General features: G+C 47.1%; 2 protein-coding genes and 2 pseudogenes across 6 annotated transcripts; 3 read left to right on the forward strand and 1 right to left on the reverse strand.

Moving 5' to 3' along the window:
• Positions 1-983: 983 nt before the first annotated feature.
• On the forward strand, positions 984-23321 carry CHST10 (carbohydrate sulfotransferase 10). Of its 4 annotated transcripts, XM_086327942.1 has the most exons (8): positions 1930-1983; positions 4015-4081; positions 9699-9810; positions 10947-11074; positions 16495-16586; positions 17367-17586; positions 20108-20213; positions 21454-23321. In XM_086327942.1, exons 4-8 carry the CDS (start codon positions 10963-10965, stop codon positions 21989-21991), a joined length of 1068 nt encoding a protein of 355 aa, XP_086184068.1. In that variant the 5' UTR covers positions 1930-1983; positions 4015-4081; positions 9699-9810; positions 10947-10962; the 3' UTR covers positions 21992-23321. The 4 variants fall into 4 exon arrangements, with proteins under 4 accessions (XP_086184069.1, XP_086184066.1, XP_086184067.1 ...); XM_086327940.1 differs by lacking the exon at positions 9699-9810 and having other exon boundaries at positions 1698-1983; positions 10943-11074; XM_086327941.1 differs by lacking the exons at positions 9699-9810; positions 20108-20213; positions 21454-23321 and adding an exon at positions 18070-18314 and having other exon boundaries at positions 1698-1983; positions 10943-11074.
• A 5244-nt stretch (positions 23322-28565) lies between these two features.
• LOC147363705 (LON peptidase N-terminal domain and RING finger protein 2 pseudogene) lies at positions 28566-34305 on the forward strand (annotated as a pseudogene).
• On the forward strand, positions 32716-57800 carry LONRF2 (LON peptidase N-terminal domain and ring finger 2). The gene is given in 15 exon segments (XM_086327944.1): positions 32716-32851; positions 38563-38681; positions 41029-41151; positions 41808-41969; positions 42861-43062; positions 44763-44862; positions 46226-46340; positions 47187-47265; positions 47268-47304; positions 48506-48664; positions 49207-49334; positions 49337-49368; positions 51313-51346; positions 51349-51455; positions 55988-57800. Coding segments are annotated over 14 exon segments (1542 nt in total). The 5' UTR covers positions 32716-32851; positions 38563-38612; the 3' UTR covers positions 56183-57800.
• A 4203-nt stretch (positions 57801-62003) lies between these two features.
• Positions 62004-64996, reverse strand: LOC147363707 (endogenous retrovirus group K member 10 Gag polyprotein-like; annotated as a pseudogene). The gene has a single exon (XR_015137377.1). The product of XR_015137377.1 is annotated as an endogenous retrovirus group K member 10 Gag polyprotein-like (transcript).
• Positions 64997-70349: the final 5353 nt, after the last annotated feature.

Below are 70349 nucleotides of genomic sequence, written 5' to 3' on the forward strand. Positions count from 1 at the left end.
CTAATACTTTCCTTAAGTTCATTTATAGACACAAAAAGAAGAACCAGAATAATTTGAAAAAACCCCAACAAAAATATTCAGCTACCTTAGTCACCAATGCATAAGCCTCTTGAAAGAACTGTATCTTTTACTATTTGAACAGCATCTTAGGTATGCAATAAAAAGTAAACAAAATAATGAAAGTTTATGTCTACTGTAATGTTTATTACTAGGGAGAAATTTGCTGTGTACTTTAAATGCATTTATTTCTATTATTCTTTACTATCAAACTCCAGGGTAAATACTAGATAATATTCCCATTTTGTAGATGAGCAAACGAGGAGCACAGAGAGACAGAAGAACTTGACAGGGTCATGAGCTTTCTGTGGTGAAATAAAGACTTGAACCCACAAGCTCTAACTCCCAGAGCTTGGATCCTTAACCCTGCATATTATTCAATGTAATGTCTAAGCTCCAAATTCATTTATTGTGGTTCTGTCATGCATGTGCTTCCATTCAAATCCTCAAGGAGAAAGCAAATGTCTCTTGTCAACGTACTGCCCCAGGAAAGGGCTTAATAAATATCTGAACAAGTGGTCAAAAAAACCTAGCAAGTCACCCTTAAACCCCCTTGCCATCTTTAAGTCATGGGTGGTTAGTGATCACGTTAAAAGTGAAATTCGATAATACTGAGCCCCATCAATATTTAAGTCATTAAGGAAGACATCAACAGGGTAAATCAAAAATTAACAACAAAAAACCTGGTTCCTGAAAAGCTTGACAAAAGTTTATGTGTCCAAGTGCATGCATGTGTGTACACACATATCTATATTATCCTGTTTACTAATAGATATATATATTTAGGTAGTTAACATACAAGTAGGTTTTAGCAAAACAAAACTGGTTTACATTTTCTAGTGCAATAAAACTCTCATCACCTTTGGGGCTTACTTCACCAAAAGTCTTAAAAAGGATTTCCCTAAAACCTCAAGCCTTACCACATTCCTCAGGTTAAGAAGTTACAGCTCTACCGGACTGCAATCTGACCTGATCTTTATGGCTTGTTTATGAACCCCTATACTGGGTCGGGAAGATCCCCTGGAGGAGGGTATGGCTACCCACTCCAGTATTCTTGCCTGGAGAACCCCACGGACAGAGGAGCCTGGTGGGTTACAGTCCATGGGGTAGCAAATAGTGGGCCACGACTGAGCAACTAACACTTTCACTTTTTTGCATGCCTTGACAAGGGGGTGACATCCTCCAGACCGTTAGTCAAGGGTGGGGGGGGGGGGCGGGGAGGGCTGTTGAAAAGGTCCTGTTGATGGCTGTGTTTTTCCTTTTCTTTCTTTTTTAACCAGGCAGGCTGATTAGGAATGCTGGGAGGCACCCCAAACTCAAGCACTTCTACCTTTTTCCACTTTTGGATTTTTTTTCTTTTTCATTTTTCCAAGTTTTGGGGTTTTTTTTTTTTCGTTCTCAAACACCCAACCTGTTTTATGGATGGTGACCTGGTGGGATAAGGTTTGGCCACACGTCCCTCTGTCATTTCCTGGGATACACTCTGGTGGACTTTTGGGGAGGAGGCTGGTGTGGGACTGGAACTCGGCCGCAAGGGCAGGCGCGGAGCCGGGTACTGGGGTCTCTGGCCCCGCCTCCCTGCACCTCCCCTTGGTCGACGCGGCGGCGCGCGCACGGCCGGGACGACGGCGGGGGCGCGCAGAGCCGGCCAGGAGCGCGCACGGCGCTGACCGGCGCGGGGGCGGCGGCGGCCTCGCCTCCAGAGAGAGCTTCGCGAGTAAGCCTTCCTCATTCCGGCGCCGCCGCCGCCGCATTCCCGGCCGGGAGGGCCGGTGGCGGCGCCCAGGCCTCCGGGCCGGGTTCCCGCGCTCCCGGGACGCCTGGGCCCCTCGCGCCTCGCCCCCAGGCCTGCGAGGCCCAAGCCGAACTAAGCCCCCGAGACCGCAGAAGGGCCCGAGGACCGCGACAGCTCCGGCTCCACTGAGGGTGAGCTCGGGGACGCGCGAGAGCGGGGGGGTGGTGGCGGGCGTCACATTCCTCGACCCCTGCCCCACCCTGGGTGGACGGAAAAACGGAGGGAACCGGCTTCTCTTTGCCAGCGACATCCCAGTGTGTTTCGGCGACTTGAGGCCTCCCTCGTTCGTGGAATGAAAGGGGAGAGCCTTCAACACGTTAATTATGCAATAAGGCAGCGTCTTTGCCGGGGATGCTGTAGTCGCGGCATCACCGGTCCTCGGTGATCCATAGTTTACTTCTTTCATCCTTGCCTGAGAATTTGCATTTGTCATTGGGAGCGGAAAGAGGAAGAAAATGTTCCACTTGGGCACAGGGGGCATGCAGAGATGAGAGAGAGGCCAGGAAAGAAGGACCATGTGCAGTTTTCTAAGTGCACAATTAAGCACGTCTCCGGTGGGTGGACCTGGAGGAGGGAATTCTTGCTTGGAGAATTCCATGGCCAGAGGAGCCTGCCAGGCTTCAATCCATGGGGTCTCAAAGAGTCGGATGCGACTGAGCACGCTCGCACTGGTAGGTAGGAGGGAAAAGGATGGTTGGAAATACGTGTGTCCTGCCAGGTAGGCTCCAGGGTGCCCTCAGCTCAAATTTGGACATAAGAGGGGCCTGTCAGAAGTTGGAGGTGGAGGCATACATTTCTGCACGTCTGGACCGGAAGATGAACCAGATCTTCCAAAAGCTGCCTTGTTACTTTCCAAGTCTGCGAAAGGCAGGAGAAAGGGCCAGCCACTGAGTGGAAAACGGTACAGCCAGGTTCTGGTTAGCTGAGCCCGAGGATCGTCACAAAGGGGTTTTTTGTCTGAAACACCCAAAGGGACTTTGGGCCCTGAAGAGTTGGTCACTGGTCAGTTTTCACTGTCAGAGTGAAGAATATCTCAGATATTCTTAAAACCAGGCAGCTCTGCTCCAGGCTTATTCACTCTTTTCATTGGCTGGGTTAAGAAGAGACACGAAGACTGAAATGGTCTTCTCTCTTTTTTTCCCCCTGTATAATTAGGGCATAGTTCATCTTGGTTGAAATAGGAATTTCAGCATGGAAAAAAAAAAATCTTTCCATCTTTGCTCTTGACCCTCAAGAATAAGAATCTCCAAGAAATACCTGAGAGAGAAATTCTCTTCTTCCCTGGAATGGAAACGACTTCTTGCAGAACTGAACAAAGAAAGGGAGGAATTCGTTACTATCCTGGGCAATTCTCAGTTATATTTAGATCATTTTTCAAATGTTTGAGGTTATATGATAGAACAGAAACAAGGGAGAAAGGTGGATGAGAGGAAAGGGCCTGAAGGATTACAGAAGCCAAGAGAGCAGTTTGTCTTGATACAGGTCTAGAGGAATCTGCATGTGAGACAATAAAGCTCAATCCTTCCATCTTTGTAATATGAAATTGCTTTTCATTTTAATATTGAGTTCATAAGCATAAAAGAAAGCATAGCTAGACTTCTCTGACCATCCCAGACTGCTGGGTGCCTTGTGTTTTCAGTGAGTTGGATGTTTATTTTACCAGCTCACTTTATTAAATCTGTAATCTCTCTAACTGCATGAGTTTGGCTTGTTCCCAATTATTCATTCGTGCTATGACATTTGCCTAGAATTTGCCAGGTCGTTAAAGCTTGAAGAAATACAAAACCCAGCGAAAATCTTGCATTGAAAGATTTGATCATTTTATACAGAAATCCTTTACCCAATATCAAACATATAAAAGTGGTATAATAGGGTTTTATTATTTTTGCTCCAAAAATGATTTCCTTTTCATACTAAATTACACGGAAGAATATTTTAAACAGCTAGCTCTTTTGGTACATTTAGAATAATTTATTCATTTACCAAGCCATCCCCAAAGATAACCCCTCTCTGTAAGAGACCTGGTATGCGAAATATCCTCGAATAACCTAAGTGGTTAGCTGTTAATACTGGTTAACTGTTTCCCAAGTATAAGGCAAGTTGATCTTGTAACTTTTAATGGTGCTTATTTGTTTTTTTTTTTTTTTAATTGTCCCATACAGTTACAGGAGGAGCCGAGAACCTCAGGCAAAGCAGATACTGCAAGGAAATGTGGATCAGGCTCAGAAGGTATGGACCCCTCGCCAGTTATCTGAAATCCATGTCATATAATAGCATTTTCCATTCTTGCTCATATGGAGATTTTCAGAAGCTTAAACTCGTAAATAGGAGTTTGTGCATGTATTCTTAGAAATGTATTCTTAACCATAATGGTAATAGGAGCGCCCTCTTAGGCAGGGGCTTCCCAGGTTGTACAGTAGTGAATAATCTGCCTGCCAGTGCAAGAGACGCCGCTTCAATCCCTGTGTTGGGAAGATCCTCTGAGGAGGAAATGGCAACCCACTCCAGTATTCTTGCCCGGAAAATTCCAAGGACAGAGGAGCTTGGTGGGCTACAGTCCATGGGTTTGAAAAGAGTGGGACACAACTTAGCAACTGAGCATGCACGCATGCATATACACAACTTAGGCAGGGCATTAGATGAGGTTAGTATCTGTAGAAAGCAGTGCATGGCCTGCGGCGCCTCTGCAGACGTGTTTGCTGTTCGTCATCATCATTAATGAGAATCTGTCTTCACCTCTTGTTGGTTCTCCATCTGCCAGAGAGAAGAGCGTGTTTCCCTCCGGGTCACTAAGGATGAGCAATCATTCTGAGACAGGAAATTGTGCATGACCAGATTCTTTTTGTGACATTTCCTTTAGTGTCTGGATAGGTTTTGAATGAGTGTTTTAAAAACTGAACCCCGAACAGGGAACGCTTTCCTCAGGGTACACGTATGATGGGAGCAAGGGTCCAGGAGTCAGTTTCCATCTCAGTAAAGGGCCTTGGACAGGACTCTTCATCTGGGCCACTCCCCTGCCCTCTTGTTCACTCCTTGCCGCTCTGGTGATTCTGGACCCAGACTGAGCTCCTTGCCAGGTGCTCTGTGGTGGGTCCCCTCCCTTTGTTGAGCATCTTATCAACGTAATCTCCTCCCAGGTCCCCATTCATCCCTCACCCTCCTGTGTTATTAACCATGTCACTTAGCGCCTATGTGATCTTGGACATTAATGGCTCTGTTTATGTCCCGTCTGCCTCTATTAGAACAAAGTACCAAGAGAGCAGGGTAGGTTGGTTGCTGGATTCCCAGAGCCTGGAATGGCTTCTGGCTCAGAGTAAGCCCTTGGTAAATGTAACTGAATGAATGACATTTGGGGGAAAACTGTTTTGTGGTCTCTTTAAACCTCATCTCCTTCCTCTGACTAGTTGTCCATCCCTGTGTCTCCTTCCCGTTCAAGGAGTTGAATGGGTGCTAACTCCTGGGTTACTGTCTCTGATGTCCCCAAGGCCCCTCTCTCATTTTGCTTACTTGGAGATTCCTTTCTAATTCCCTTTCCTCAAGCTCATTTACTCTACCCCACCCACATAAGAAATCTCTGGAAAGGTCATCCTTTTCTTTCTTTCTCTGTGTTTTCGTAGAACATGTATTTTTGGTTTCAGCGCCTGTGTCTTTAATTTACGTAAATGGCACTGTGTCATATATCTCATTCCATTCTTGCTGTATTCCCTTTGCACCGTGGTTTTGAGATATATCTGTTGCTGTGTGCATACTCAGCCCTGACTAGAGCAATAGCTTTTGAAAAATTTTTAACTGTTTTAGAAAGTTAAATGGGCTTATTTACCACAGGTTGAGTGATTGTGTGTAGTAAAAGTAGAACTAGGAAAAAAACAAGTAGAATTAGATGGTAGGAGGAAGGGAGAGTCAAACTCTTTAGCACAAATTTAGAGAGACTGCTTTTGGATGACAGCTCAGATGGGGTGTGTGGGGAGCCACCGGCAGCTGAAAAAACGGATGCTTTCAGACAGTATCTTTTTGAAAGTGCAAGGCAGGGAGGATTTGCTCCAGAGTTGGTAATAGCGCAGAGGCATTGTTAGTTACTACGGATGTGTCACGTGTTCCTCTTCACTGAGAGAAAGAGAAACAGGTTAATACTTCTTGCATGTTTAGTGACCTTCCTGCATCCTCTTCACTGAGAGAGAGAGAAATAGGTTAATATTTCTTGCATGTTTAGTGACCTTCCTGCATCCTTGGCCCTGCTTTCCCCATCTGTCCATCATTCTTTATCTCCACCTCTGCCCTATGGGTTTTCAAAGAGCTGACCTCCTGGCCTGACACCTTGGTGCTTGCAAATCCCACATGATGGTCTGAAGTAGGGAGGTGCTACAGACAGCTGGGCCGCCCCTTCCTTCACTGGGGTGCACACTCAAACTCACCTCTGTTATCTGCAGGAGGTGCCTTGGGAGCTGTCTTGGCTCCTTGAACAAAGGAGAGTTAAATACAGAAAGTGTCCAGCTTTTGAAAGGCCATTTGTCCCCTGACTTTGGGGGCGAGGAGAGGACTGTGTGTGGGGTCAGGCCCCAGCCTCTCTGCAGACAGAAATGGTGAGCCTTGAGCCCATCGCTCTTGGACAGGAAGCAGAGCCGTGGGGAGTTCGTGCGTTCGAGGAAACACTGCAGGTGGTGGGCAGGCCAAGAGGAGCTGGGACTATGGGAATTTGGAATGACTTTCTTTTTGTTTAAAAAAAATGGGGCAAATTATGCTGATTTGTCCAAGGTCATCCCAGAATTCTACAGGGGCTAGTTATCTATAGCTGGGGAGGCTAAAACAGGAGTAAATGGGAAGAGTGATGGAGGTCTTTTTTTGGTATTTATCACTTTTATTTATTTTTAATTGGAGAATAATTGTGTTACAATGTTGTGTTGGTTTCTGCTGCAAAACAACATGAATCAGCCATACGTATACATATATCCCCTCCCTCTTGGACCTCCCTCCCTTCTAGATTGTCACAGAGCACTGAGCTGAGACCCCTGTGCTATACAGCTGCTATCTGTTTTATGCATGGTAGTGTATATATGTCACGGAGGTCTTTGTTTTCACTAAACCACTCAGACCTAAAGGAAATCAACCCTGGAATATTCATTAGAAGGACTAATACTGATTGGCCACCTGATGTGAAGTGCTGACTCATTGGAAAAGACCGTGATGCTGGGAAAGATTGAGGGAAAGAGGAGAAGGAGGTGACAGAGGATGAGATGGTTGGATGGCATCACCAACTCAATGGACATGGGATTGAGCAAACTCCGGGAGACAGTGAAGGTCAAGGAAGCCTGGGGTACTGCAGTCCATGTGGTCACAAAGAATCGGACACAGCTTACTGACTGAACAACAGCAAACCTCTTTAATCCTTCGTTGAGCTTCATCAGATGCTTGCGAATCCCACATGATGGTTCGCCCAGGTTTGTCCTCGCTGGTTGGCCTGCATCCTTCACCACAGGTCTGCACGGTCTTGGCTCAGATGGTCTTGGGGCCCAGGACGTTGCTGTAGCTTTTTTTTTTTTTACTTATTTATTTTTAATTGAAGGATAACTGGTTTACAGTAATCTGTTAGTTTCTGTCATACGTTAACGTGAATTAGCCATAGGTATACATATGTCCCCTCCCATCTCCCACTGCTCCACACCCCTCTAGCCTGTCACGGAGCCCCAGTTTGAGCCCCCTGAGTCATACGGCAAATCCCCCTGGCTATCTATTTTACATGTGGTAGTGTCTGTGTTTCCACGCTGCTCGCTCCATTCATCCCACCCTCCACTGCCCCTGGCCCTGCCCAAGAGTCTGCTCTCCAAGTCTGCATCTCCTTTATTGTTCAGTCCCTCATCGTGTCCGGCCCTTTGTGACCCCGTGGACGGTAGCCCACCAGGCTCCTCTGCCCCTGGGATTCTCCAGGCAAGACTACTGGAGTGGATTGCCATTTCTTCCTCCAGGGGTCTTCCTGATTCAGGGATTGAACCCGAGTCTCCTGCATTGGCAGGCAGTTCTTTACCACTTAGCCACCTTTCTGGATATGTGGAAATTAAATAGGAAGGTCACAAAGGATGTCGAGGGACTGGCCAGTTTCTGTTCTTAGAGGGTCTGCTCCTGGGCAGCTGGTCCTTTTGGTGCAGTTTCTTAGCTAATCCTTGTGACCATCCTGGAAGGAGGAGGGCCTTGTCTCAGAGATGGGAAGCTACAGCTTAGGGAGGGTGAATGACCTTGCGAGTCCCAGAGCTGGCGAGTGGTGGGACCTTCCAGGGCTGTGTGCTGGGAGGTCCCAGAGGAGGAGTGGCAGGAGGGGACAGGAAGACCCTGTGGAGATAGATCAGCTGCTTGAGGAGGTCAGAGAGGGAGCGCGTTCCTCTTGTTGGGTGGTGCCAGAGAAAACGCAGGACACCCTGGTAAACTGGAAATTCAGAGAAACAGCAAGTACCTTTTTAAAGTATTAAGTGTGTCCCATGCAATATCAGGGGCATATTTATACTAAAGTACTGAAAAATTGGGGCTTCCCTGGTGGCTCAGATAGTAAAGAATCTGCCTGCAATGCAGGAGACCTGGGTTCGATTCCTGGGTTGGGAAGATCCCCCTGGAGAAGGGAAGGGCTACCCACTCCAGTATTCTTGCCTGGAGAATCCTATGGACAGAGGAGTTTAACAGGAAATTTAGTGTTTAATCTGAAATTGAAACTTCCTGGAGCATCTTGTGTGTTTATCTGTTTAACCTGGCAGCTGTGCTAAGTCGCTGTTCAGTCGTGTAGTTGTGTCTGACTCTTTGTGACCCCATGGACTGCAGCAGCCAGGCTTCCCTGTCCTTCACTGTCTCTGGGAATTTGCCCAAACTCATGTCCATTGATTTGGTGATACCTTCCAACCATCTCATTCTCGTTTGCCCCCTGATCCTCCTGCCCTCAATCTTTCCCAGCATCAGGATCTTTTCTAATGAGTCAGCTCTTCACATCAGGTAGCCAAAGTTTTGGAGCTTCAGCTTTAGCATTAGTCCTTCCAATGAATATTCAGGGTTGATTTCCTTTAGGATGGACTAGTTTGATCTCCTTGCTGTCCATGGGACTCTCAAGAGTCTTCTCCAGCACCACAGTTTGAAAGCATCAATTCTTCAGCACGTAGCCTTCTTTATGGTCTAACTCTCACATCCATACATGATTACTAGAAAAACCATAGCTTTGACTATTCGGACTTCTGTAGGCAAAGTGACATTTCTGGTTTTTATATGCTGTCTAGGTTTGTCATAAGTTTTTTTCCCAAGGAGCAAGCGTTTTTAAATTTCAAGGCTGCAGTCACCACCCATGGTGGTTTTGGAGCCCAGGAAAATAAAGTCTGTCGCTGTTTCCATTATCCCCCCTCTGTTTCTACCAGGGGACTCCAGGAAAACAATGCACCTGCTTTGTGGGGACTTGACGGTGAAGGTACAGATGCAGGCCAGGTGGCCGGGGGGAGCCCCTCTCATAAGCTGGAGAGGCCCTTGGGGGTGGGAATTCAGAGTTGCGGTGAGGTCTAGGAGGCAGGGATCTGTCGTGGAGACAGGTGGAGAGCTGACACCCGGGCCGTGGTGAGCTCGGTCTACCAGCGCACACAGGCTTTCTGAAGTCGTCTACGATTGGAAGACGGTCTATGTGGAACAGAACATCTCCCTGCTGCCCCGGAGTGATGAAAGGGCCTGTCAGCTGACGGAAACTAACCCAGCCTAGTGTGGTCTCTCTATGTGGCTGGGTCTGGCTTCAAGAAGTCCTGTGTTAAAGGTGACATGTGAATAGAGAGACTTTTTTGTCTCTCTTGCCAAGAATTGAGTGCAACTTCCAGTTCTTCTGTGTCCCCCGCAGCAGCGTGTGGCTCATGTGACCACTGAGGACCCAAGTGCCCCACATCGCTCCCACGTGGCGATAACATGAGAAACGCCCACCCCCAAGGCTCCTCCTAGGCCCTGGCAGGCAAGTGCACGGAGCTAGACGCTCCAGAGTTCATTTCTAGGGTTCCAGAGATTCTCTACATCTCTACAGGGCTTCCCAGGTGGCACTAGTGATAAAGAATCCACCTGCCAATGCAGGAGATGCAAGTTTAACCCTGGGTCGAGAAGATCCCCTGGAGAAGGGATTGGCAACCCACTCCAGTTTTCTTGTCTGGGAAATCCCATGGACACAGGAGCCTTGTGGGGTCGCAAAAGAGTCGGACATGACCGAGCATGCATGCACCACGCTTCATTTCTGTCGGTGTGGCTGAAGTTTGTCAACAGGATGTTTGGGGCTGGTGCAACTGGGATGACCCAGAGGGATGATATGGGGAGGGAGGTGGGAGGGGGGTTCTGGATGGGGAACACGTGTACATCCGTGGCGGATTCATGTTGATGTATGGCAAAACCAATACAATATTACAAAGTAACTAGCCTCCAATTAAAATTAATAAATTTAAATTAAACAAACAAAAATAAATAAACACAACCTGCTTGGAATTTCCTCAGGATGGTTGTCTGCCTTCTTAGAATTGGCTACAGCAAAAGTCCAGGCCAAAGTGAGTGCCCTCATGCCCTGGCTTCCAGGCATTGGTAGGTGCCTGGGCCAGAAAGAGTCAGCAGGCTCAACTGCACGAGTAAAGGCTTATCACGTGTTCTAAAACCAAATAGAAACGGCTCCTTTCCATTAAAATTTGATTTATTATGAACTTTATATTGCACGTGTGCACAATCATACCCGACTCTGCAAAGTCATGGACTGTAGCCTGCCAGGCTCCTCTGTCCATGGGATTTCCCACGCAGGAATACTGGAGTGTGTTGCCATGTCCTTCTTGGGGGATCTTCCTGACCCAGGGATCAAACGTGTATCTCTTGCGTCTCCTGCTTTGGCAGGCGGATCTTTTACTGCTAGCACCACCTGGGAAACCCATCAACTTTATAAATTGTTAGTAATTAAAAATATAATGTTACCAAATTCAAATACCCATGGTATCAGTAGAAAAAAATTTTAAAACATTTGTATCGAGGCTGTTAACTGAAATTGCCTGTTCTTTTTATTGTCTTTGGCGTAACTGATTTGTGTGTAAGCAGCAGGGCCATTTGGCTTGTGTTTTCCAGGAAGAATCGCTGAATGGCTGATGTTTGACAACATGCACCACCAGTGGCTTCTGTTGGCCGCGTGCTTTTGGGTGATTCTCATGTTCATGGTGGCCAGCAAGTTCATCACGCTGACCTTCAAAGATCCTGACGGTAGGTGCGCCACCTCGTGGAATGGATTTGGTGAATTCAGACCTTGCAGTGATACTGCTCCTGAGTACCTGCCCGAATGAGCAGTAACATTGAATCAAAGGACTCTCACGCCAGAAGGAGGTTGTTGTATCCAAGTGATGTGCCGAGGCTCGAGACGGGAGGTGGACAGGGACGAAGGGGTCCTTGCCCGTCACCTCCCTCCCCTAGGGGCAGGGGGACGCACTTTCCTTAGAGGGTTCTTCGGTGTCCTTCTCTCAGGCTCCGGGTTTGGGGACCAGCCCTGCTTAGTGTCCTGGTGAGATGCTGCCTGCTGGGGGCAGCGTGTTTGAAGGTCACCTTCAGGGCTCCGGAAGGAAGTTGGTGTAAATAGATGTATGCTGGGATTTTTAACTCCCGTTGACTCGATGTCAGATGAGGACATGTTAAGAGGACCCAACCCAGTCTTTGAAGAGCTGTGTCTGGTTCACGCCCTTGTCCATTGCATGGGCCTTACTGTTTTTCTCTGCGAAGTGAGCGTCCTCCTTCTCTGACAGCTCCAAGCCCAACCCTAGCACAGTGAGGCCCTGAAAGTGACCTGTGAGGAGGTGCTGGGTGTGACTGAGGAGCTGCGCGGATGGTCATTTGAACCCCAAGGCGACAGCTCCTTCATGGATGGTGGGAGGCCAGGCCCCCAGGAAGGGCCCATGAGCAGCAGTAGACTGGCCTGGGGACAGCAGCCTGACAGGGATTGCAGGGTATGTTTATTCTACGCAGGATCTGACATGTCTACGTGCAGGTGTGGCCCTTAGGGAAGGGAAGTAGAAAAAGATCCCATGGTTGTTTTCCTTGATTCCCACTGTGCACTGCACAGCCTGTGCCGGCAGTGTGGCCAGCGGGCTCCGGGCCCTGCTCGCCCTGGAGAGCCCCCCTGGGCTGCCCCGACTGTGCAGAGGCTGCCCGACGCCCCACCCCGCCTCCATCCTCCCTGTAGAGGCACAAGGTGGGAAGGCAGACGGGCAGGCGAGAGAAGGAGGCACCGGAATTAGCCCCCAGCGCTGTTCTCAGCTGGCGGTTTCTGTCCTGGGTTGGAGTTTATTTCTCTCGCGTTCAGTGTTTTTGCTCTTGACCCAGGAGCACACTGTGAGCTGGCATCACCAGGGGGTCACTGACGTGCAGGGGTGTCCTGTGCGGTGAAGCCCGCCTGTGCAAAGTGGGTGCTGATCCCTGGCCCAGCGTTCAGGGAGCCAGTGTGCTCAGACTCCACGGGCGGCTCCTTCCAGCTCTGTCCTCGGGGAGGTGAGCTTTGTCCCAGCTTCCCAGTCAGCGGATGAAGGGGCTTGCTTCTGGCTTCCCTGTTCTATTTTTAATCGTTTGTTTTGTGCTGGGTCTCCCTTGCTTTGCAGGTTTTTCTCTAGTTGCCAGCAGAGGCTGCCGTTCGCTGGGGTGGTTTCCCTTATTGCTCTAGGGCATGTGGGCTTCACAGGTTGTCGCACAAGGGCTTAGTTGCTCCACGGCACATGGGCTCTTCCTGGACGGGGGAGGGGAGTGTCAAACCCGTGTCTCCTGCACTGGCAGGCAGATTTTTATCCACTGCGCCACCAGGGAAGTCCTGTACCTCCCTATTCTTAATGACTTCCCTACCACCCGGTGGATAGGAAGAGCACGTTTGTCTTGAGTTGTGGTTTAAAGCCGTGTGTGTGTGTGTGTGTGTGTGTGTGTGTGCGCGCGTGTATATGTGTGTGTGCGCGCGTGCGTCCCTCTTTGGCTCAGCAGTGAAGCCACAGTAACGTTTGTGGCAGTGACTCAGTGTGGTTAACAGACTTCAGTGCTGTTTTGAACTAGCCTTTGTCCTAGGGAAATAAATCCCATTCAGGGTGGAAAATTGACGGCATGGTATGTGGACACTTGAACTCAGAAGCGACATCCGTGTGAATCTGGCAGGTAGGCGTAGATGCTGATTTTCTTGCTTCTGTTTGGCCGCTTCTTCCAATTTTCTGCCTCAGCTCAGCTGCCAGCCGCTTAAGGGCAGAACCCATGACGCGACGTCTGGCATGCCGTCTATCCGGCGTGTGATGCAGGGGGTACCCTGGGCAGCTGGACACACAGAGAGGTCAGGGGATAAGGGGATTGGTCACATCTAGAAAAACAAGGCAGCACTGCACCCGGCAAACGTCGGGACGTTCTGTAAAGCAAATACGATGACGCCTCTAAGGAGAGTGAGCTCTTATGTTCTGACGCCTGGTCATACCTATTGATCACCCTTGGGCCTGGCACTGGTGCCTTGCCCCTGAGGATTGGGGAGGGCTGTGATCTTTGGCCACAGTGGTAACAGCGGGCATCCAGTGAAAATAAACAGTTGTGGGCAGAGCAACTGAAAAGCAGAACCAGACATTAAGTTGTGCTGTAGGTTTTATTAGAATCTAGTTGAATTGGGCTCGAGGAAAGTTGGGGAGCAAATACCAGGAGTTCACAGTAAAAGAAGTTGTTAAGAATTGGTGGATGGCTGGCTGGTGTGTGTGGCTGGCAGGTGAGCTGCCCTGTAGCTACCAAGGTCATTCTCGATGCTGTTGAGTGTGCGAAGTAGACACTTTTCAGAAATTCACTAGTAAGTCAGTTGTTTAGAATTCAGACTACACCTTACATCTAGAATGTCACCGAGGAGGCTTAGGTTCCTAGGAACCCACGTGGCCCGTGGCAGAGCCGAGCGTTGCTGTGCGGCCCACAGACGTGGGCACGTGAGGTGACCGGGCCTGAGTGGGAGGTGACGTCCCCCTGAGCACGTGGGTGCTTGGGGATGAGGCTGAGGAGGATGGGGAGGGCGGACGCTGGCCTCCTGGCCCTCTGGGTGCCTTTCAGAGCCTGGTGGCCCAGGGCACTGCCTCTCTGTCTTCATACCGTCCCTGGCCTCACAGCAGGCGCAGAGTGGCTCCTGTGCACAGCTCTGGTTCGAGCTGCATTTCAACTCGAACGCAGGAGAGAGGAAGAAACAGTTTCCTCGGGATTCACGGAGGTGTGTGGCCAAGATTTCTACTGGAGTCGGAGAGCTCAGAGGCGTGAGGGGTGGGAGATGGGTTATTATCATTGGTGGGGTTCCAGGAGGGTGGGTTTCTCCCCGCTGGGCAGGGAGGATGTCAGGCTGGTGCCTGTCCTCAGTGGGGCTGGCTGGGGCGTGGGAGATGGGGAGTGGGGGGTGAGGCGGAGAGTTGGGGGTGCAGTTAAACAGCCAGACTGAAGTAGGGACCGCAGTGAAGCCTGCAGAGTGTTGGTGGTAATGACCCAAGAGGAGTAGGTTTTGATGTTTATAACAAAAGTGAAATGTGCCTTTGCTTATGCTCTATTAGGCTGATTTCTGTGCTTTTTTTGATAACTACTTTTTTCATTCTAATTCTGTATTTAGGCTTTGCAAAATTTTGAAAACAAATGTTTCTTTGATTGTAGAGATTTGAAAATTTTCTTCAAATTCTACCCAAAGATTTCCCCCAAATCAGTTTGTTGCAAATGATTACTGTGCTCTAGCATTTTGTAAGACTTCCTCTAGTTGAGTATCAGTTCCCATGTTGTATAGTCACTCAGTCGTGTCTGACTCTCTGCAACCTGTGGACTGTAGCCCACCCGGCTTCTCTGTTGGATTTTCCAGGCAAGAATACTGGAGTGGGTTGACATTTCCTTCTCCAGAGGATCTTCCCGATTCAGGGATTGGACCCATGTCTCCTGCATTGGCAGGCAGGTTCTTTACCACTGTGCCACCAGGGAAATCATCAATTCCCATAAGCTTCAAAAATAACGTGTGAGCACTGACCTGACTGCTGACTTGAATTTTGTCTAATTAAACCTTTAATTTTGAGATCACTAGTGTCCCTCACCGTTGTAAGTACGTAAGACACAGGATCCTTTATACCCTTTTTTCTTTTGCTTGGAGGTGACGCGTTGCAAAACCATAGAGCAGAGTCACAGGTGGGGTATTGACAAGGATGCAGAGCATCTTCATCACCACAAAGATTCCTTTAGTTGTCCTTTTATAGCCACTCCTCTGTCCCCAACCCCCAGCCCGTCTCCCCACCACCACCCCGGCCTTGGTAACCACTAATCTCTTCTCCTGTCCATAATCTTGTCCTCTCAAGAATGTTGTATATGCGACCTTTTGCGATTGACTTAATTCACCATGGTTACCTGGAAATTCATCTGGCTTATTGTGTGTATCAGTAGTTCATTCCTTTTTAGCGCTAAGCAGTATTCCATGGTTTGGATGTACCAGTCTTTGATTAACCACTCAGGTGTTAAAGGAGAGCTGAGTTGTTTCTGTTTGGGGCTGTTATAAATAAAACTGCTGTGAACATGTGCATGTAAGTATTTTGTTTTGGTCGTGCTTGATTTCGGTTGCTGCGTGTAGGTTTTCTCTGGTTGCTGCGGTCAGGGGCTGCTCTGTCGCAGTGAGCAGGCTTCTCATCGCAGCGGCTTCTCTCATTGCTGAGCACGGGCTCTAGGCACCCAGGCTTCAGTAGTTACGGCTCACAGGTTCTAGAGCATGCCCTCACTAGTTGTGGGGCGTGGGCTTATTTGCTCCGTCTCACGTGGGATCTCCCCCGACCAGGGATGTAACCTGTGTCCCCTGCATTGGCAGGCGGTTCTTATCCACTGGACCACCAGGGAAGGCCCATGTATAGGTTTTCTGTGACATAACTTTTTATTTCTCTGGGATAAATACCTATGAGTGGGTCATACAGTGGTTGAAGACTTAGTTTTTAAGAGGTGCTGCACCTTTTTGCATTTTTCTGCATCCTCACTAGCATTTGGGTTTTCGCTTTTTTGTTTTAGGCATTTTGGTAGGTGTCACGGTGTCTCACTGTGGTTTGCATTTGCATTTGCCTGATGGCTCGTGACGTTGAACATCCTCTCCTGTGTTCATCTACCATTGCAGAGCCTCTTCCGTGAAATGTCTGTTCCTGTTTTGCCCACTTTCTAATTGGATGGTTTGCATTTTTTGCTGTGATTTGAGACTTCTTTATTCTAGATCCCAGTGCTCGGTCGGATGTGTGATTTGCAGATACTTTCTCTCAGTCTGTAGCTTGTCTTTCCATCCTCTTCACAGGGTCTTTTGCAGAGCAGAAGTTTTAAGTTTTGATGAGCTACAGTTTATCAATTTTTCCAAAGATATACACTTATGCTTTTTAAAGAACTTTTCTAGTTTTATGTTTCACGTTTAAATGCTGATCCATTTTGAGTTTGTTCTTGAATAAAGACCAAGGTTTGGGGAGATGCTCCTTTTGTGCTTGGGGGTCTCCAGGTCCTTGGGTCCATTGTTAAGAAGATGCTCCTGGTCGCCTTGTCAGCCATCGCTTGGAAGTGTTTGTTTGGGGCTGTTTCTGGGGTCTCTGGGCTGTGGCACTGCTCTGTGAGTCTGCCCCTGCACGGGAAGACGTTTTAACCTCTCCGTCTCCTAGCCTATAGCGCCAAGCAGGAGTTTCTCTTCCTGACTGCCGTGCCTGACGCAGGGAGGTTGCCAGGAGAGACACACTTCCCTGAGGAGCTGAAGGTGAGCATGGCCAGGCCCCGGCACTGACCCCCCGCCCGTTCTTCCCAGAGCGTCTCCCTCTCATCTGCTCTCCCCTGCAGCCCCAAGGGGGTCTCCCATCATTGGACTCCTTAGAACAGAACCAGGCCTGGTGAGCTCCATTACCTGCTCACGGCGGCTAAACTTCTGGTACCCTGATGCGACTGCCAGGCATTGCCTTCCACATGTCTCAGGCTGCATTTCAGAGAAGCAAAATTGTGTGCTCAGCACTGAGGAGGTGGAATGATGGCTCCTGCCTTTGAAAAACCCATCCTGAGTGGCCTAAGGCATTTTCTTAAATTAATAAACCAGATACACCAGTGTATCTTAAACAGCCACCATCTGTGTAGACAGCGGGTCCTTAGATGTGGCTCACATGCTCCCACTCAGGTTACGTGGAGGTGGGGAGCAAGGGAGAGAGCTGGCCTCCCTAAAATTCCTGAATGACGAGGACCCTGCCTTTGCCAGGGCATCAGGGGCCCTCGTGCGGTCAGCACAGTGCCAGGCGGACAGACAGCCCACCCGCCCCTTGGGTTGTCCAGGCTGAGGTTGAGGAGAGACGGGGTCAGCGGCCTCTGGCTGCTCGGCGGTCTGGTGCATCCACAGCCTGAACCCCGGGCCCCTGAAACTTGCACCTGCTGTCCAGCTGTTTCTGCCGGGCGGCCCCGGCCTCCGCAAGTTAACGCCTGGCGAGGGCAGGGCAGGGCTCCTCCCATAGGCACTCATGACGCCCCGGTGCCCATTCCACCTTGTTCCCTGCAGCCGACAGGGAAGATGCTGGTTGAGCCCCTGGTGTACGCGCAGCGCCTGGAGCTCATGAGGAACGTGTGCAGGGAGGATGCTCTGAGGAACCTGTCGCACACCGCCGTCTCCAAGTTTGTCCTCGACCGGATTTTCGTCTGCGACAAGCACAAGATTCTCTTCTGCCAGACCCCCAAAGTGGGCAACACCCAGTGGAAGAAAGTGCTCATTGTGCTGAATGGTGTGTGCAGCGCTGGGTGAGGCCCGTCCCACCCGGACCTCAGGGTCAGAGGGGAGGGGGTTGGCGGGGCTGGGGAGGGCAGCCAGGGAGACCTGGGAGTGCCGGCAACTCACAGACAGCTCGCTGGCGATTTGCCTTTTCATGGCCACACTGTGCGGCATGTGGGATCTCAGTTCTCTAACCAGGCCTTGAACCCGTGCCCCTGCAGTGGAAGTGAGGAGTTAAGACTCCTCTTAAGTTAAGTTAAGTTAAATTAAGAGTTAAGACACTCTTAACCACTAGACCACCCGGAAGTTCCCTGGTGTTTTTCCTCTTCCTGTCTCACATTATGTATCGGCAGGGTTCACCCAGGCAGTCCACACCCACCATCAGGGCCTTCTGGCTCCCTCCAGTTCTGCCTGCCGCCCCGCCTCCCAGGTTCATCCCTTTTCTTCCCTTCAGAGTCACCGCATTGATTCTTATGAGTCTCTCGCTCTGTCTTAGGAGGTCAAGGCTCTACACTCAGCCAGTCTCCTGGCAGCTGCCCTCACAGCTGCTCTCCCGTGCAGAGAAGGACCCACAGCCAGTGCCCTGGGTGGGGTGACCCCTGCCAGTGGGTCTGGGGGTCTCCCCACCCGCAGTCAACCCCATCTTATAACAAGCAGCCATGTTCAGCGAATTTAATTGACTTGCTTCAGGAAATGTAGTGTTTACTCGGGAGCAAATTAAATCACTGGCAAGTGCCCTCATGCTCTGCATGTTTCGATTCCTTAACACTGTTTTCAGATGCTGTGTTTGTTTGTTTAAACTCTAGTTACTCTGAACTGACCCACGATAATTACAGGGTCTATTAAATTCAGCTTCAAAAGAAAAATAATCATAATGGACAGCAGTGTGACTCCCGAGTCAAGAATCAGACCGTGGAGCCCCATGGGATGTGGGCCTGGGGTCTGCATCCCCCTGCCCCCTGGGCCTACTGCTGCTCTCAGAGGCAGTGGTCAGAGCTGGTGTGTTATTTGATCTTTTCACTGGCTGATTGGGGAAGGAGAGGAGACACTTGCTTTATCTTCTGGTGGTCATCCACGTGCTTCTGGAGTAATCTGACAGTACGTTGGCTTTTAACATTGGAGAATGAGATTACAGATCAAATTTAAAACAACAAATGTACCAAAGTCTCACACATTTGCTGCCACAGTATGAAGCGTTTGTCTTTGAAGAAGAAGCATCCGTTGATGAGAGCAGGACACAAACAGGAGCAGTTTGCCAGGGCGTGTATGGGCTTCCCAAGTGGCACGGTGGTAACGAACCCGCCTGCCAGTGCAGGAGACAGAAGAGACATGGATTCCATCCCTGGGTTGGGAAGATCCCCTGGAGGAGGGCGTGGCAACCCACTGCAGTGTTCTTGCCTGGAGAGTCCCATGGACAGAGGAGCCTGGCGGGCTGCAGTCCGTGGGGTCGCAAAGAGTCAGGACTGAAGCGACTTGGTAGAGTAGGAGGCGACAGTCCTGAGGCTGCCTTCTGTCGTCCCTGGACGCACCTGCAAGGCGACAAGTACCAGAGCAGGTCCAGGTGCAAATCCTCAGAGCTGGCCCTTAGGTCAGCCCCTTGGGAGTGGATGGGACATCCTGCTCGTGTACAACCGTCCATTCTCAGTGCTTAGCACGGGGTTCTGGATCAGGGCTTAAATATTCTACAGAGACTGCAGCCCCTGCTTTGAAGGCCCAGCAGAGACCCTTCCCTGCCAGACCCGGAGTCTAACAGGGATGGATTAACACACAGGTGGATGTGAAGAGTGGTGAGGCCTTGACTAGCACCCCAGCACACTAACACGTTATTTCCATTTGCCTGAGTTGAGAAATGAGTGAACACCTACCCAACCCCCCAACCCTAGAAGGAGCCCCCCGGGTTCCGTTCGGCAGCCTGGATCCAGCACTGTGGCTCTTGGTCCCACCCTGCCTCCTCTGATGCTCCTTGTCCTCCCTGAGCCCTGCTTCATCCGTATCACTTCACCCACCGAGCATCAGGCTGACTGATCCAGCACCAAACATGCTGGCCACTTGCCAGCCTGGGGTGCTGTGAAGTTGCCTAGAAGCCTCTTAGCCCCGGGTGCTCTGGTGCTGGGAGCGATGGAGCAGATCAGCCAGTGCTTCCTGGTCCTGCTTCTCTGATGTTTGCCCCGGTTTCAGAGGACAGGAAGTGTTCAGGTTTCAGGCATCCTGCTTGCAGGCTGTGAGCTTTCGTACACGGCAGATTGAGCCTCATTCAGGTGCTCCTGCCTGTAGGCCTAACTCCCTCTGCCTGACTCCTCCGTTTCCTCCCGTTGGCTCCTGGATCACCAAAAGCTTCTCTTCAGTCTCACCCTGCCACAGGAGCAGTTGAAGTTCGGAGTTGAGACCTAAACGTGGATACGGGGGGATGGTTTGTGGGGAGTGTGGACCTGCATTCTGAGGTGGGCATCTCTCTTTAAGGGCCGCAGTGGCCAACTTAAGAGGCGACCAGACCAACACACCTCCCCCAACCCCACCCCCTGTTTGCTTCCCAGGAGCTTTCCCTTCCATTGAGGAGATCCCTGAAAACGTGGTGCATGACCACGAGAAGAACGGCCTCCCACGCCTCTCCTCCTTCAGCGAGGCCGAGATCCAGAAGCGGTAGGAGTGGGGCAGGGGTGGGGAGGGGTTGGGGGATGGGGAGGGGCTGGGGGATGGGGAGGGGTGGGGAGGGGTAGGGGGAGGGGTTGGGAGATGGGGAGGGGTGGGGAGGAGGAGGGTGGGGAGGGGCTGGGGGATGGGGAGGGGGGTGGGGAGGGGGCTTTGGTAATGTTTTATGGGTTTCTTTCTGAGCATGACCTTCGTTTCGTAAGAAAGGGGTTTGGCTTACAGATAGACCCCAGTTCGTTTCTTGTTTTCTCCTGCGGTGCTGCGTGGGCCTCCGGGGCAGCAGTCCCCTGATGAGTGGCCGGGTGGGCTAGACCCAGCAGAGGTAGAGCGAGACCAGCCTCGCTGACCACAGCCAGGATGGAGACGGGCATGGGGAAGATTCCTTAGCTGACTGGACAGTTCTCTTGAGAGCTGTGAAATGGCCCCAAAAGACGAGGTTTAAAAGGAACAAGCGCACAGTATGCCAGCCAGTGTCAGGGCACCGAATGGTCTTTGAGCTCCCTTGCTTTTCAGCTGCTTCACTTCCATTGCTTCCGGCTCTGGTTGTTCACTCTTTGCAGCTTGTACAGCCTCAGAAATGCCAAATGCCAAATCAGAGACCTTCCTGGGGGCAGGTGGTCCTGTCACCCCCCTCAGCATTGGTCTTGTGGGGCTTTTATGAGAGCGCTGAGAGGGTCCCTGGCCTGGGGGGTGCCTGGGGTCACAGCAGTGTCATCGTCACTCTGTGATTGTCATTACTGGCTCTTCACACAGGTACCCCTGGGCACCACCACCCCCTCTGGCAGCTCCCCCAGACCCTCTTCCTGCCAGCTGGAGCCTGGGGACTCCCCATTTTCTCTTATCTCCCCCCACCCCCCATTTTTCCTTCCCCTGGCAATTTTGAATTGAGTTTTTAAAGGGGCGCCCTTAGAGTCACTCACTTCCTCCGGCTTCAGCTGTTCCTCACTTGATCAAGCAGCTTTCTACTCTTTTGGTTTTCTGCCCCAAAACAAAACTTTTGAAAACATTCCTGAAGTTAATATGGGGTAATAGGTTAACAAGAGGCTCTGCCTCCAAGGGTGGCTGCGTGAATTAAATAAGAACTGTGTGCAGTGCCTTTGGCACAGGGCCCAGCCTGGTGGCTGCCGTTGCTCCAGCCATCACGCTTCACTCTTCCCCACCTCACACCCATAGCTAGCACCACCAGCAGCATTGAGTTAACCTCTTCTTTATCTTCCATTTTTTTTCTTAGCTTGAAAACATACTTCAAGTTTTTTATCGTAAGAGATCCTTTCGAGAGACTGATCTCTGCGTTTAAGGATAAGTTTGTCCACAACCCCCGCTTTGAGCCTTGGTACAGGCACGAGATCGCCCCTGGCATCATCAGAAAGTACAGGAGGAACCGGACGGAGACCCGGGGCATCCAGTTTGAGGATTTTGTGCGCTACCTGGGTGACCCCAACCACAGGTGGCTGGATCTCCAGTTCGGGGACCACATCATCCACTGGGTGACGTACGTGGAGCTGTGCGCACCCTGTGAGATCACGTACAGCGTTGTCGGGCACCACGAGACCCTGGAGGACGACGCCCCATACATCCTCAGAGAGGCGGGCATCGACCACCTGGTGGCCTACCCCACCATCCCCCTGGGCATCACCGCGTATAACAGAACCAAGGTCGAGCAGTACTTCCTGGGCATCAGCAAACGAGACATCCGGCGCCTGTATGCGCGGTTTGAGGGGGACTTTAAGCTCTTTGGGTACCAGAAACCAGAGTTTTTGCTAAACTAATGTGTAGGACCATGAGTTCAGATATCTTCGTTAGACCAGAGGCTAACCAGGTGGAGCTCAGGCACAGAAATGACACTTCTTCATCTCACTCCTCTTGAAGACTGCCACTCCCTGAGGACCAGGGTGCATCTTGCCCAGTTAAGCTGGACCCTGACAGTTACGAAGTAGTCTGCATATAAGATGCATGGAGGGTCCTGGCCCCCACCCTCCAGTGCCACTGAGCCTCTGCTTTCCTCAGGGTAGTGGGGAGAGCATTAAACACTTGCAGTCAAACAGCAGGGGGGGTATCAGACGGCCTTGATCATCTCCCTCAGTTGTCAGACACCTGCAGGGCAGGGCAGTCCTGACTGTCCCCAGGGGACAGCAGGCATGGCACCCAGCACTTTGAAGAGAGGTGGACAAGCCGGTACCCTGCAGACATCCCAGGGCCGGAGACAGGATCAGATCTGAGTGATAAAGTCACTCTTCTGGCTCTCATCTCAGCCGCCGCTGTCATCGCAGAGGCAAACCCTTCTATCCATGGCTCTCTAGTTCCCGAGAAGTTCAGGAATGACCCAAGGGTGTTCCTCAGCTGCTCACCTTTTCAGAATACAGGCTGTGTGCTCCTCGGCCAGATTTCCACACCTTTACCTGCCAAGTGATTCTCTCATTCAGTCCAAGAGATCCAGTTTTGGGAAGTGAGGGGAGTGTCCATTCTTCCCACCGAGGAAGGGAGCCTCTTTGGGGGCCTTAAGGGGAGCGTGGCCTGGGGAGAGGCAGGGCTGGCCAGGTGCCAGAAGTCAGGCCGCCCTAGACTTGGGCACATCCTTCCCAGTGGCTGTCTGCCTCTTGTTGCTGATGGACTCGCATGGGTGGGCACAGAGGTCTTCACCCATCTCCTCCAGGACCAGTCCCCCCTGGGGGCTGAAGGCAGGCACAGGCAGCATGCCAGCATCGCCAGGTCAGTGCACTGTACACATTTTAGTCTCCTTTCATCTCAGCAAAACGTGTCCCACCAGGCCCACTTCTGATGATGCCATCATCCTGACCCAAGTTGGATAATCAAATTCACCAGCAATAAAACCCTGGGCCGAGGCAGCCCACGTAACGCATCTTCCAGGCACCGAGGAGCAGCGGGCCACACTAACCATTTCCTGTGCCGTCCGACAGTGTGGCCCCTCGAGGTCTGGGACGGTCTCCCTGCAGAAAGTCCCAAGTGTCCAACCAGGCCGCACAGGGCTCTGGAGCCCAACTCTTCCTCCAGGCAGCCCCCGCTGTCCCTTTCTCAGTGTGACTTCCTGAGTTTGTAAATGTGAAAGTAACATGAAATAAAAAACACGTGCCAACCTGACGTGCGGTGTGGCTCCCAGGGAGGTGCCGCCCTGACTGTGTCCCGAGGGCTGGCAACAGTGAGGGGCATGTGCCCGCCCGCAGCGCTGACGGGGGTGGGAGGGGGGCAGCCCACGAGGTGGCCTGTCACCTGCAGAGGCTGCAGCACCATTTTTCTGTCAAGTTTTAGCGAAGTCTTGTTGGAATCGTCTCACGCCTGATGCACAGAATGATTGTTGTTGAGTTGCTAAGGCGTGTCTGACCCTTTTGCAACCCCACGTACCAGCCTGCCAGGTTCCTCTGTCCATGGGATTTCTCCGTCAAGAATACTGGAGTGGGTTGCCATTTCCTTCTCCAGGGGATCTTCCCGATCCAGGGCAGATTCTTTACTACTGAGCCACCAGGGAATCAGACATAACCTGGGAACAACCTCTCAAAAAGCTCCCAGAGCTGTTCCCCATGTTAGAAGTCAAAGCACAGTTACATAAGTTTTTGAGACAGAGGGCTGCACATTAAATGATGTATTATTGACAGTTTACACAATCCAGATCTTCAGGTACAAAGTGGTGGATCATCATGACCCCTGGCAAGATTAAGAAGGAATGTTCTCTTTTTAAGGATAATTGATGAAGCTGGGAGAAAGTTGCTCTTTATGGCTGAGCAGGTATTTTTGCAAATGGGGAGGTGTGGTCAACGCCCAGTGCACAAAGGAGGGGAGAGATGGTGGCAGAGAAGATGTTTTATGTTTAAACTTTTCTTGTCTTGCCATAAAATACGTATTTCACAGGACATTTTCCAAGCCTCTTGGACATGCCAAGCCCTGCCCCAGGGTTGTGGGGTTCCAGAGCCAAGCAGAACCCTCTTCTCACAGGAGGAGAGGCTGGGAAGGGGTGGCTGGTACACAGAAGGAATAATATGTTTGTTTCCTTGCCTTCAAGCCAGTCTCCCTGTCTGGTTAATAGCAGTTATCTTGAAACTGTCTAAACCAAGACTTGGACAGCAACATCATATTCACAACGTGTACTGTCCTCAAGGCCAAGTCAGTTTACCTGGTAAGTCTTTGCACAGAGCCTTCTTCAGTCTTACACCCTATTGCTTGGAATCTGTAAACTCTCAATTTTTATGACACAGCAAGAAAATTCTGGACTTTTCGTTTGTGCTTGCCAATTTCAACTAGCCAATCCTCCGTCTCCACCTCTCTCTCTACTTGGGAAATACAGAGAGGAGTAGTTAGTACACGTTCCCATTTTGCCCCTTTCCCTCCACTTTCCCCAACAGTCTTGTTTTTTCTGTCACTCATGTTATCACAGGTGACTTCTCTGAATACCGCACTGCGGCACTGCATGAGTCTCAGTCTTTGCAGCCTACCATATCTATTTTTTTACCCACCCAGCTCCTAAACACTTAATGTGAAGTATGAAAAACACACAGTTTAGGTTTTTGTAACTGCAGCCCTGTATTAGTTCAGCCTAAAAATGAAAGGGTTTCCCAGGTAACTCAGTGGTAAAGAATCCACTTGGCAGTGCAGGAGACTCAGGAGACATGGGTTCGATCCCTGGGTCCAGAAGATCCCCAGGTCGAGAAGATCCCCTGGAGGAGGGCATGGCAACCCACTCCAGTATTCTAGCCTGGAGAATCCCATGGACAGAGGAGCCCAGTGGGCTACAGTCTATAGGGTTGCAAAGAGTCAGACAGAACTGAAGCAACTTAGCACAAAACAACTGCAGCCCCAATAGCAGGATGACTGTTTCTTTATTAACAAGGGTAACATCAGCTGTCCTAACAAAAACCAAAGTTTCAGTGTCTAAAGACGATAATGTGATTATTTCTTGCACACACAATAACCCAATGGTCTGGTCCTCATAAGCAGGGAGTTTTCCTTCTTGTGGTTCCATTATGCCCAACGGTCACATGGTCCTCTGCTTCCAGAAGAGTAGGAGGAAGGAGGACCACTGGGGGCGTCATCATAAACCAGTCATGGAACTGGGACACACGTCTTTCACAACATCCAAGCAATTTCACTGGAACTGGGAAATGCAATTCCTAGTTTGATAGACATTTCCTGGTGACTACTCCACAAATTTGCAGTGAACGTTGATAAATTGATAATAATCCTTATGGAAGTATAGTGCTTTACTATCTAATTTAAATAATGACATGAAATAGGCCTAAAGGGCTTATGGTCACTGTATCATAAAGGGAGAAATGACTTCACATGAATTAACTTGCTCAAGGTTATACAGCTAGACTTCTGGTTTCAGGTCCATTGTGTGAAAAGCCTGGAAGTTGTCATTCCTGTTGTTAACAAAAACACTGAAAAACCTGAAAACCAACACCTTATACTCATCAGAGAATTGAGAAATGGGTGAACACACAATCTCAGCAGAGGTCAGCTTACCTGTAGCAGAGCCACCAGAGCCATGAGCCAGGGAAAGTGAAGTCTCTCAGTTGTGTCTGACTCTGTGACCCTATGGACTGTAGCCCGCCAGGCTCCTCTATCCATGGGATTTTCCAGGCAAGAATACTGGAGTGGGTTGCCATTTTCTTCAGGGGATCTTCCTGATCCAGGGATTGAACTCAGGTCTCCCACATTGTGGGCAGACTCTTTTACCCTCTGAGCCACAAGGGAATTCCTTAAGTTATAGAGAATGTTCTGGGCATATTTCAAAAATGCCATACATGAACCAGTAGGATCACTTATGGAGAAGGCAATGGCACCCCACTCTAGTACTCTTTTGCCTGGAAAATCCCATGGACGGAGGAGCCTGGTGGGCTGCCGTCCATGGGGTCGCTGAGAGTCAGACACGACTGAGCAACTTCACTTTCACTTTTCACTTTCATGCATTGGAGGAGGAAATGGCAACCCACTCCAGTACTCTTGCCTGGAGAATCCCAGGGATGGCGGGACCTGCTGGGCTGCCATCTCAGGGGTCTCACAGGGTCAGACACGACTGAAGCGACTTAGCAGCAGCAGCAGCAGGATCACTTATACAGTAATTTTGACAAGTTGCTGGACGTTGACTGTGAACTACCAGACATCATTACTATGAAGAGTCAAGAAAAATCTGGCTCTCGAGGTAGATGCAAAAGGTAACCATTTTGAAATATGCCCAGAATATCCTCCATAACATGGGCTACTTTCTACAGAGAAAGATTTTACCAGAGCCATGGGAGACAGGCATTTACCCCCTCAAGCCTTTCTGTCTCACCTCAAGGGTGAAAAAACAGGTCACAGCCCAGAGACATAGGCCGACTGAGAGATTGAATCACACGATTATAGAATGCTGCCCCTCCCCCACACACCTAGCCACCACATCACCAGAAATCAAGTGTAATAGCAGTGAGTGAGAGCTGAAAGAGTTGCAAAGCACAGACTCTGCATAAGGAGGAGTCACTAGGGAAGCCCAAAGACAACAGTGGGCAGCAACAAGGACACGGGAGGAAGCTGGAGCGTCTCCAGCTAATTAACTAAAAGCAGTTATCCTCCAGTTAAAAAAGGGGGAAACGTGGTCAAAATACACTAATTAAAAGACAGGCACCTGTGGCTGCTGCTGCTGCTGCTGCTGAGTCGCTTCAGTTGTGTCCGACACTGTGCGACCCCATAGACGGAAGCCCACCAGGCTCCCCCGTCCCTGGGATTCTCCAGGCAAGAACACTGGAGTGGGTTGCCATTGCCTTCTCCAATGCGTGAAAGTGAAAAGTGAAAGTGAAATCGCTCAGTCGTGTCTGACTCTCTGCAACCCCATGGACTGTGGCCCACCAGGCTCCTCCGTCCATGGGATTCTCCAGGCAAGAACACTGGAGTGGGGTGCCATTGCCTTCTCCAACCTGTGGCTGCAACAAACCTTAAACATAGCCCAGCCCCTCGACAGTTAACATCATAACACAAAAGGCCTTTACCTCAGCTCCTATTACCTGGTATGTCTGGTTTTTAACAAAAAAAACTTTAAGACATGCTAAAAGATATGAAAAAACAATTTGAAGTGTATCAGAACCAGACTCAGGTATGACACAAATGTTGGAATTATCAGGCAGAGAATTTAATATAACTGTTTAATATGTAGAGAGCTCTTAAGGAAAAAGTAGACATCATGTAAGAACAGATGAGCAGTAAGAGCAGAGAGATGGAAACTAAGAAAAAAGGAAATGCTGGAAATCCAGTGTAACAGAGATCCAAGAAGGAGGGGGCATACGTGTACCCATAGCTGATTCACATTGCTGTATGGCAGAAAGCAACAATGCTGTAAAGCAGTTATCCTGCAATTAAAATTTTTAAAAAAGAAATGTGAATGGTCAGAATACACTAATTAAAAGACAGAATGGATTAAAAAAAAAAACAGGCCCAGGTACATGTTGTGTGCCGTAAACCCACTCTAAGTACAAACATACAACTGGTGAGGATCTAGCGAACCCTCATCCTTCACCTTGAATCCACGTGTCCTGTTCCCACAGCACAAGCCATCAGTGAATTACTTACAGAGCCAAGTTCAGTTGCTAGGAAAAACAGCCTCCACACATCTCCAACATTTATGTCAAAAGGGATAAACGAGGCCCCCTTCTCCTGCAAGTCCTTGAGGGCTTGCTATGATGGCCAACAGAATATTGGACTAAATAAACCTAACTTCTCCCCATACAAAGAAGTATGGCTCAGGTCAGTGATCTGAGGAAAGAATGTTGTAATGGATCTGTATCCTCATATGTCCTACTCTCCTCCACCTCCTACTACTCACGCCCCTCCTCCCCCAACCCCCCTGCCGACCCCATCCCCAAGATCGTGTGACCCTCATGAGCAGGAAGAGTTTGCATTTATCACCATAGATCCTGAGCCTGAACAAATACTCAGTGAACATTGCCTCGACCTGGCTGGGCCATTCTGAGCGTGGTGTTTTTCTACAGGGACGCCCGCTGACCCCTGTGGCTCCCCATCTGCTGTACACTCCACACCACTGTAGCAGCATGGAACCTTCCTCATCCCTAGCTCCCAGCATTCAGTGTGCTGCCAGTCATGAACTAAGCTGCTGCTTCTCTCCTTTTCACCTTTTCTCCTTGCCGCCCTTCACATCCCATGACTTGAGGATGGTGAGAATATCCTCACCAGTTTACATTGGGACATCAAAGGTGCCTTGGATCATCAGTTTCTCTGCCAGCTTTGTTCACCATCTTCCTCCAGGGGCAGGGGGTGCTGTCTTCTAGCACCCGCTAAACCCAGGTTCCCTTTGTGTAGACAGGAAAGCTCACTAAGGTAGGCTTAGAAGCTACAGTAAGGATGGTTACAAAACACTACTCCTCTGAAATTAGGTCCAGGACGTACGTGGTCAGATTTTTCTCTGCAGAAGAGCAGGTAAAAGATAGGAAATCAAAAAAGTCTACAGAGAGATTGCCAAAAGTCTCTGAGCCATGGACATGGAAATTTTGTCTATTAATTTACTAAGTCATAAGCTCTAAAACAGAAAGCTTCCCTCCCAGAAGATAATTCTTAGTAAAAGACTGGGACCTCTTGTTTTGGTCTTTGTATGAGTGTGTGTATGTGTTAGTCGCTCAGTTGTGTCTGACTCTTTGTGACCCTTAGGACATTAACCCGCCAGGCTCCTCTGTCCATGGGATTTCCCAGGCAAGAATACTGGAGTGGGTTTCCACTTCCTCCTCCAAGGGGATCTTCCCGACCCAGGGATCGAACCTGCGTCTCCTGCATTGGAGGCAGATTCTTTACTCGATGAGCCACGGGGGAAGCTCCGGTCTTTGTACAATGTCACCCAATTTTCCTTTTCTTGAAACTTGCCTCAGTGATGGTGGCAGCAACTCGAGCTCACTCTCTAGCTCCGAGGGGAATGGGGACCTGCTGTGAGCCCAGGGCAGCTGTTCTCTTCGCCAGGGGCTGTCCTCACCAGCCACCATGTGCCACGGAGGACTCAGCCCACCTGGCCCTTAAACTCTCCTCAGGGCTTTGGCGGGAGTTGCAGAAAAAGAAATCCTCCCTATTCCCTTCCTGCATGGACAAAACCCAAGGGTATAACGTTTTCATGATGAGGTTTTCTATTCCACAACTGCTTGAACTTGCAGGTCAATTAATTATTCTACAGAAAGTTTTTCCTGCTTAATATTCAGCAAACAGTAAAATCAAGATATGTGGGAAAAACTTTGGGTGCGACAGACGTGTGTGTGCATGTGTGTCTGTACACACATATTGTTAACAATTTAACAGTAAAATTTAAAGGTCTAATTGGTTTTATTAAATGATTCATGAGCTGGGCAGCATTCCTTCTAGCAAGCAGAGAGGAGCTTTGAGAAGCTGTATAAAATGGAAGGCTATTATAAGCAGATGGAAGGAAAGAGTAGATTGTTTTGGGCTTAGGTAAGCTACCTGTGGGAGACAGAAGTTACCTCACTGGGACTGACCAGAAATTCCCATTGTTGTTGTTGCTAAATTGTGTCCGACTCTCTGCAACCCCATGGCCTGCAGCATGCCAGGCCCCTCTGTCCTCTTCTATCTCCTGGAGTTTGCTCACATTCATGTCCACTGAGTCAGTGATGTTATCTAACTATCTTGTCCTCTGTTGTCCCCTTCTCCTCCTGCCTTCAATCTTTCCCAGCATCAAGGTCTTTTCCACTGAGTCGACTCTTTGCATCACGTGGCCAAAGTATTGGCGCTTCAGCTTCAGCATTAGTCCTTCCAATGAATATTCAGGGTTAATTTTCCTTAGGGTTGACTGGTTGGATCTCCTTACAGTCCAAGGGACTCTCAGGAGTCTTTTCCAGCACCACAACTGATGAAGGTATCGATTCTTTGGCGCTCAGCCTTCTTTATGGTCTGACTCTCACATACGTATATGACTACTGGAAAAACTTCCCCTGTTATCATGTACATACTTCCCTGACAAGCTTCAACCCATATCACCTGAGATAATTGTCCTGTGCAGGGAAGCCAAAGCATCTTGTTTCTACCTTCCCTATATAGATGGAAAATGTCATTAAAAATGTAGGTGGGAACCCATGTGTGAACATAGTCACTGGGGAGACCTTGGTGGGTACAATCTTTCACAGCCAAGCATGAAGAGCAGGAAGGTAGATAGTGAGGGAACCTAAGAAATGAGCTGTGAGTACAAATAATGCAGAATGGGTAGGATGGTTTTATGTCTTAAGTTTCTTTTTAGCCTACTTGCTTGTCTTTTCACCAGATGTTTCTGGACAGTGGAAACCATAGTTAGATGATATATGAAATTGTTATACATTTGAGGACAACTTTGTGAAGATTTATTGGGTCTTAGTGGAAAGGACTTGTTGAGAGAAATTTCCATTATAATACTGCACATGCTCAGGATCAGGGAGTTCCAAGGGGGAAAAAGGCCACAGAGCTTTTATCCGATCAATAGCTCATTACCTGTCGGCCAGTAACTCCATTAACACTAATGATGGCTTGTTTCCGCTTCCAGCAACAAGTTTCAGCAAGAAGTTTCAAGAAATGACGGTGGTCATTTTCTGCAGAAAGGCACACCATCGCCTGTTCACTGTGCATCTGTGTCGCAGACAGCTGGAACGTTTCCCATAGTTTATTTTTATCTCCATGAATCCTGTAGTATCTGTGCCTGATGTTTAAAAATTGTCTGCCCATGGCCATTATACAGGATCAGGGAACACTGATGTCTCCTACATTTTCACTTCACCATCCTAAAGGAATTCCTCATCCATCATTTAGCTCCAGCTCATTTGAGCTGGAATCAAGATTGCAGGGAGAAATACCAATAACCTCAGACAGGTAGATGACACCACCCTTATGATAGAAAGCGAAGAGGAACTAAAGAACCTCTTGATGAAGGTGAAAGAGGAGAGTGAAAAAGCTGGCTTAAAACTTAACGTTGAAAAAACTAAGATCATGGTATCCGGTCCTGTCACTTCATGGAAAATAGATGGGGAAACAGTGACAGCCTTTATTTTCTTGGGCACCAAAATCACTGCAGATGGTGACTGCAGCCATGAAATTAAAAGATGCTTGCTCCTTGGAAGAAAAGCTATATTAAACCTAGACAGCATATTAAAAAGCAGAGACATTACTTTGCCAACGAAGGTCAGTATAGTCAAAGCTATGGCTTTTCTAGTAGTCATGTATGCATATGAGAGTTGGACCATAAAGAAGGCTGAGCACCGAAGAAATGATGCTTTTGAACTGTGGTGTTGGAGAAGACGCCTGAGAATCTCTTGGACTGCAAGGAGATCCAACCAGTCAATCCTAAAGGAAATCAACCCTGAATATTCATTGGAAGGACTGAAGCTGAAGCTCCAATACTTTGGCCACCTGACGTAAAGAGCTGACTCATTAGAAAAGACACTGATGCTGGGAAAGATTGATGGCAGGAGAAGGGAATGACAGAGGGCGAGCTGTTTGGATGGCATCACGGACTCAATGGACATGAATTTGAGCAAGCTCCCAGAGTTGGTGAAGGACAGGTAAGCCTGGAGTGATGCAGTCCATGGGGTTGCAAAGAGTCAGACTGAACAACACTCACTTGAACATCACCATGTTTTCTCAATGTAATGGTAGTGTGAATATAATTGTGAAAATAAGGAACAAGCATCCTCAGTGCCCAGGCTTCCTAGGTAGCTCAGTGGTAAAAAATCCGCCTGCCAGTGCAGGAGCTGTAGGTTCGATCCCTGGGTCAGGAAGATCCCCTGGAGAAGAAAATGGCAATCCACTTCAGTATTCTTGCCTGGGAAATCCCATGGACAGAGGAGCATCGCCGGCTGCAGTCAATGGGGTTGCAAAGAGTCAGATATGACTGAGCAACTAAACAACATACTCAGTGTCCATCAGGGGCTGGGACCAGTCTATCAGTTAGTATCAGGTACCTATATTCCCCTTCACTCCTCCAATTTGGTTGCTGCTCATTTGGTCTCCTTTTCACTCCAGAGGAGGTAAATGTCCGAAGGTGGATCCCTTTCCCCCACTCTCTGAGGGGTACAGCTGGGTCTTGAGCAGTGTGGCTCCTATCGCTTGCAGCTCTTGTTAAAGTGCCTATTCTGAGTGGGGCCCCAGATCTCTCCTTTCTAATCAACTCCAGGTGATGTCAGTGCCGCTGGCTGGCAGAGCATCTTTAGAGCAGCAATGTCTGGGAGCTGTGCCTCCTGCCCCACAGCAGAGTCTACTCCCAATTATCCAGGTGACTGAGTGGAGGCCAATTTACAGATAACCAAACATCATGGTGAAAACCCGAGTCAGCCCTTGATCATCTAGGGACAAAAGAACTGTGACCAGTGCAACAGGAACCTGCAACAGGGCCCCGCCCCCCCCCCCCCCCCCCCCCCCCCCCCGATTTCCCCAGCAGGTGGGCTTAATTAGGTTGATAATTAGGCAGTAGTTCATTAGAATGAGGGTGGGGGTAAGACCTAAAGCCCAGCAGCCCAGGCTGTTCTGGGAGGAGCTGGGACTAGCCCTGAGCACTCACCAGCAGAGATCCTTTGGAGCCTCAATTATGTATTGATCATTATTAATAGATAATCCACAACATGTGGTCCTCAAACAATGCAGAGGTGATGGAACTCAATAGAATGGTCTTGAAGGTGGGCTTCTGAGGAACCCATCATGACCCATCTGGGCCTAGGGTGCTCAACTAGTGCTCCACTCAGACTGTGTGGAGGGTCAAGCCCATTGACCTCGGCTATGTTCATGCTGTGTAACCTGAGTGACCTCTCCTAATTGGGAGCATCCACTGTGATGCCTTAAGCTCCTCTCAAACAGAATGTCATCTTGTGTGCGGGCTAAGTTGCCTCAGTCGTGTCCGACTCTTTGTGACCCCATGGACTGCAGCCCGCTAGGCTACTGCTGTCCTTGGATTTCCTGGGCAATAATACTGGAGCGGGTAACCATTCCCTTCTCCATCTTTTCCTATAGACGCAATAGAAAGAAAGAAAAGAAGGGGAAAACAAATTTTCTCCTTGTGATAAGAACTCTTGGATTTGCTCTCTTAACAACTTTCCTGTGCATGGTACGGCCGCGTTAGCCATAGTCACCATGTTACACCTTACACCCTTGGTACTTATCTGTTCTCTTTTTAAGCACAGCCGCAGGTGGTGGTCTTGACCAGGCCTTGGAGCCAGGCTGGCACTCAGCACGCGGAGCTGAGCGCCGGGCAGGCTGAGGGCACCTGTTCCAAGAGCGCAGGTGGCTGCGGGCCCTAGAAGACGCGGAAGGCATGCAGAGAACGCGCGGGCGGGGGGCGCGTGCAGAGGAGCGCGCACGTAGACGCGCGCGGGGTCGCCCGGGGCGAGGAGAGGAGGGTCTGCGGGAGCCGCCGGCGGTGGGGGTGGGGTGGTGGGCGGTCCTGCACAGGGCGGGGCTGTCTCAGCCGCCCGAAGCCCGCGGTTCCGGCCGCGCCCTGCGCCCGCCGCGGGGGGTGGAAGTGCGGCCTGAGCACCGAGCCGGTCCCGCCACCCTGTTGCGGAGGCGACTGCGGGGAGCCGGCGCCACAACGCGTGGACAAGGGCGACGAGGCCTTCCGCGCGGGCGAGTACGACACGGCGTCCGAGCTCTACCGCTCGGCGCTGGCCGGCCTGGCGCAGCCCGACCGCGGCCTGTGCCTGCGGCTGGGGGTCGCGCTGGCCCGCGCTGGCCGCCTCCTCGAGTGCCTGGGAGCGCTCCGCGGCGCCGCGCTGCTGGGGGCGCTGCGGCTGGACGAGCTAGGGGAACTGACGGTCAGCCTGGCGCGCGCCCTGGGCCCGCGCGAACGGCGGGAAAGCCCGGGCCGCGCCCCCGGGGAGGCGCCCCGGGACCTGCTGGGCTGCCCGCGCTGCCGGCGGCTGCTGCACAAGCCAGTGACGCTGCCGTGCGGGCTCACCGTGTGCGGGCGCTGCCCCGAGCCGGGCCGGCGCGCCAGGTCAACGTGGCGCTGAGCGGCCTGCTGGAGAAGTCCTTCCCGGGCGAGTGCTGGGCGCGCAGGCTGGCGGACCAGGCCCGGAACCTGCAGCGCCAGCGGCAGCCCGAGGCCGCGCTAGCCAGGTGTCACCAAGCCCTGGACCTGGGTAAGTGGGCGCGGGCGCAGGGCCGCCTGCCCGCGCACCTGTTGAGCCGCAGGCCCGGGACGGGAGAACTTTCTGGAAGTGGTGAGGCGAAGAGCAGAAGCCAGGTCCACCCGCGGGCGGTCTTTTCCAGGACCTGCGCGGCATTGCTGAACCGTCTTGTGAGGCCAAGACTGCTTTTTCACCCTATCTTGGGAGTGTAGTGAAGGGTTTTCGGTGGTCATGTAGGAAAATGCAGATGGCTCACGCTCTGGGGCAGGGCGCAGAAGAGAACCTTGCAGTGGGGCCGGGTTTGCTTTGGGGATTCAGCTGGTGAACCCAGGAAGGATGCTCTTACATTCTGCAGTCAGGCTCTGACCTCTCTCCTCTCTCAAAGGCCGTTAGGTGCTGTTACGGTGTAATTAGCTTTTTTAGACGGTTATATATCCTCTGGAGGAGGAAATGGCAGCCCACTCCAGTATTTTTGCCTGGAAATCCCCGTGGAAGGAGGAGTGTGGCGGGCTACAGACCCTGGGGTCGCAGAGTCAGACGCGACTTATCGACTAAACCACCACCACCACGTTACATAGATGCCAAAACTTTAAATTTCTTAGTATTTTGAATCCAGCTATGTAGTAAGAGTTAAGGTCAAGAGGGAAGGCTTACCCCTGAAATGTAAGGGTAATTCAGCATTAGATAAACCATTCAGTAATACCAGCGGGGAGACTTGTTATATGTAACATACCCACATGTTATAATGCCTTTGTAAGAAACTAGGAATAAGAGGCAGTTTAACCTAATTTGATAAATATTCTCTTTCGGAAGATTTTAGCAAACATACTTCATGTTAAAACATTAGACATTTTTTTTCTTAAATTCAAGAATAAGAGAAAAATGTTCACTACCACCGCTGTTGTTGCAACATCAAAGGAAACAGTGCAAATACTAGAATGGAAGAGTCAGCTATTTTTTTCATCAGGTGTGATTATTTAGAGCATTCCAGAGAATCAACTTGCAGCAAAGTGGGAACAAGATGGAAATGTCTGTTCTCACATAGATTTGCAGTAGGTGTATTTCCCAAGCTCAGAATATATTTCCAGCAGCATTTTCTTTCTCTCTCTCTCTCTCTTTTTTGTTTTTTTGGTTTTAGATTTCTAAAAATCTCTAAAAAATTTCTGTGTTTCAAAATGCATTTAACTGTGCCCTTGAGGCACTTTAACCTGATATTGGGTTGGAAAGGATTAATCTGCAATTATGTTCAGTGTAGATTGACTACAGAGGCTAATATCATGAGACGAATATAATAGAATTCTATGAACACCTTCCAGGCAGTGAAATACTCGACTAAAAATTACATGTTTGGGACTTCCCTGATGGTCCAATGATTAAGACTCCACGTTTCCAACTCAGGAGCCTTGAGTTCAATACCTATTGGGGGAACTACCCAGGTAGTTTTTTGGTGGCCAAAAAAACCACATAAAATAGAAGCAGTATGGTAACAAATTCATTGAAGACTTTAAAGATGGTCCACATCAAAAAAAAATCTTAAAATCACATTTGTGACTGACATCAGTATTGCATAGTACCTGTGAGCATTTTCGATGAATATGTAAAATTTCATTATAGATCAGGCGGTGAACATTTTCAGTTGATTTTTATGAGAGGGGACACTAAGTCTGAACCTGAATTGAGAAAATTTTACCTTCTGGAAGAGAATTCCATTTTTCTAATTGTGTGTGTGTGTGTGTGTGGAGTGTATGTGTGTGCTCAGTCGTGTCTGACTCTTTGTGACCCCATGGACCTATATTACAAAAATATTTTGAATTTTGTCAGCAAATAAGTTATAAAAATTTGTTTTCTTGTTATATAAATACCTGCATATCCTCGAGTTGACCTTTTGTCCTGCAAAGCCTAAAGTGTTTAATACCTGGCCTTTTACAGAAGAAAAAGTTGCTGATCTCTGTTGTAGCTAGTCAGTGTCTTTTTAAAAAATTCAGCTTTTTCTTGTTTGGCTTTCCATTCCTGCTGTCCCTTTCCCCTTTGCCCCTGTCATACCCTTCTCTGTATTATACACTTGTAGCAATAACACATTTATGCGCAGTGCCTGCTCACCATGTCTTGATACAGATATCTTTTTGCATGAGTTCCTTTATGCCTGTTTTCCCAGTTAACTGTGTAAACTAAGAAGATACAGAGTAGGGTTTCGAAAGCACCAAGTACTTACTTTGAGAAAAAGTCAAGCTCAAGGATTTTGAGCAAGCTGAAAACCTGTGTGAAGTAGAGAGATGAGAACACATCTTAGGTGCCCGGAGTATTTATCGATCAGCTAAAAGGCACGCTTCAGCCCTGTTTCAGAGATCCTAGCACGAGCACGGGTAAAGTGAATCATGTCCAGCAGCATAAGAAATAGTCGTAACGGTTCTGCTTTCTTGAGCTCTGGCTTTGTCGTGCTTCCGTGGTGCCCTGCCTTCTCAGAAGTTCCGTAGACTGTCATTAGATCTCTTGGCTTCTGTGCAGCTGGACTTAGGTCCTTAGCAGCATATGGGTAATTCTCAAGATCTCTTCTGTTTGAAGAATCTAGGGAAAATATTTTTTTTCCCTTCTTTTCCCACGTAAGAGAACATATTATGAGTACAATTATGGTCATGAATCGGCACCCACTCAGTTGTATAGAAAAACAAATTATGCTTTACTATGTTTTTAAGCGCAAATTTCCTTGTGTACTTTCAAGAAAATTACTCTAAATCTTTTATTTTTCTGTGCCTAGTTATAACATTAAGATGGCTCAGCGTTTACTCAGTGGAAATTGTGTTGTAGCTACTGTGTGTGTGGCAGGCTGTTTTCTTGATGCATTTTGAGATATCACTCGTTCTCGTTTCTGATTGCCTGAGAGAAGCTGTGTAAAATATACTTACCAAACTACGAAACTCTACATGTGATTTGAGAAGTTATTTATTTTACCTTTTTTTTTAATTGGAGGACAATTGCTTTACAATGTTGTGATGGTTTTTGCAATACATCAGTGCAAACCAGTCATAATTATAAAAATATTCCGTCCGTCTTGAGCCTCCTGCCTCCATCCCACCCCTCTAGGTCATCACAGAGTGCCAGGCTGGGCCCCTGTGTTATACAGCAGCTTGCTGTTAGTTGTTTTTCATATGATTTTGTATATATGTCAATGTATTTTCTCAACTTCTCCTAGCCTCTTTTCCCTGCTCTGTCCACAAGTCCATTCTCTACATCTGTATTTCCATTTCTTCTCTGTCAGTAGGTTCATCAGTACTATTTTTCTAGATTCCATATATATGCATTAATATATGATACTTATTTTTCTCTTTCTGACTTTCTTTACTCTGTATAACAGACTCTAGGTTCATCCACCTCACTACAACTGACTCAAATCCATTCCTTTTTATGGCTGAGTAATATTCCATTGTATATATGTACCACAACTTCTTTATCCATTCATCTGTCAGTGGACAGCTAGGTTGCTTCCATGTCCTGGCTATTGTAAATAGTGCTGCAGTGAACATTGGGATACTTGTGTCTTTTTTAAAAAATTTATTTGTGCTGGGTCTCAGTTGTAGCATGTGGGATCTTCGATCTTCCTTGCAGGCTGTGGGATCTTTTTTTTTCTTTAAGTTGTGGCGTGTGATCTGGTTCCCAGGCCAGGGATCGAACCCGGGCCCCCTGCATTGGGAGCTTGGAGTCTTAGGCACTGGACCACCAGGGTTCTACACATGTCTTTATGAACTGTAGTTTTCTTATTGTCTGTGATAGCTTAGTTGGTAAAGAATCCGCCTGCAACACAGGAGACCCCGGTTTGATCCCTGGGTTTGGAAGCTCCTCTGGAGAAGGGATAGGCTACCCACTCCAGTATTCTTGGGCTTTCCTTGTGGCTCAGCTGGTAAGAATCCACCTGCAATGCAGGAGACCTGAGTTCTATTCCTGGGTTGGGAAGATCCCCTGGAGAAGGGAAAGGCTAACCACTCCAGTATTCTGGCCTGGAGAATTCCGTGGGCTCTATAGTCCATGGAGTCACAAAGAGTCGGACACAACTGAGTGACTTTCACTTTCACGGTAGTTTTCTTCCTGGTTTGTTAAGGAATCTCCATACCATTCTCCATAGTGGCTGTTCACATTCTCTAGTTTACATTCCCACCAACAAAGTAGTGTTACCTTTATGTTCGTTTTCTAATTGAATATTTTTAATCACTTAAAGATGATTTTTTAAAATGCAGTCATATTTGTTTATTTCCATCCCTGATGTCTTTCAGCTCCTGGTGATAATTCATTATTGCTGCTCTGAGCAGAGTTGTATTTATCCATGAAGAACTATGAACAGGCTCTGCAGGATGCTGGTGAAGTTTGTCAGAATGAATCTCTCTTGTCTAAGGTATTTGTATGAGTCGGCTTTGGAGATAATAAATGTAAATTTATGGAATGTTCTTAATAAATTATTAAATAAGACTATTGTGATCAGGCAGCTATAGACAGTGTACATTTCTCTCAGTTTATAGGTAGTATAAATGTAGCAACCACTTCATAATAATCCAGCGCAGTTCAAAAGATCAAGTTTCCAACTGGATCTAGATAAGAAACACTAATTTAGATTACTCTTCAGTTCAGTTCAGTCGCTCAGTCGTGTCCAACTCTTTGCGACCCCATGAATCTCAGCACGCCAGGCCTCCCTGGCCATCACCAACTCCCGGAGTTCACTCACACCCATGTCCATCGAGTCGGTGATGCCATCCAGTCATCTCATTCTCTGTCGTCCCCTTCTCCTCCTGCCCCCAATCCCTCCCAGCATCAGAGTCTTTTCCAATGAGTCAACTCTTCGCATGAGGTGGCCAAAGTCCTGGAGCTTCAGCTTTAGCATCATTCCCTCCAAAGAACACCCAGGGCTGATCTCCTTCAGAATGGACTGGTTGGATCTCCTTGCAGTCCAAGGGACTCTCAGGAGTCTTCTCCAACTTAGTAGATTATTAACTGAATAATATGCCTTATGCACTGAACAAATATGTAAACAAAATAAAAGAACGTTATAAATTTGTGAGTTAAAAGATATGTTTAAGATTACAGTTTAAATAGGAAGATCATATAATAATCATGTCTAGCAGTTGAGCCCTAATATACATGGTGAATATAAGCAATCTTAGTAAAAGGGTGAGTTTTGTATGTATTCTGGAATAATTTTAATCTCTGTGTCTTGGCTGGAAAGTTTCAATATCTCTCTGTGACACAAAATAAGGTTGGCTGACCTAACAATGTTAGCTTAAGTTGTCCTTGAAAAGATTTATAAGCCAAAGAATAAAAGGTATAGCTTTTTTCATGAATCTTTGAATTTTAAATCCCTTAAGATATTTTAAAGTTTTAAAGAACTTATGATGAGATGAATACCTATAGCATTCTCTATTTAATAATTAAGATATTTTTCTTCCTGCTGAATTATTTTCTAATTATCTTTGTTTTAGAAACACCGAAGAAACAGTAACCCAGGTTAATAGATAATATATAGCCTGTTCTCCCTTTTTCCTTTATTTTATCCACCCAGTCATCCATCCATTCAGTCATTTATTCATCTATCCAGCCATCCAGTCATCCATTCATCCAGCCAGTCATCCAGCCAGTCATCCATTCATCCACCCATCTATCCAGTCATCCACCCATCCAGTCATCCATCCATCAGTCATCCACCCATCCAGTCATCCATTTATCTGGTCATTCATTCATCCATCCATTCGTCTGTCCATCCATCCATCCATCCATCCAGTCATCCATCCATCCATCCATCCATCTATCCATCTATCCAGTCATCCACCCAGTTACCCATCCATCCATCCATCTATCCAGTCATCCATTCATCCACCTGTCCATCTGTCCAGTCATCCACCCAGTCATTAATCTACCCAGTCATCCATCTGCCCAGTCATCCATTGACCCATCTATATGGTCATCCACCCAGTCATCCACCCATCCATCCATCCAGTCATCCATCCATCCAGTCATCCATCCATCCATCTATCCAGTATCTAGTCATCCATCCATCCAGTCATCCAAGGCTCTAACTGACTCAGTGTCAGAGGAAACCTGCTGGAAGCAGTTCATTTTTCTTAAATATGAGCAAACAACTGAGGACCAACAAGAAAAAAATTCAACAGCGCAGAAGAGAAAGATTAAATGATGGGAACAACTGAGTCCAGTGGAAATGTAACACGTGAACTAGTCAAACAAAGCATAATACATACAGTGGTTTGAGAAAATATTGCCTCCATAAAGCAAAAACCAAATGCTGTTGGGAAATACCGATCTGTGTTGTGTTTTGTTCATTTCTGTTGTGGCACTCTGTATGCTGACACTTCATTATAGTTATTTCTGTCATGTGTGTCTGCTCCCACAAGCCCATATGCGCCTTGAAGACGGGAACATGGTAGTGACCTCTGATCACTGAGCGAGTTAAAGGTGCTGGGCGCCCAGTTCTCTCTCAGCCGGTCCCTTGGATCTGCTTTGGGATCAGACTCCCAAGTGTGGACTCTGGTGTTCTGATCATGGATCATACTTGTGGGACATTCCCGTTTGCCCGATTTATAAAGTGGTCAATCTGAAGCCATCCTCTGTGGGCTTGTGTTTATTCTATTTAATATGAAAGTAAAACTGTTGCAGTGATTTTTTTTCAGGGCTGTTTGTACACAAGTGTATCATCACACTGTTTTTTTCAAATGTTTGTCTTTGGATGCATCCAGGGGCATCGTGTGAAAGCCGAGGCTCTCTCTGGACTGGGAAGAAGTAAGGAGACGTTGAGGGAGTTTCTCTACTGCCTTGCTCTAAATCTTGAATGTAACTCAGTGAAGAAAGAAGCCCAGAAGGTGTGATTCCCTTTCAATGACTTGCTTCTTTGAGTCTTACTTTCTGCCTTTGTGTTCATGCTGAGTAGCTCCTTTGTGTAAAATAAGCCAGAAATGTAACTCTGAATATTCATGACAGTGTGATTTAAAATGCACAATGATAATGATGAGTTCATGCATTTGATAACCTTCATCCATGGATAATGCAGCACATTTCATGAGGCAGGGCACATATATCTCACCTCTGCTGAACTAATGACATGTATCAGTGAGACAAGGTTAATGTATGACGCTGGGGATGCAAGGTGATTTATCCTAGAGTTTGTAATTCAAATGTTATAGTTGGTGGAGGAGCCACATAAAAGACATATGTACAATATATCAATTCAGCTACATAGGTTGACTTGAAATTTTCAGCAAAGCTTCACCAATGAGATGCAGAAATATCTACTCTTTTATGCAGATCTTTAGCCTAATCTTATTAGAGGTCATCAAGTCACACTTGGTGTAAAGATCTACCCTGTTAAAAAAAAGCTCGTGAACGGTAGTTACACAGCCTTAGCATTTCCAGTGACCGTGAGTTCTTGTTTTTACATTTCCTCTGAATCTTTTAGGTTTGTTATGTATTTTTCAAAAGTGTTTTAAAAAATGCTTTTTTCCTCTTGGTAATTTTGTAGGTACTGTGTGAGGTGTTTTTCCCTGCTTCAGAAAACATGCCTTAGAATTTAACCTCTTCCACCCAAAGTATACTGTTGAACATGAGATTAAAGGCTCAATTTCAGAGCCATATGAACAGCCAGGGTCCTGTGGAGGAAGGTGGCAGTGCAGGAAGGTCTAAGGTAGGAAGTGCGTGTATTTGTCAACATTATCTTTTTTTTTTTTTTAATTGAGCTGCGTAAGGTCTCAGTTGCAGCACACAGGATCTCTTGTTGCAGCACAGACTCTCCAATTGTGGCTCTTGGGTTTTGCTGCTCCAGGGGATGTGGGATCTTAGTTCTGACCAGGAATGGAACCACGTGACCTGCATTGAGAGGTGGCTTCTTAACCACTGAACCCCCAGGGAAGTCACTGTTATCTCTATTAAGCTTAATGTAGTTTTGGACATTTATAAGTTATTCAGATGTTGACATTCCATTAGCTAGTACTTCTCAAGACCAGTTCTGGCTTCTCCTCTTGAGAGTTAAAACTTTCCAAGGGTGTTGCTGGAAGTACTGAAAATCACTGAAGATTGATGGGACTTCCCTAGTGGGCCACTGGCTAAGACTCTGCCTGCAATGCAGGGAGCCTGGATTTGACCCCTGGTCAGGGAACTAGGTCCCACATGCTGCAACTAAAGATGCCATATGATGCAACTAAGAGTGGCGCAGCTGAGTAGATAAAATATTTAAAAAGAAAATCACTGAAGATTGAAAGAAACTTCTAGAACATTCCAAAACACCCAAAACCTCAGGAGACTTGAAATTATTTTGTCTTAGAGAAAAGAAAGCATAGGGATAATTTGAATATATGAATACTGGTATTCAGTTGCTTCCTCAGGGAGAAATTATCCTTATATTTTACCATGAAAACTGTACAGTTCATCTCAGCAGTTAATAGATGAAACCCATTATGAAGGAAGAGTGTAAGCCTTCTTTTTTTCCAAAGATGCCCAAGAAAGGCTATTGCATGAACTTTTTTTCTTATGCTATGTTGTCTTTAACATTCAGGATTCTTTTTTCCTACTTTATCAGAATCCATCTGAGAAACCTGATGTGTTTAGAAATAACAGTTCCTCAGTTTTACATTTCATACTGAGCTTACACTGTGAAGAGGATCAGGAGGTGTTAGACGGCATCCTTCCAATGGAGCCCAGCACTGGTTTAAAGAGACAGTTTGCGAATGACTCAGAGGATGCACACGATGTGAATGCCCCTGGAAAAATTCCCAAGAAAGGTCAGTAGGCTGTTTACCTTGGAGTATGTGACTGTAGACTTATAGACTGTTGGCTGATGCTTAATACACTTAAAAAATTTTTATATAGGCAGTTTAAGATGAATAATGAATATATCACCTTTCAGATTATAGGCCAGTTTCAGTGGTTACTTCTATAAAGACTTCATAGCCAAAAAAAGCACAGAAATTTAGGTATAACTTTAACTTTTATTCATGACTTATAGATAAATAATGCCTGTATACAGTCAGGCTTCAGTACATGTGAATTCAACCAACCACAGATCAAAAATATTTGGGGAAAAAAATTTCAGAAAGTGCCAAAAAGCCTAAGTTGCTTTTACCCTGTGTAACAACTATTTACATAACATTTACATGTATTGCTATAAGTATTAGTAATCTGGAGATGATTTAAGGTATAGGTATGCCTCATTTATTGTGCTTTGCAGATTATCATTATTATTATTTTTGGCAGATTGAAGGTTTGTGGCAATCTTGTGTTGTCAGGAAATGGTTAGCCTGTTTAGCAATAAGTTATTTCTAATTAGGGCTTCCCTGGTGGCTCAGATGGTAAAGAATCTGCCTGTAATGTGGGAGACCAAGGTTCGATCCCTGGATTCGCAAGATCCCCTTGAGAAGGGAATGGCACCCCACTCCAGTATTCTTGCCAGGAGCATCCCATGGACAGAGGAGCCTGGCGGGCTACTGTCCATGGGGTCACAAAGAGTCAGACACGACTGAGCGACTAACACTATTTTTAATTAATATATGTGCATTGTTTTTTTAGGCATAATGCTACTGCACACTTAGTGGAATACAATATAGCGTAAACATAAGGTTTTTTTTTGAATTTAGTAATTTCTGGCTGTGCTGGGTCCTTGTTGCTGCTCGAGGGCTCCCTCTAGTGGTAGAGAGTGAGGGCTGCTCCAGTTGCAGTGCTCAGACTCCTGCGGTGGCTTCTGTTCTGGCAGAGCGGGCTCTAGGGTGCTCAGGCTTCAGTGGTTGCAGCTCCCAGGCTCTAGAGCACAGGCTCAGTAGTTCCGGTGCACAGGCTTAGTTTTTCCTTGGCATGTGGGATATCTTCCCAAGTCAGTGATCAAACTCATGTCTCCTGCATTGACAGGTAGATTCTTTAACACTGAGCCACCAGGGAAGCCCAAATATAAGTTTTATATGCACGGAGAAACCAAAAACAGTTTGTATGACTCAATTTATTGCTGTGGTGGACTGGAACAGACCCCGAGATACCTCTGGGCTGTGCCTGTGTGGGAGGGTGTGCTTAGGTTATACGTGAACACCACACTGTTTTCTGTAAGGGACTCCATCCAGCATCAGGGATCTTGGCTTCCCTGGGGGTCCTGGAACTGTCAAGGACATTTAAAACTCGTTTAAATGTGTCCCTGCGTGCGTGCTCAGTCGCTTCAGTCGTGTCCAACTCTTTGTGACCCAGTAGACTGTAGCCCACCAGGCTCCTCTGTCCAGGGAATTTTCCAGGCAAGAATACTATAGTGGGTAGCTCTTCCCTTCTCTAGCAGATCTTCCTGACCCAAGGATTGAACCTGAATCTCCCACATTGGGGCATATTCTTTACCATCTGAGCCACCAGAGAAGCCTGTAACACACTTTAGCCAGAGGAAATACACTTCATTGCTTTCTCTTACCCAGATGTGCAAATGTTAATTATAGCATTTAAATTTTTTCAGAGGCCGACTCCTTACCCCAAAGAAATGTGAACTCTAACACAGGAGAAAGTGAAGAGCTCCCCATAGAGGTGGCTGACTTCAAGTGTGCCCTTTGTAGGAGGTATGGTGACATAGCATCTACGCCACTTTGAAAAATCCAGCCTTGCTGAATTTTGTATCCTAAACATAATGGGCTTTAAAAAAAAATTATTTGTTTTAATTGGAGGATAATTGCAATATTGTGATGGTTTTTGCCATCCATCTGTATGAGTTGGCCATAAGTATACTGGTGTCCCCTCCATCCTGAAACCCCCTCCCAACTCCCTCCCCACCTCATTCCTCCAGGTTGTCCTGCTTCATGCGTCAAACTCCCACTGATCATCTGTTTTACATTGATAATGTATGTGTTTCAATGCTGTTCTCTCAAATCATCCCACGCTTTCCTTCTCCCACTGAGTCCAAAAGTCTGCTCTTTACCTCTGTGTCTCCTGTTGTCAGAAATTAAAAGATGCTTACTCCTTGAAATTACTCCAGAAATTAAAAGACGCTTACTCCTTGGAAGGAAAGTTATGACCAACCTAGACAGCATATTGAAAAGCAGAGACATTACTTTGTCCACAAAGGTCTGTCTAGTCAAGGCTATGGTTTTTCCAGTGATCACGTATGGATGTGAGTGTTGGACTATAAAGAAGGCTGAGCACCGAAGAATTGATGCTTTTGAACTGTGATGTTGGAGAAGACTCTTGAGAGTCCCTTGGACTGCATGGAGATCCAACCAGTCCATCCTAAAGGAGATCAGCCCTGGGTGTTCATTGGAAGGACTGATGCTAAGGCTGAAACTCCAGTACTTTGGCCACCTGATGCTAAGAGCTGACTCACTGGAAAAGACCCTGATGCTGGGACAGATTGAGGGCAGGAGGAGAAGGGGACGACAGAGGATGAGATGGTTAGATGGCATCACTGATTCAATGGACATGGGTTTGGGTGGACTTTGGGAGTTGGTGATGGACAGGGAGGCCTGGCGTGCTGCGATTCATGGAGTTGCAAAGAGTTGGACACGACTGAGTGACTGAACTGAACTGAACTATTGTCAGAGAAATTACATAAACCTTAACAATATGGGCTTCCCTGGTGGCTCAGAGGTTAAAGCATCTGCCTCCAATGAGGGAGACTTGGGTTCGATCCCTGGGTCAGGAAGATCCCCTGGAGAAGGAAATGGCAACCCACTCTAGTATTCCTGCCTGGAGAATCCCATGGATGGAGGAACCTGGTAGGCTACAGTCCACCGGGTTGCAAAGAGTCGGACACGACTGAGCGACTTCACCTTCACTTTCACTAACAATTGCTTTATTTTATAAAAATTGGATAAGGAAGATGAAAACAGAAAATGGGTATAAGTGGTTTCTAGAGTTCTTATAAAATGAATAGATTCTTTGAAAGTCTACTGTGGACATGTCTTGCTGAAAACCCAGATGTTTCTGCAGGTTGCTCTTTGAACCTGTGACTACACCCTGTGGACACACGTTTTGCCTGAAATGCCTCGAGCGCTGCCAGGACCATGCCACGCATTGTCCCTTGTGCAAAGAAAAACTTTCAGAAGTAAGTATTTCTCTGGAAATGACAAATCCGGGCACTTTTAAAATTTGGCCTCCACCTCCTCTCCCTTCACATGCAGCTTTTAATTCCTTGGTCCCTTAGCTCCCATTTTCAGTCCTGACAAAGTCAGCTCTTTTTGCTTTTGTGTGTGTCTGTATAAGTAGAGAGCAAAGCTAGAATCAGCCCACAAAGTAGGGAAGATTAAATTTCAGTTGAAATTCATAATCTTAAATCTGAGACTTGAAATGCCATTAGCATTTTTACCGTGCCTCTCTGGTAGCTTCAGCTTTTCACTCTCCAAGGTGATTCTTTGATACTTTCTTGTCTTCCACCACCTGCTACTCACTCCGTCTCCCCTCCTTGACCTGATTCTCCATGGAGAGTGTAGACACCAGCAAGATGGGATTGCCTCTTCCTTCCTCCAGGCGAACCCTGTCTCCTGAGCTGCTTTCCTGGGGGAGGGACAGCCCGCCCCTCCCTCACAGGGCCGACCTTCCATCTTTCTCACCTCAGTCCCTTTTGTCTTCTAGGACCCCAGCTCCCACAAAAGAGAGCTCTTTTTCCTTAAGAACTGATTACCAAAAAAAAAAAAAAGAACTGATTACCATAGGGACTTCCTTTGGTGGTGCAGTGGTTAAGACTTAACCTTCCCCTCCAGAGTGTGTGGGTTCCATCCTTGGTTGGGGAGCTAAGATCTGACATGCCTTGCAGACAAAAAACCAAAACGTAAAACAGAAACAATATTTTTACAAATTTAATAAAGACTTTAAAAATAGTCCACGTCAAAAAAACAAATTCTTAAAAAGAGTTAAATACCAGGCAGTATTATTTAACTTTGTTTTGTTACAGTTGTTGGCAAGCAGCAATTTTAATACGACTGCTCTTGCCGAAGAATTAATATTTCGGTATTTCTCAGATGAGCTGTCTGACAGAGAATCTATGATGAAGAAATGGTGGAGCTGTCACAGTAAGTCCTCGTGTTCTAGGTACTTTGTGCTGAGTTGAGGTTACAAGAAGAAAATGTGGCTAACCTCACAGCTCTATCTCAGTTTTTTTTTTTCCCCCTCTTTGGCAGAGAAATTGGCCTCAAAAAAGAAAAAAAAATTAATTGCAAAGCGTTTATGGAATTTAATTGAAGAAGGTTGTAAGAAATATTCCAAAAGTGTGTTTTGACAATTATATGGCTGCTTTTTATATCTAAATAAGCAATACTGAGTTTTTCAGAAGTGAAAAGGCACAGTTCATTAAAAACAAAAGATGTTTGAAAAGAGGCTTTTTTCCCCTCAAAATAGGCTTGACAGTTCTTTTTTCTTTTAAAGTGATTAAAGTTTTGTGTTGTAGTGACCTGTAAGGATTGAGATCTTATCATTCTTCTAGTCTTTTTTATTTATTAGTAGACGTCTGTCATTTTTGCTTTCATCAGAATTTTTTCTTATTTTTTTTTCTTGTGATGTAACCGACGTTTAACATTATACTAGTTTCAGGTGTACAACGGAGTGAGTTGGTATTTGTGTATATGGGGAAATGATCACCGTAGTAGATCTAAGTTGACATCTGTCTCCAGACAGTTACAATACTTTTATTGTGATAAGAGCTTTTTAAGATTTATTCTCTTAACAACTTTTAAATATGCAATACAGGATTATTAACTATGGTCACCATGCTGTGCGTTGCATCTCCAGGACTTATTTTATAACTGGAGCTTTGTGCTTTTTGACCCCCTCCACCCATTGCACACACAGATACACACAAAAGCAGATGCACACACATACGCACACGCACGCACACACACACACACACACACTCTCTCTCTCTCTCTACACTGGTAACCCTGTCTGTCCTCTGTCTATGAACTTGGTTTTGTTTGTTTTTAGATGCATATACAAATGAGGTCATATAGTTTCTGTCTTTCTCTGTCTGACTTACGTCACTTAGCACTGTGCCCTCAAGGTCATGAGAATGTGTTCATAGTGATCTTAAGCACATTCTCTCATCAGATTAAATAAGAGGGCTTGCTGAGCACTTTCTCACGCTGTGACTGTTGACTTTCTTTTCCCGCCTAAGGCTTAGGCAAACCCGTGGGTTTTGTCATTAAGAGAACCACGGTTGTCATACCCTTCTGTGTCTGACAGCTTCCACATCTAATTAACATTCCTCTTACCCTGCAGTCTGACCAGAGATGTGCCCATCTTTGTGTGCGCCATGGCCTTCCCCACCGTGCCCTGCCCACTGCATGTCTTTGAGCCCTGCTATTGGCTTATGATACGAAGATGCCTGGAAATGGGCACCAGACGGAGTGGCATGTGTTTATCTGCTGAGCACGCAGGGTAAGAGTTCACGCTTCCAATGCAGGGGATATGGGTTTGATTCCTGGTTGGGGAAACAAGATCCCACATGCTGAGTGGCAGGGCTTCCCTGGTGGCTCAAATCGTAAATAATCTGCCTGCAACATGGAGATCTGGTTTTGATCCCTGGTTGGCAAGATTCCACTTGACAGGGGAACAGCTGCTCACTCCAGTATTCTTGCCTGGAAAATCCCATGGACAGAGGAGCCTGGTGGTCCAGTGCATGGGGTCACAAAGAGCTGGACAGGACTGAGTGACTAACACTGTGTAATTGTGAACATGCTGTGTGGTGCAGCCAAAAGATTAAAAAGAGGAGGGGGCTTATAATTAAATGCATCATTTTTCTTGGAGAACAATTTAAGATGATGTTGGTAATCTCTAGTGGCTCCTGTTACACATCGAAGTATAAGCCTGGGGACATCTGTGTTGTGACTCCACCTTTCATTCTAGTCTTGGCTCCCAGTCCTTCCCCTTGAACATCACAGCTGCCGATTCTCAGCCGTCTCTCTCACTTGTCCCACCAGGATCCCGGAGTATGACTGCACGCTGGCAATCAAGGACATCAGGACATTCTCCTACGGCGGCTCCATCATTGATGCTGTAGGGATCAGCCGCTTCCAGGTTTTGAGCCACCATCACAGAGACGGCTACAACAGGCAGACATTGAATACTTGGAAGATGAAAGGGTGAGTAGTCACCCCTGCAGTGCCAGCTCCGTCCCCTCTCCAGCCGCTCTTTCTGCTCACCTTTGGGCAGCGCGCCTCACGGGCCAGAGGGCAGAATGCAGCCAGGTGAACGGCACGGTCTGGGGCACAGGGAACTGGTTGGAAGATGACGACTGAGTGTGGTGGCTCTCAGGGTTCCTCTTCTATTGTTGTTTAGTCGCTAAGTCGTGTCCGACTCTTTGCAACCCCTTGGACTGCAGCACGCCAGTCTTCTCTGTCCCTCACCATCTCCTGAAATTCGTCCAAGTTCATGTGCATTGAATCAGTGATGCCATCCAACCGTCTCATCCTCTGTCATCCCCTTCTCCTCCTGCCTTCAGTCTTTCCCAGCATCAGGGTCTTTTTCGATGAGTTGGCTGTTCACATCAGGTGGCCAAAGTATTGGAACTTAAGCTTTAGCATCAGTCCTTCCAAACAGTATTCAGGGTTGATTTCCTTTAGGATTGACTTGTTTGATCTTGCTGTCCAGGGGACTTTCAAGAGTCTTCTCCAACTCCACAGTTCGAAAGCATCAATTCTTTGGTGCTCAGCCTTCTTTATGATCCAACTCACATCTGTACATGACTACTGGAAAAACCACAACTTTGACAATACGGATCTTCGTTGGCAAAATGATATCTTTGCTTTTTAATCAAATTAAGAATGGTTGTGTGTTATAATCTAATTCCAGAGTCTACCCCACTTTTCATAAATGCTATAGTCTTGCAGTCAGAAAGGACCTTAGTGGTTTACTCCCGTTTGACAGATGAGGATGTTCTACCCTAAGGCGGCTGAGCAACTGGCTAGCATTCCCACATGAGAGGCAGGGATGAAGCCAGAACAAACCTGGGCCCCCTGGAGCTGTTTCCGCTCAGTGTTCCTACGTAGGATGGAGCCCAGGCAGCAGGGTGTGTCCTCCTGAAGCTGTAGGATCTCCCCGGCATCAGGCTCAGGCCGTGAGTATGCTGTTGCTGTACAGCATGTCTTTTGAAGTACAGTTTGGTGGCGTGGAATACAGGTTTTAAACTGCTAAAACTCTTTGACTTGAACTTCCCTGGTGGCTCAGGGGTAAAGAATCCGCCTACCAGTGCAGAAGACAAGGGTTCCATTCCTGGATTGGGAAGATCCCCTGGAGAAGGAAGTGGCAACCCACTCCAGCATTCTTGCCTGGAAAATCCCATAGACTGAGGAGCCTGGTGGGCTATAACCCATGGGTCACAAAGAGTCGGACACGACTAAGCAACTAAACAACAACTCTTTGACTTGGTAATTCTGCTTCTGGGAATCTATCCTGAGGCAATGACAGCCCCTTCTCATGCACATATGGAAAAAAACACTTTGCATAATTACTTAATATTATTTGTGTTATCTTATTAATAGAATACATCTTATGTGAATTGTTGAATAAATTATGGTATATTTTAAATGTAGGATTGCATGTAGCTGTTAAAAATGATTCCTAATAATATCAGATGCGTTTTTATATTAAGATAGTAAGAGAACCATCTGGGTGTTACCGATGAACATGGGATAGATTGGGCACCACTGTGTAACAGTGCAGATTTCTGCATTGAGCTTGTGTACTCGTGTGTGTGCGCGCTCCATCCTGTCTGATCTTTGCACCCCGTGGACTGCAGCCCGCCGGGCCCCTCTGTCCATGGGATTTCCCAGGCAAGAGTAGTGGAGTGGGTTGCCATTTCCCTCTCCAGGGGATCTTGCTGACCCAGGGATGGAACCCACATCTCCTACGTTGGCAGGCAGATTCTTTACCAGTAGCGCCACCTGTCCGTTTATTGAAATGCTAATGAATTACTGAAGTGCTAAATGCCAGGGATCTGCTCAGCAGACGTGGCCTTGCTCACTGTGTAATGGACACACAAGTGTGATAATGAATCGCTGAAAAGGCTGTCTCTCTTCCTTGACCAGGTGGAAGGCCCAGAGTGCGAGGAACTCTGTGTGCTGTAGTTTATCAGCAGTCTGTGTCCTGGTTTGTGTCACTTCAGGATCCCACAAAAGAGCAGATTTTAAGCCATTTTGGATCGATGCCAGACAGAGAACCTGAGCCTCAGGTATGCTGTGCTGATATTTCATAGTGCTGATATTCCTGCCGTCGTGTGCCGAGACGCATCACACTCCAGCGAAGCTTGGCAGTACCTGCTCTGCTGCCTACTCCGTTACGGCCGTTTATGAACCATCTCATTTATCAACAGCCCAGAGAGACACCTGGTAGAGTAGCATGTGCCTTGTGGAGCAAAAATGATAAATGCTTTCTGATAAATACTACGTGAAGGTAATTTGTTTTCTGTCAGAAATCAGTTTATTCTGATTGGCTGTCTCTTTTGTACTTCTCTCACCAACATCAGAAGATTTGGTAATTGTCGTCCCATCAGCAGGATAGACCCCGTTTTTTGTACCTAATCCTGCCTTACCTCTAATGAACAGGCATTGAATAAATGAGAAAATTCTCTGTCATTAATTTAGAAGCTTTCCTAGTCCTCTGTCCCATCTTCATGGGCTTTCTCTCTGCTCCCAGGAGTGCTTCAGTGATGCTCTTTTTTTTTTTCTCTTATTATTTATTTTTATTGAAGTATAGTTGATTTACAGTGTTGTTAATTTGTTATACAGCAAAGGAATTCAGTTACACCTGTGTATGCATTCTTTTATTAGTGTTCTTTTCCATTTTGGTTTATCATAGGGTTTTGTTTTTATTGGAGTATAGTTGCTTTATAATGTTGTGTTAATTTCTGCTGTACAACAGAGTGAATCAGCCGCATGTGTACATACATCTCCTCCCTCTTCAGCCTCCTTCCTCTCCCCCAGCATCCCACCCCTCTAGGTCATCACAGATCACCGAGCTGAGCGCCTGTGTTATATAGCACATTCCCACTAGCTACCTGTTTTACACATAGTGGGTATATTTCAATGCTCCTGTCTCATTAGTCCCTCCCTCTCCTCCCCTCTCTGTGTCCACAATTCTGTTCCCTACGTCTGCTCCTCTATTCCTGCCCTACAGATAGGTCCATCAGTATCATCTTTCTAGACTCCATGTACATGTGTTAATATACAGTATTTGTTTTTCTCTTTCTGACTTACTTCACTCTGTATGACAGACTCTAGGTTCATCCACATCACTCCAAAGGACCCAGTTTTGTTCCTCTTACGGATGAGTAATATTCCGTTGTATTTCAGTGATGAACAGGCTTCAGGTCTGTGAAGCATTGCTAAGTGCAAATGGCTCGTCTCCCCCATGTTTGGACCACGGAGCCAGGAGGGGCGGAGAAGGCAATGGCAACCTACTCCAGTACTCTTGCCTGGAAAATCCCATGGACGGAAGAGCCTGGTAGGCTGCTGTCCATGGGGTTGCTGAGGGTCGGACACCACTGAGCGACTTCACTTTCACTGTTCACTTTCATGCATTGGAGAAGGAAATGGCAACCCACTCCAGTGTTGCTGCCTGGAGAATCCCAGGGACAGCGGAGCCTGGTGGGCTGCTGTTTATGGGGTTGCACAGAGTTGGACACGACTGAAGTGACTTAGCAGCAGCACCCAGGAGGGGATGGTGCGGGCTTGTGACTGAGAGTGTATACTTCCTCCTGCTGTGCCCACTCAAGTGTCCTAGAGACGGGAGGGGACAGGGCCAGGTCTTGGCAGGTTTAGGGTCAGGTGAAGTGTCTTATATTGTTTTCATCAATTTTCCTTTCTTTTTGTGTCTCTTGGTGGCTTGTGTCTTTTACTCTCATGTGAGTTCTGTCTTTCCAAACCCAGGAAAATGCTTTGGGTCAAAAGTCACCCTCAGGCATTCCTCACCCTCCGCTCTATTATAATCTCTACTCCTCCTCTGTTTTGTAGCTCAGATTCAGAAAGCAAGGTGATTAGGCTAGCTTGATGACAGTATGAATTATCCTTTTTTCTAGGTGTTTTTGCTATTAACCCAAATTTTTCTCTACTTGTAACACATTGCATGATTGTCATGGCTTAAAAACAGCAGAAATTTATTATTGTACAGTTTGGGGATTAGAAATCCCTCACAGGTCTCACCAGGCTGTGATCAAAGTGTTAGCAAGACTTGATTCCTTGCTGGAGGCTCTAAAGGGGAATCCATTTCCTCCCCTTCTCTGGGCTTGAAAGGCTACTGGTGTTCCTTGGCTCTGGCCCCTTCCTCCATCTTCCAGGCTAGCAGTGTTGACCTCTGACCCTTATTCCATAATTCACACCCACCTCTGACCACAGCCCAGAGCAGCTCTTTGCTGGAAGGACCTTTGTGATGAGGTTGAACCCGCCAGGAACAATCCAGCATCATCTCTGCACCTTTCCAGGTCCCTGTCTCACTCGCATCTGCAGGGTCCCTGCCGCCGTGTAAGCTGCATAGTCACGGGCTTCGGGAACCTAAAGGTGAACACCTTTGGGAGACCGCCTGTCTTCCCACTGCGGAGGATTTTAGGTCCTATGTGGGAGGTATTTTTATGCTGAAAGTAAAAGTGTTAGTCACTCAGTTGTGTCCAGCTCCTTGCATCCCCATGGACTGTAGCCCGCCAGGCTCCTCTGTCCATGGGATTCTCTAGGCAGGAATACTGGAGTGGGTAACCATTCCCTTCTCTAGGGGAATCTTCCCAACCCAGGGATCGAACCTGGGTCTCTTCCACTGCAGGCGGATTCTTTACCGTCCGAGCGACCAGGGAAGGCCCTTTATGCTGAGGCTTTCCCATTAAGCCTGCTACTCGGTGTCTCCCTACTCAGTAAAGTGAGGAGGAAAAGAGGGTATGAACCATAGAGAAGGTTGTTTTGTCCGACACTTGTGCCGTCTTCCCTTGGAGGGGAGGTGGGTGCCTTCTGCACGGTGATGTGGGCGGCGCCATGCCCTTTGACCTTGGTGCCATTCTTCATCTCTCACCCTGAGCTAAGGTGAGCCCGGAGCCACCCTCCCTGGTTCCCAGTTTGGATTCTGCTTGCTTCTGGAATGGGGATGGAGGAGAAGGAGGGAGACCTGGGTATCTTGGTTTCAGTTCCAGGAATATTGAAAACAACTCTGTGGTTACCTTTTGCTCAGAGCTCAATCCAGAAGTGCCTGTTTGCTTATGAAACAAAGGCTATCAGGTGGCATAATAATTCATATATATATTTAATAGTAATTCATTAAATGGGGTTCCCAGGTGGCTCAGTTGGTAAAAGAATACACCTACAATGCAGGAGACCTGGGGTTGATCCCTGGATCAGGAAGATCCCCTGAGAAGGAAATGGCTAACCATTCTAGTATTCTTATCTGGAAAAGTCCATGAACAGAGGAGTCTGGTGGGTTACAGTCCATGAGGTCACAAGAGTCAGACACGACTTAGCAACTAAACCACAATGCCACGCACATATATGTATTTAACAGTAACTCATATATATAGCTATTTCATATATATGTATATTTGTCTCATTGACTTTATTATAAGATTTGTAACAGTCAAATTTGTACCTATACTGTTTCTTTATAAACATTTTGCTTTGTAGAGCATGTTTAGAAAACAATAACAGAACATTGGAAAGTAGAGATAAAAATTATGATCGCTTCTTCTAATGGGTCATAGACTTTGAACTAGAGCTTTATTATTATTAATTTGGCTGTGTTTGGTCTTATTAGTTGTGGCATGTGGATCCAGTTCCCTGACCAGGGATTGAACCCAGGCCCCCTGTATTGGGAGCTTGGAGTCTTAGTCACTGAACCACCAGGAGAATCATGAACTAGAGCTTTAAGAGACTAAGAACAACTAATTCATGAAGAGTTTTCCGTGGAAGATGCGTCTCTTGGCAGGTTCTTCCTTATGTGAATTTCCCCCATTTAAGTGTGTAACATACAAGTAAGCTTTGTCTTGGCTTCCCTGGTAGCTCTGTGGTAGAGACTCTGCCTGCCGGTGCAGGAGACACAGGTTTGATCCCCAATCCGGGAAGACCCCACATGCCACAGAGCAGCTAAGCCTGTGCGCCACAAGTACTGAGCCTGTGCTGTAAAGCCTGGAAACTGCGAGTGCTGAAGCCTGTGCACACTAGAGCCCCTGCTCTGCAACAAGAGAAGCCACAGCAATGAGAGACCCTTGCACTGCAACCGGAGAGTAGCCCCCAATCTCTGCAGCTAGAGGAAAGCCCACGCACCAGCAAAGACCCAGCACGGACTGAAATAAATTATAAAAAGCTTTTTAAAAAGTAAGCTTTGTGTTTTAGGGCTGAATGAATGGTGCTGCTGCTGCTGCTGCTAAGTCGCTTCAGTCGTGTCTGACTCTGTGTGACCCCAGAGACGGCAGCCGACCAGGCTCCCCCGTCCCTGGGATTCTCCAGGCAAGAACACTGGAGTGGGTTGCCATTTCCTTCTCCAATGCATGAAAGTGAAAAGCGAAAGTGAAGTCGCTCAGTCGTGTCCGACCCTCAGCGACCCCATGGACTACAGCCTACCAGGCTCCTCTGTCCATGGGATTTTCCAGGCAAGAGTACTGGAGCGGGGTGCCATTGCAGTAGACCTTAGAGAAGGCAGCATTTAATTCTTGGTCGTGTTGATGAGACAGAAGACCACATTGAGAATAGGCTTCTACTTGAGCTGCTGATTCTGTCTTCCTTTCTTTTGCAGAGTAACCCTAGTGGTCCTGCGTGGTCCTGGTGGATGCTGGCGGTGTTGCCATTGGCACAGAAGGCTCAACTGGCCACACTGGGCATGATCTCACTCAAAGAGCGCCTGCTTGCCATTGGGCGAATATTAGTCATCATCACGCGTAAGATGAATAGTCGGCAAGAGCTCATTAATAGCAAGGAGAGAAATAGTTGATTTCTGTCGAGGCTTCTGGAAGGCCTTGAATTTTTATGAGGCGTGCCAGGGACGGACGAGTTAACATCCATCCATCATGCTTTGTAAAATGCTTGTTGATAGGGTTCCAGAATGGAACACTTGGCAGACGTTGCCTCCTACTCAGAAGTTAAGTCTGTTCTAGATGGAATCTGACTCCGTACAAGGTCAGCCTGAAATCTGAGTGGATCCCATGGTTGGAAAACAACCTAAAAAAATCTCTTTGGAACAGATGCTTCCAGTGCTCAGTACACTAAAGATGATTGACGAGTGGTTTAGGTTTTGCCAGAAAGAAGATTGCCTTCCCAGTGAAGTGTCTTGCTCCTCCAGACGGGAACAGCTTGCTTGCGTGGGTGGGTAGTAAGAAGGAAACTGTCTTGTTATCTGGAAGCATATTTCTCAGAGTCCGGACTAGCTGAAAACATGCTTATTAGGCTTTGTGTGAAATGGAGGAATCAAACCGTTGTCCAGTGTGGGGGGTGAAGTTAGTCCTTATCCAGGAAGTGGTATAGAACCAGATAGAGCTGTGTTGTTGTGTCCTGCAGTAGTTCCAACGTGGTGAATTGCACGTTTTAACTAAATGAATATCAGAATATAAGAAGGTGTACCTTGGGTGTAGAAAAGCCTGAAAACAGCGTAGTTGATTTGAGGATATGTATTTGTGCGTGCACACACACCCACCTGCACACCCACACAGCACAGAATGAATAAAGGGAGCTAGAATTCCACCCATATTGGGATGTTAAGAATACAACCAAAATAGTGCAGAGACCCCTTGGAAACACAATGTCTTATTAATCCAGTGGGTGTGAAGCATTTAGAAAATGTTGTGTTTCTACTCAGATTGGCATTAGATGTTAGACCCATCAGTAAATTTGAGCTCACTGTCCATCCACTGAAAGACGTTAAAAAGCTGCTATGAATTCCGTATCTGTTTATCCCAAAAAAGCACACCAGGACAATATACAAAGAGAGGGAGGTGGGTATGGGGTGTAAATATTTAGCAAGTTTTTTTTTTTTCCAAACCCAGCCTAAAATTTTTTTTTTTTTAAGTTTTACTATGATCAGACTAGTTGTTATCTATTCAAATACCGTGTATAACTTCCAACCCCCTGGTGCATATTGATGATGTTAGTTGGAATAACCGTTTAAACACATTGTGCTGACTCATTGTCACTGGCCCGACAGCTGGTATGTTTAGGTGGCTTCTTGGTCTGTGAGGTGGATGTTTTTAATGAAGAGATGATGAAAACCACACTAGAGAGTTATCACAGCTTTGAGTTTTGCTTTATTATTCATTCAAGATATGTGATTTTTGAGTTTTAAAAAATGCAGTTAATGATGACCAGTGGTGATTGGTTCATCAGTCCATCAAGCATTTTTATTAGAAAGACTTCGTAGTCATATTTGTTTTTAGTTGTAGGAGGTTTCAGTGGCTAAAACTCAGTTTCATTATGGAGTGAGCAAATACTTAACTTAATCACAAAGACAAAATTTGAAGGTATTTTCCAATCCCTGTTTCCAGTGCCTTACATACTGTGTATCTCAAATCTCATCTTAAACATGGTTTAAAGGCAATTTGGCCAAGTGATTTCTAAAATCTGTTATTGATTCATGCGTTGACAATGTGTGTGCCCAATCTCTCAGTCATGTCTGACTCTTTGCAATGCCATGGACTGTATGTAGCCCGCCAGGCTCCTCTGTCCAGGGAATTTTCTAGGCAAGAATACTGGAGTGGGTTGCCATTTCCTTCCCCAGGGGATCTTGCTGCCCCAGGCATCTCCTGCACTGGCACGTGAATTCTTGACCACTAGCAGCCCCTGCACTGACGGTAGTGGTCACCATTTTCAGGCATTACAGCCTAAGCTGATCACCTGAAAGAAAGCAGAACTGCGGTATACCAGAAACCTCTGTTAGAAGCAGTTCTTGACTGTGAGTGTACCTTGACTGTGGTCTTTCTCTTCTTGAAAATCCTTTTCTACCTTAAAGCCTTATCATTGCTGTTCTGTGTGGGGGTGTCCAGATAACCACAGTGTGATCCTTTCTCCAGGAAATGTCCTGAAGTTAAGTTTCTGTGCTCAGAGTATAGAGTTTTCTCGTACCAGTTGGATACTATTGCTTTCTCAGCCTCACTCTTGAAATGTTGTAACTCGCACAGTTCTTTAACCAGAATCATTGTTAACGTCTTCCTCATTCGGTCTGCCCCTTTCTGAGCCGTATTGTTCTGAGTGTTCTCGTATAAAAGCCTGGTCAGCAGTGATGATGCAGCCCAGAGCAGCGGAAATTTTTTCTTTATTTTTAACTTTGAACTTTTAATTTTGTATTGGGATAGAGCAGATTAACAATGTTGTGATAGTTTCAGGTGAAAATTGAAGGGGCTCAGCCAGACATATACATGTATCCGTTCTCCCCCAAACCCTGCTCCATCCAGGCTGGTACATAACATTGAGCAGAATTCCCCACAGTAGGTCTTTGTTGGTTATCCATTTTAAATAGAGCAGTGTGTCCATGTCCATCCCTAACTCCGTAATTATCCATTCTCCTGGCAAACGTAAGTTCATTTTCTAAGTCAAAAGCTTTTTTTGTTTGTTTGTTTTTGTTTTTTGACACCAAAGGGAATGGACTGCAGTCACTTCATGCTCTGTGTAGCCTCACACCTCCACATCATTCAAAACAGAAGGAGGTGGGTGCTTCCTGAGCACTTGGAGTACATTATTTATCATGAAGTCGAATGAAAGAAACAATATCCCAAGTTGTATTAGGAAGAAAGCTTCCTCTTACAAACTTCAAGGAATCCCAACTCTGGTTTGCTACAAGTCTAGTTAAAACAGAGTGGTTCATATGCCTCCCTGTTCCTCCTTCCTCTTTTTTTTTTTTTTTTTTTTACTATGATAGAGATGTTATGTCTAAGGATATCTCAGAAAATAATGTAATTCCTTGTTCAAAGTCAGAGCATTCCAGTTTAACTTCACTGAAAACTTTCTGGTCCTAATGCTCTAGTTACATCAGAATAAAAACAGAATCTGCTTAGAGTGATAAAAGTTTGGGGGTTAATTTTTCTTCCTTAAATTTAACACTGGAAGCACAGTACACTCTGTTAGATATTTTTCCAGTCACTCTTCTGAGTGACTTGATTCATAATTCCATCCCTGCCTGTGTCTTTGAAATGCAGCTGATACCCTGACAGTATTCTGAAAGTCCAGGCGATTTTGCTGGGGTGGGGGGTGGGTTATCTTGTTCCCTGTGTATCCCTGTCATCTGAACTGAAAGAATATTTTTTTAAAGTTCCAAATTAAAAAAAAAATTTAAAGTTTCAAGGTTTATCCATGCAACCACCATAGGTTCTAACCAATTCACATGCCAAATTTTGAAGGGTGATCCCATTTTATATATAAGGATCACATCCTTATAATCAAAGAGATGTCTTTGTTTAAACTGCTTCTCTCACCCAAACCAAGAAAATGCCAAGAAAACATTTAGTAAGTTGTAACTCAACTCTTAACATATGTCAAGTCTTAGGACAAGGCTTTTCAGTCATCAAAGAACAAATTTATAGATGGTAAAATTGCTGTGAACCATGATATTACCATTTTGTCATAAAATTATTTGAAAGTTGGCCATTGATACAATGAAAATACTCCATTGCCTGACCTAGCTGTATTACATAAAGGCATTCGGATCTATGACCTGCTTTTTAAAAAATATTCATTTGTTTCTTCTCCTTCTTGTCTGTCTTTATATTTTCTCCCACCACTTAAATTACTGTTTAAAATTTAGATGCTGTCTTTGAAATAATAAAGAAATCTAAAAAATATGGAGAAGAATGAACATGGTTCATTAGGAGGAAAATCAATGAGGGTGGTTTCTTTCTGTGTGAAGCGCAGGTTTCATTTTACGCAGGTGTGCCTGGAGTCAGCTAGGGAGGTTTCCCTTCTCCCATTTTAACGTGGGTAGCAGTGGCAGCTTGCAGGAAGAAGCTCTCAGTGCTTAGCACACCATCCGTCCTGAAAGGCCCTGTTCTGATTCTGTGGTTCATCAGCACCTAATTCCCAAGGAAAGTGTGAGTCGCTCAGTCGTGTCCAACTCTTTGCGACCCCATGGATGGTAGCTTGCCAGGCTTCTCTGTCCATGGAATTCTCCAGGCAAGGATACTGGAGTGGGCTGCCATTCTCTTCTACAGGGGCTCTTCCCGACGTAGGGATTGAACCCATGTCTCCTGCGTTGGCAGGTGGATTCTTTATCATCTGAGCCAGATTTGAATGGTAGGGACATCTGTACCAGCCACACAGGTGAGATTGAACCCTGAATGTTGCCAGATATCACCTCCTCTCCACTAGGCCTAAATGCCTAATTCTAAGCCATTGACTTCTGTGTCCTCGAAGAAGGTCCTTTTACCGTTACAGTTCCTTACCTGGACTTTTACTGCTCAACTTAGTGCTGGAAAAAAAAAAAAAAAAAAACAAGTACCAAAATCTGCTGAATCCTATAAAGTAGCTTTTAGTAGTGAATCTTAAGTATGTATCAAAAAGACAATACTTTGGCCACCAGATGCCAAGAGCCAACTCATTAGAAAAGAGCCTGATGTTGGGAAAGGTTGAGGGCAGGAGGAGAAGGGGGAGACAGAGGACGAGATGGTTGGATGGCACCACTGACTCAATGGACGTGGGTTTGAACAAGCTCCAGGAGATGGTAAAAGACAGGGAAGTCTGGCATGCTGCAGCCCATGGGGTCGCAAGCAGTCAGACACAACTAAGCAACTGAACAACAGAAATTGCCTATTAGAATATTAGGATATTTCAGCAGAATAAAATAATGGAATGAAAGTGCTGCCATTGTACTTGGCCATGTTGGGAGCAGTAGCTCTGATTTGTGCCTGGGTCTTAATTTGTAACAGTGACTGAGTGACAACACAGAGAGGGTCAGTGCCATTGAAAGAAAACTTCATTGTTACTCACAGTTTTGCTGGAAATGAGAGACACTCTGGCCTGGGGACGCAGCAGAGTCAAGGAGGCAGACACAGGAGTGAAGGGAAAGCATGGGGCAGGGCCTTCATTGTACTGGTGTTTCTGCAGGCAAGGCCAGGCAGGGCAGGGGAAGCAACTTGGTGATATCCATGTGTAGAGTCTTCTCTTGTGTTGTTGGAAGAGGGTGTGTGCTATGACCAGTGCCTTCTCTTGGCAAAACTCTGTTAGCCTTTGCCCTGCTTCATTCTGTACTCCAAGGCCAAATTTGCCTGTTACTCCAGGTGTTTCTTGACTTCCTACTCTTGCATTCCAGTCCCCTATAATGAAAAGCATATCTTTTTTGGGTGTCAGTTCTAAAAGGTCTTGTAGGTCTTCATAGAACCGTTCAATTTCAGCTTCTTCAGCGTTACTGGTCGGGGTATAGACTTGGATTACTGTGATATTGAATGGTTTGCCTTAGAAATGAACAGAGATCATTCCATCATTTTGAGATTGTATCCAACTAAGGGATCGAACCCTTAAGTTCCTTATAAGGTAGGAACCCTCACATCCAAGGGCGGCAGCTAGTTTCCAAATTTCTGTTTGGAACACTTTAGAGCTGCCCAAGTTCCAAATATGGGATGCAAACTTTCTATTATCTTGTGCTCCGGGGTTTCTGTTCGAATCTGGAGACCAGTCCCACAATGACTCATTTGTCCCAAATATGTTATAAACCGTAGCAGTTCCATCTCGACACAGTTTCCATGGTGCAGCAGTGACTCTTCCCCTTGTTCCAAAGTCGCAGAAAGGGATATCTAAAGGACCAGTTCCATTACGACGTTGAGGAATTCCAGACTCTTTCGTTACTCCAGGAATATACAGGCTCCAACCATTGTCAAAATCAGCATATCCTGACTCCCCAACAAAAAGGCATCCTGTTGAATTAAAATATCTAGACAGATAGGTAAACGATCAAACATTCCATGATAAGAGAAATTAACTTGATTAGGAATAATATGTTTATCTGAAAAAACCCCCAAAGCCACAGTATCATTAGTGTATATGGGAATGGACTGACCCTCCCAGCCCACCGGTTGGAGAAGGGGAGGATCGGGAAAATAAGCATGGTAAGCATTTGAATATTCTTCAGAATGTGCAGTATTAATCTGATTTAAGATAATTAATAAGGTTATCAGGAAGCTTAAAGGCAATATCGGATCGCCCTGCACAGCAACACGATTCTGTGCCTCTCGCATTAATGCCTGGAGTTGTTGCTGAGATGGTAATTCATCATGCTCTTGAATCGTCAGTCTCCTCATCTGGTTTACTAGAGATTGTCTCCGCCGTGCATACCAACCTTTCCGGCAGCCAGCGCGGTGCTTCGGCATCCTGTGGGAAAACACAAACATGCTCTCGTCCCCAAATTATTACAGGATCTGGTCCATACCATTTTCCCACAAGTGGGTCTTTCCAAAAGACTTTAGGTCTTATTGTTTGCGCATCAAAGTTCCAAAATCGCTGTGCTGCTGAACGGCCACGTATATCCAATTGTAAAAAATTTAGAACAAATAAAGCATGGTTTAGAGAGTTGGAGGGGGTATTGAGATACAATTCCCCCTTCTTTAGTTTTTGCAATTGATGTTTGAGAGTTTGATGTGCCCGTTCAATGATTGCTTGACCTTGAGGATTATAAGGGATACCGTTTTATGTGAGATAGACAATTGCGTACAAAATAGTTGAAAAAATTTTCCAGTGTATCCTGGACCATTGTCTGTTTTTATGGTCTTAGGGGTTCCCATAACAGCAAAACATTTAAAACAATGAGCTATACAATGTTTGCTAGCTTCTCCAGATTGTAGAGAGGCATGTAAAAAGCCGGAGAAGGTGTCAATAGTAACATGAACAAATTTTTGTTTACCAAATTCAGGAATATGGGTAATATCCATTTGCCATATGTCGTTTGTCAACAATCCTCGGGGATTAACTCCATAATGGGGGATGCTAAAAAATTGAGGACATGTTTGACATTGCTTAACAATCTGTCTGGCAGCTTCTCGAGTAATGCCAAATTGAAGTCTTAAGCTATTGCTGTTTTGAAGGTGTAAGCTCTGGGAAGTCTTTGTCATTTGTTCCAGTGAAGGAAACATCATACGTGTAGCTTCGTCAGCCAAAGCATTGCCTCGTGCTAAAGGTCCAGGAAGCCCAGAGCGAGCACGAATATGACCAAAATAGCATTTATTAACTCTGGAGCAAATTAAATATTGTATATCATGAAAAAGAGTTTGGATAGTAGAATTCAGGGTACCGATAAATGGAACAGTCTCAGTAGTGTCTAAGGCTCTTATGATATATTGACTGTCGGAATATAAATTAAATGGAGCAGAGATTTGTAATAGAGCCTGAAAAACGGCAAATAGTTCTACTTCTTGAGCAGACTTATAATTAGTACGCCAGGTGGCAGTATTGTCCTGTATAATCAAACTAGCTATTCCATTAGAAGAGCCATCAGTAAATACAGTTAGGGCCTCGGCAAGGGGCTGAGAAACAACGATTTTGGGGAAGAGAAATTGGTGATAGTGAGCAAATTGCAAAATTTTATCTGAGGGATAATGATTATCAAGCCGTCCACTAAAACCCGCTAAGGCAATAATTGTTGATACGGTACTTCTTTGACTGTCTTTTCTTGTAATGCCACGGCCAAAGTTATGCCTCGAATGTACGAAGGGCCTATATCGGCACAAATCCGTACATAATCAGATAAGCCTCCCTTTTTCCTGTAAGGTCTCAGGGCAGCTTGACAAGCCGAATTGGCATTTTCATAAGCAAGCTGTTTAGCCAACACCATTCCCGCCTGCTCATCCCCTATCATTTTGCTAATTGCCTCAAGCAGGTGGGCAACAAAATCCTGATATGGTTCATCTGGCCCCTGATGAATTTTAGATAAATCTTCAGTCTTTTTATCAGAATTTGGAAGTTTTTTCCATGCTCGTAGAGCCACAGCACTAATCTGAGGGTAGGCTCCAGGCAAATAATTAAGTTGATTATTAGTGTCTCGATAATCCCCCTCTCCCACCATCATTTCATAAGTGGTGTTCTGTCTCTGTCGCCGATTGATACCGGCTGTGATCCCACACTGCTCAGCAAAACGCAGATTTCCATAGTAAATAGTCTCCTCCAGATAGATAAGCCCGAGCAACCTGTTTCCAATCATTAGGTGGCAGATTTTGATTTCCTAAAGCCTCTATAATAGCCTGAGTAAACGGCGCAGTCGGGCCATATTGTGCACAAGCCATTTTTAACTCTTAGTTGCTTAAAGGGTAGCGGTTCATAATACCTCTGCTGTTCAGCATTTTCAAATACTGGATAGATTCCTGAAAACCCGGGAATATGTTCTCCTTCATCATTAGCTCGCTTAATTGCTTGTTGAAGAGGAGATAATAATATCTCACTTCTAGTTTTTATGTTTTCACCGGGCAAAGAAGCAGGGATAGATATAAGCTCTCGCGGTTCTACGAAAGGCGGAGGTGGGTCGAGCCCAGCAAGAACCGAGGGAGGATATGCTGGAGGCGCAGGCTGGCTGGAGTGGGAGTCTCCCTGTGCATCCTTTTTTACTGCTATAACAATTTTCTGAATTAAATTCTCCAGCTGTTCTTCGGAAAGCCCTGAATGCTTTAATTCCCCTTTTCCTGAGGGGGGTTGCACGCTAACCATCATCTCCCAAGGCATATCCTGTCTATGGTACTGAGCCGCTTGTTCATTTAACTCTTCCTGTTCATCAGAGCTTAACACATCATCATTCCTTCCAGCCTTACAAGCTGTTCCCTCAGGCACAGCATAAAGCGGCTAGGGCGGAGGGGCGGAAGGCTCTGCAACTTCAGGTTCTGTGGAATCCCGGAGGGCCGTTTAAATCTTATGTCCCTCATGTTCAGGATCCAGACAGTCTCTTATGAGAGTCCGCAAAGAAAAAGCATCCACAGGGATACGATTGGGACCATGTAAGGAATAATATGTCTGCAATTGTTTTCCTACTTTCTTCCAAGTTTCCAGGCTAACTGTTCCTTCCTCTGGGAACCAAGGACAAACTTCTTCTACAAAAAGTAAAAACTTCTCTAGCTGTAACTTATTTACATGAATTCTCCTGCCTTTTAACATAGTTTTCAACATATGTACAAATAACTGGCGGCTATTGCCTTGTCCCATGATTTATTACTCTCGACAATAACACTCCTTGCCCCTTACTTCAAATAATTAGGAATTCCTCGTTGCTTACCTCAATCCTGACGGGCAGCGGCCGTCGTTGCTCTCTGATTCTCGAGTCCCTGTTCGGGCGCCACCTGCCGGAGCCAGCCGGCAAAGTCGATCAGGTCCCGAGAACATGCACGACGCGGCTGAGAAAGAATACTACAGCAAAGATGGGATCGAGAGGGTCAGACACGTCTCCACAAAGGGAAGCGGTCTGACCACGACTTTATCCAGCATCTTATATTTATACAGGAGAGCAAGAGAAAAACAAGACAGTTAACATTTTTCTTGGCTGACCTATACATCTTACGAAAAGTCACAAGAAATCTTGAGAGCATGGGAATGGCACCCTGTTATTATTTCTTACACCAGATAACATTTCCTTGTGCGTGAGAAGTTTGTCCAGAACTCCAGGTGTCTGCAGTTAATACTTGCCTAATCTCTGGGGTGGCGGGACAGAGAGCTATGTTTGCAAGCAAACCATCAAGGACTGAGGCAGCTCCCAGGGCTGTGTCCTTTAGATAAAGGACCCCGTTCTCACGGGCAGCTCCCCGCACTTACCGTCTTACTTGGGTTTCTCTTACATTGGACGTGGGGTATCTCTTCACGGCTGCTCGAGCAAAGCGCCGTCCTGCTCCTTACTTTGGACGTGAGGTTTCTCCTCACGGGCGCTGCTCCTCACCTTGGACATGGCATATCTCCTCTCGGGCGCCGCTCCTGACCTTGGACATGGCGTATCTCCTGTTGGCCTCTCGCTGCTCCAATTTGCCTTGATTCGTGTACATAAAATTCCAGGTTCCTATGCAGTATTGCTCTTTATAGCACTGGAATTTCGTTCCATCACCAGTCACATCCACAACTGATGTTTTTGCTTTGGCTCCGTCTCTTTATTCTTTCTGGAGTTAGTTCTGCATTGATCTCCAGGAGCATATTGGGCACCTACTGATCTGCGAGTTCATCTTTCAGCGTCCTATCTTTTTCCTTTTCATACTGTTCATGGGGTTCTCAAGGAAAGAATACTGAAGTGGTTTCCCATCCCCTTCTGCAGTGGTCCAGGAGAAGGCAATGGCACCCCATTCCAGTACTCTTCCTTGGAAAATCCCATGGACAGAGGAGCCTGGTGGGCTGCAGTCCATGGGGTCGCTAAGAGTCGGACACAACTGGGCGACTTCACTTTCTCTTTTCACTTTCACGCATTCGAGAAGGAAATGCAACCCAGTCTGGTGTTCTCCTTTTCATACTGTTCATGGGGTTCTCAAGGAAAGAATACTGAAGTGGCTTCCCATCCCCTTCTGCAGTGGTCCAGGAGAAGGCAATGGCACCCCACTCCAGTACTCTTGCCTGGAAAATCCCATGGACGAAGGAGCCTGGTGGGCTGCAGTCCATGTGGTCGCTAAGAGTCAGACACAACTGGGCGACTTCACTTTCTCTTTTCGCTTTCACGCATCGGAGAAGGAAATGGCAACCCACTCCGGTGTTCTTGCCTGGAGAATCCCAGGGATGGGGAAGCCTGGTGGGCTGCCGTCTGTGGGGTCACACAGAGTCGGACATGACTGACGTGACTTAGCAGAGCGTAGCGTAGCATCTGCAGTGGTCCACTCTTCGTCAGAACTCTGCAGCATGGCCCGTCCATCTTGGTGGCCTTATAGGGCATGGCTCTTAGGTTCATTGAGTTATACAAGGCTGTGGTCCATGTGATCAGGTTGGCTACTTTGCTGTGATTGTGGGTTCAGTCTGTCTGCCCTCTGAAGCCCTCTCTCAGCCTCTACTGCCTTAGTGCGGTTTTTCTTACCTTGGACTTGCGGTATCCCTTCACGTCTACTCCAGCAAAGCCCAGCCTCTGTCCCTGACCTCGGACCTGGCGTATGTCCTCTTGATTCCACTTATGACCTTGGTCGTGTGGTATCTCCACTCGGCCGCCATTCCTGGCCTTGGATGTGGGATTCTCTTCTCAGCTGGTCGCTACTGCAATTGGCCTTGATCCGTGGACCTAACATTCCACGTACTTACACAATATTGCTCATTAGAGCATTGGACTTGACTTCCGTCACCAGTCACATCCACAACCGGGTGTTGTTTTTACTTTGGCTCTGTCTCTTCATTCTTTCTAGAGTTATTTCTCCACTGATCTCCAGTAGCATACTGGGCACCTACCGACCTGGGGAGTTCATCTTCAGTGTCCTATCTTTTGTCCTTTTCATACTCTTCATGGGGTTCTCAAGGCCGGAATACTGAAGTGGTTGCCATTCCCTTCTCCATGGACACATTTTGTGAGACTTCTCCACCGTGACCCGTCCCTCTTGGGTGGCCCTACACGGCATGTTCTAGTTTCATTGAGTTAGACAAGGCTGTGGTCCGTGTGATCAGATTGGCTACTTTGCTGTGATTGTGGTTTCAGTCTGTCTGCCCTCTGATGCCCTCTCTCAGCTCCTACCATCTTACGTGGGTTTCTTTTACGTTGGAGGTGGGGTATCTCCTCTCAGCCGCAGCTCCTGACCTCGGACGTGGGGTATCTCATCTCGGCTGCTCACTGTTCCAGTTTGCCTTGATTGTCATCCTAACATGCCAGGTACCTATGCAGAATTGCTCTTTACAGCACTGAACTTTACTTCCATCACCAGTCACATCCACAGCTGGGTGTTGTTTTTGCTTTGGCTTCGTCTCTTCATTCTTTCTGGAGTTAGTTCTCCACTGATCTCCAGTAGCATATTGGGCACCTACTGACCTGGGGAGTTCATCTTTCAGTGTCCTATCTTTTTCCTTTTCATGCTGTTCCTGGGGTCTCAAGGCAAGAATACTGAAGAAGTTTGCCATATACCTCTCCAGTGGGCACATCTTGTGAGACCTCTCCACCACAACCTGTCTGTTTTGGGTGGCTCTAGATGGTATGGCTTAGTCATTGCGTTAGACAAGGCTGTGGTCCATGTGGTCAGATTGGCTGACTTTGCTGTGACCGTGGTTTCAGTCTGTCTGTCCTCTGATGCCCTCTCTGAGCTCTTACCTTCTCACTTGGGTTTCTGTTACGTTGGACATGGGGTATCTCTCATGGCTCCTCGAGCAAAACACCGTTCTGCTCCTTACTTTGGATGTGAGGTATCTCCTCACGGCCTCTGCTCCTCACCTTGGACGTGGCATATCTCCTCTCGGGCTCCGCTCCTGAACTTGGACATGGCATACCTCCTCTTGGCCACCCCTCCTGACCGTGGACATGGCGTACCTCCTCTTGGCCGCCCCTCCAGATCTTGGACATGGCGTATCTCCTGTTGGCCTCTCGCTGCTCCAATTTGCCTTGATTCGTGTACATAAAATTCCAGGTTCCTATGCAGTATTGCTCTTTATAGCACTGGAATTGCGTTCCATCACCAGTCACATCCACAACTGATGTTTTTGCTTTGGCTCCGTCTCTTTATTCTTTCTGGAGTTAGTTCTGCATTGATCTCCAGGAGCATATTGGGCACCTACTGATCTGCGAGTTCATCTTTCAGCGTCCTATCTTTTTCCTTTTCATACTGTTCATGGGGTTCTCAAGGAAAGAATACTGAAGTGGTTTCCCATCCCCTTCTGCAGTGGTCCAGGAGAAGGCAATGGCACCCCACTCCAGTACTCTTCCTTGGAAAATCCCATGGACAGAAGAGCCTGGTGGGCTGCAGTCCATGGGGTCGCTAAGAGTCGGACACAACTGGGCGACTTCACTTTCTCTTTTCACTTTCACGCATTCGAGAAGGAAATGCAACCCAGTCTGGTGTTCTCCTTTTCATACTGTTCATGGGGTTCTCAAGGAAAGAATACTGAAGTGGCTTCCCATCCCCTTCTGCAGTGGTCCAGGAGAAGGCAATGGCACCCCACTCCAGTACTCTTGCCTGGAAAATCCCATGGACGAAGGAGCCTGGTGGGCTGCAGTCCATGTGGTCGCTAAGAGTCAGACACAACTGGGCGACTTCACTTTCTCTTTTCGCTTTCACGCATCGGAGAAGGAAATGGCAACCCACTCCGGTGTTCTTGCCTGGAGAATCCCAGGGATGGGGAAGCCTGGTGGGCTGCCGTCTGTGGGGTCACACAGAGTCGGACATGACTGACGTGACTTAGCAGAGCGTAGCGTAGCATCTGCAGTGGTCCACTCTTCGTCAGAACTCTGCAGCATGGCCCGTCCATCTTGGTGGCCTTATAGGGCATGGCTCTTAGGTTCATTGAGTTATACAAGGCTGTGGTCCATGTGATCAGGTTGGCTACTTTGCTGTGATTGTGGGTTCAGTCTGTCTGCCCTCTGAAGCCCTCTCTCAGCCTCTACTGCCTTAGTGCGGTTTTTCTTACCTTGGACTTGCGGTATCCCTTCACGTCTACTCCAGCAAAGCCCAGCCTCTGTCCCTGACCTCGGACCTGGCGTATGTCCTCTTGATTCCACTTATGACCTTGGTCGTGTGGTATCTCCACTCGGCCGCCATTCCTGGCCTTGGATGTGGGATTCTCTTCTCAGCTGGTCGCTACTGCAATTGGCCTTGATCCGTGGACCTAACATTCCACGTACTTACACAATATTGCTCATTAGAGCATTGGACTTGACTTCCGTCACCAGTCACATCCACAACCGGGTGTTGTTTTTACTTTGGCTCTGTCTCTTCATTCTTTCTAGAGTTATTTCTCCACTGATCTCCAGTAGCATACTGGGCACCTACCGACCTGGGGAGTTCATCTTCAGTGTCCTATCTTTTGTCCTTTTCATACTCTTCATGGGGTTCTCAAGGCCGGAATACTGAAGTGGTTGCCATTCCCTTCTCCATGGACACATTTTGTGAGACTTCTCCACCGTGACCCGTCCCTCTTGGGTGGCCCTACACGGCATGTTCTAGTTTCATTGAGTTAGACAAGGCTGTGGTCCATGTGATCAGATTGGCTACTTTGCTGTGATTGTGGTTTCAGTCTGTCTGCCCTCTGATGCCCTCTCTCAGCTCCTACCATCTTACGTG

Source organism: Bos grunniens, chromosome 11 (assembly GCF_055505025.1).
Source record: "Bos grunniens cultivar Pamir isolate PY7600 chromosome 11, Bosgru_T2T1.0, whole genome shotgun sequence".
Classification (NCBI taxonomy): domain Eukaryota; kingdom Metazoa; phylum Chordata; class Mammalia; order Artiodactyla; family Bovidae; genus Bos; species Bos grunniens.

Coding starts and splice junctions, on each gene's coding strand:
- CHST10 (XM_086327940.1), top strand. CDS start 10,963: ATGTTTGACAACATGCACCACCAGTGGCTTCTGTTGGCCGCGTGCTTT. Junction 17,587..20,107: donor AGTGCTCATTGTGCTGAATG/GTGTGTGCAGCG, acceptor TTTGCTTCCCAG/GAGCTTTCCCTTCCATTGAG. Junction 20,214..21,453: donor GAGGCCGAGATCCAGAAGCG/GTAGGAGTGGGG, acceptor TTTTTTTCTTAG/CTTGAAAACATACTTCAAGT.